Source organism: Corvus hawaiiensis, chromosome 30 (assembly GCF_020740725.1).
Source record: "Corvus hawaiiensis isolate bCorHaw1 chromosome 30, bCorHaw1.pri.cur, whole genome shotgun sequence".
NCBI lineage: Eukaryota > Metazoa > Chordata > Aves > Passeriformes > Corvidae > Corvus > Corvus hawaiiensis.
Genome location: NC_063242.1, coordinates 5,315,826 through 5,379,343, shown reverse-complemented (window position 1 = coordinate 5,379,343; position 63,518 = coordinate 5,315,826). Strand labels below are relative to the sequence as shown.

The following is a 63,518-nucleotide window of genomic DNA, read 5'->3' as shown; positions in this document are numbered from 1 at the left end:
TCTTAAATGTGTCTGAATTTGCCTATGAGCAATTGGGGATCTGCACCGGCAGCAGCTGGCGGGCTGTTACTTCCTCACTTGCACTGCTGCTGGAACAGAAATCTGCAGGCTGAAATCCATGATGCTACCGGGGCCCTCGCAAAAGGCACACAGCTGCCGTGGAGCCCTGCTGAGGGGGGTGCCCTTGCCAGATGGAAGGGGGTATTTAGCTGTGTGCAGGCAGACCTCTGGGAAGACAACAGGTAACCTGGGATCTGCCTGGGGCTCCTTGCTCTATCAAAAAGACATCTGTTTAGTCCTGAGTTTCTACAGATTTAGCCATATATGGCTGGCTGGTGGAAGGTCCTGGAGGAATATTGAAGGCTGTCAGCACGGGGCTGTGAAGACCAAGCTGTATGAGACAGCAGGCAGCAGCAGCAGCACAATCCAAGCTGGGCCCAGAAATCCACACTGCCACTTCCACCACTGGCCTTGCCAGGTCCACAGCCCTGGGGCAACCTGTGGGGCACTGCAGGAGTGCCTGTGGCTACCAAGGGCTGGTCACAATGCAAACAGCAGGTCACACGGGGCAGGCTGGGCACAGGAGAAAGAAAGAGAGGTACAGGAAGCTTCCAGAAGAGACAGAAAAGCAAAGAAGGGAAGTATCTGGTGGCAGCAGAGGAGGTTATGAGACTGTGAGCATTAGCATCAGTCACATGGAGGTAAAGAGAAGTGGCTGATGTGAGTGGGTGAAATGGATTTGCTTTGTTAGGAGAAAAGGGAAGATAGGATAGAAGGAGGAATATTTTGTCATCTGAATGGCCCAGAGTCAGTCTGACACCAAAATTTTAGCCACAGATTTTCAGGATGTTGATGAAATAGCTCTACTGCAGATGAGTTATCACTAACCCCCTGGTTGTAATGATTCATGCACTTCCTTTCAAATTCCATTTTTCCTTCTCGTGTGCTCTATAACCTATTTCCAGAAAGAGTATTGGTTACACCAGTCTTTACTAGTTAAATGTTACTTTTTCTAGCCAACTGTTTTTGTTCTGCTTTCCTTTTAACAGGAAGATGAAACAACTGAAAATTAGTCCACATTGTACCCTTTTTTCTGCACCTTTTGCAGAAACATTTAGTAGGTGTTGCCATAAGAGGCAGAATGCTGAACTCATCTGACTGCACAGGGCATTTCTGTATCTGTAATATAGTTTCCAATGCCTACAATTGGATAATACCAATGTCACCCTAATATTTTCTCTGTGTAAAGGAATCGTGCAGTAATTAAACAAACATGCATTTGGAGGTGCTTTGATACATCATAAAGCAAATGGAAAATCCTGTTTGTTATCATTCACATTCGTTTGATACTGCCTGAAGCTGGTAAAAGGATATTAATGGCTTACAGCTTGAAAATTTCATTAGCAATGGCTTTTATTTAATCATTCTCATTATTTTCAAAGGCTTGTTTGCATTCTTAATTATTAGTGTACATTCCTCCTCCAAATTCCCATCTGGTAATGTTCTTCAGTACTATTCTTTAGTGTGGAACTTCCAGCAGGTGATGTTAAAATACTAAAAAATCCCAGCTGTCTCCGTCCTCTTTGCTTTTGTGTGTCTCAGCTTACGCTGCTTTCCTATGTTTGATGAGTCATTGCATTTACTTTGCACTGATACTTTCACATTTGAGACCTGAGCGGTAATTCTGATTTCCTTTTCTGATCAGAAAAAGCTCCATTCTTTTTTCTCCTGTAGGTATCACTGGATTTTTGTCAGATCAGAGAAACCCTCTTTTCCAAGTTGTGACTTCACAGGATGTTGTGTCAATGGCATGCAGGTGTACCTGATCACTTTTGGAGGTACTTGGTGCTTGGTTAGCAGTCCAGGTCCCAAAGGGATGTTGCTTTATAATTTAGCTGAATATTATGAAGATCTAAAACATAAACGATATAAAATATAACAATCAAGTATGAGAATATAAATGAACATTTCAAATACCAGAGACTCCCAACTATACAAATATAAAATTGCTTTTACGCCTTGTCACGGCCATAGGGTAGCACTGGCTATTCCTGAGTATTGATGCATGTCCTTAGAGTAGTACAGGCCAGTATTTCAAGTTTAGCAGAGCATTTTAAGAGACTAGGAATCACAGACTGGCCCATGGTTTGATCACTCCTGCAAGCAAATAAAACAGCACCTTTTTCCTGATAGGGCTCTGATAGTACCAGCTCCAGCTCTCCACCCTGCTCCTCAGCCAACTACTGCCACTTGCAGCAGAGAGACTGGGAAGAGATTTCCTTCAAAGAGATTTCCTTCTGCACCTCCTCTAACCTCTTTCCCCTGCTCTGCTGCCTGCCTTGCTACCAGCAAAGGAAAATGTCAGGCAGCTGTGAAGATGAACATGGTCTCACGCCCTGCGGTTTCTGCTGCTGCATGGTGGTCACTTGCCCTCATGCCTCTTCTCAGTGAACCCATCAGCTGTCAGTGACACTCCCTCAACCTGTGTTTCAGCCCTGCCAGTGAAGAAGGGAAGAGGAGCAGTGCATTGGTGAAGGGATATTGCCTTTCCCCACCTGCTGCTGCTACTTGGTTAAGAAGAAAAAAACCCTATCCCTGCATTTTTTTTTTTCTTTTCTTATCATGGAGCTGAGCCTACAGAGGTGGACAAAGGATGATTAAAACCTGCTGAGCCAGCAGACTTGGCACAAAACCAAGAAGAACCTTGAAATATTGAAAGGCATTGTAAAAAACTGGTAACCTCAGATGATTTTTCGTGATGATGAGAAGATGAAAGCTGGAAACACGTAACTGAATTACTGTTTGTAGATATGCAGCACTTCTGAAGTTAAATCAAAGTATCATGTTCGCTGTAGTTAAAGTAGTTAATATTTGCCAGATTAGCTTGAGGCGTTTGATGTAATATGAAGATAACAGTGGCACAGCGTGCTTACACAGATAAAATGAGACATACTCACATCCAACCCTTTTCACAGAAACACACCATCAGCACAGTTCCTCTTCAACCTGCAAAACCTTATTTTACTAATACCTTCAACGGATTATGTTGTAACAGTGCAGGAAGTGATTCATTTTAGACATGAAAATGTAGTTATACTTCAAAGTACTTTATCACTTTTTTGTTTCAACTTTATGTACAGCAAGTGGGTAAAACTTCTAAAGCATTTAGCTGTATGAATTTGCCCCATGTACTCTACCCACCGTGGCAGGAGAACTATTTGTCAGCAGAATTTCTTCTCACAGCCTACTCTTATCAATAAGACACATGTGATTACTAAGCTAAAATGGTATGTGAAAACATATGGTGTTTTGGAGCTGCTTGGTTACTGTGGAGGATAAATAGCTCCTGACCCCAACCAGGATCTTTTCGTGAAAAAAGAGCGGGGTTCCCATGCCTTATAAAGGCATGGGCAGGCTTATTCCAGCGCTCAAGAAGGGGCGGTAGCGGGTTCGTGCTGCTGAGTTTTTTCCAGCAGCGGTCGCAGGCGAATGAAGAAGTTGAGCTGAAACTGCGAACACTTCATCCCGGCACAGCGGCAAAACTCAGTCAAGGGAGGAGGAAGCAGGTGAAATTAAAAAAAAAAAAAAAACAAAACCGAAATCCACTTGGTCATGGGAAAATCAGGTGAGCAAATGCCTTCGTGCAGTTGGCTGTGTGTTCGCACGAAGTCCGTGCCTGGTTTTGTGCTTGGAAAGCATTGCTAAAGCGTTCAGTGGCTTTCCTCGGAGAAAGCTGCTTTCATTTGTGCATGGTACAGCCTGGGAGGAGCTTTCTCTCTGACAAAGGGTTAGACTGGAAAAAAAGAAAAGAAAAGCGACCTCCCTCCTCAGCCTGCACAGTTTAGAGGTAGTTGTATTTCATATACAGTTTATATTTTGTAGCGTAAAGTACTTTTGATTTGCTGTAAAAAATTACTATGAGCCCTGTAGCTTTAAAGTTATTTCGTGTCTTGCTGTCTGATGAAATTTACCAGCCTTGCAGATAAGCAGCAGGATGCTTCGAGGGGGGTAAGCTTTATCACCCTTCCTGTCGGAAGGATTTAGGTTTAAGATTTGGTAACCATTTAACTGAGGACAGCTTTGCTCAGCTCCTAAGTCTCTCCCCAGCTGTGCAAATATTCTTCAAGACTTTTCCTGCTGCTGCTGCCTGTGCTGTTGGTTCTTTCCCCCCTGCTGCTGGCTGTCTGTGTGCCCTGCTCAGTTTGGGTTGGGAAAGACTTCTCTGAAGCTGCCAAGGAGCCAGAGACCTTAAGAAGGGAATGCTCATGCGCCGGGTATTCTCCACTTTTGTCCTGTTAAAGCCATGAGTGAAAATTTGCCCCCAGTTTCTGAAACAGCTGTGAAACTGAATGGAATTTTTTGTTCTTGTGCTTAGGGCATAGTTTCTGTGACAAATCAGAGCCTGGTGGCACGTTGTCTGTCTGTCTTGTGTGTAAACAGCACATATGGGGATGTGCTCAGCAACACCTAGTACTTGATTGACTCAAAACTATAGGCCTCTTCAGAGAAACTTAGGGAAAATCTTTGTGTGAGTAACACTTTAAAGGGCCTCAGCATGGGTGTATTGGGATTTTTTTCCTTTTTCTTTATTTTTAAAGGTCAGCTTCCTAGATGAGATCAGAGCTGTTTGCAAATGTGACTGTAAAGGGCTTACTGGTGACTGTAAAGGGCTTACTGGTATGATGCCCAGTCCAGGCAAACCACCTGCTTTTTTTTTTTTGCAAAGTCCAGCTGCCAGTGGGTGGGTTTGGCAGCTGGATTGGGATAAATAACCTCATAACAATTTAAGTAAGTGTAGTTGCTGTGAAGTATCAAGTTCAGCACTTCCCATGCTAACAGCATAAAAAGTACAAATACCAAGTAAGTGTAGTGCCTGTACATTACATTAACAAAGCACATTGGGCAAAAGCAGTAGAGATACTCTATTGTGCACCTCCCAATCCCCAAAGGAATAAAAATCTCCTTTTGTTTTAATACATGCAAATTGCTAAAACAGTCATGAGGCAAGAACCATTTTGAGTTTTTGCCCTGCACATTTATTGCTGTGCATTAGTTGATTTTTACAGACTTAGGAACAATGACAGATCAGAAACTCCCTATGCCAAGGTTTGGGTAATGTTTGCACCCCTGAGTGGTTATGCAAATAGAGCTTGAGATCTAGGTACCTGTTAAAAATGTTTTGTCACTTGTGCTGCACTTTTAAAATCAATGTTAAACTGGGTCCAGATTACTGTCTTTGAGCTGTGTGCAATATTTTTAGATGAATCATAAAACTGAGATCCTGTCCTGAAAATTGGTTTATTGACTAAATCCCATCTGCCCTTTCTAGTGCACTGAAGTCTTCAAATTCCTGTCTGAGATCATTCAGTGTGGTTTGCCTTTGAATGAGGAGAGCAGCTGTTTTACAGAGTACTGCTTCCTCTGTGTTTTGTGTGCAATACCTCGTGTTCCCTCTGTAGTACTCTTAAGGTGTGATGCAGGGAAGTTTCTCTGTACTAGGGTACATGAACATGTAACAGGTTGTGATCTGTCTGACCTCAGAACAAGCTCATTTCTCCTCTCCTCAGTCAGAAAGATTAAGGCAGAGATTACCTGAAGGTTTAATTTAAGGATGTTCTAATTCATGACAAGTGGGGACACTGTAATATGAATGAGCAGTTTCTTTAACTTTTTGTTTTTGCTAAATCTGTCTTGAGGTCTAAATATCCCCACGCAAAGAAAACCTGCTATTGAAAATCTCGGTTCTTCAATAAAAACTCTCCAACAATGTTGTATTACTAGTCGTTAGATTATATTTGAAGCAATGTTCATTCCAAGTGTCAGAGCTGGAGACTTACCACTGCTTTGCTTCGTTGAATAGAGCTGAGTGTCGAAAGCATCGGCACCTCTGACTCAGCTTTTTTCCTTGGAAGCTGCAGGCTGCTGAAACCAAATTCATACTGCAACTTCCTTGTCAGGATTAGAAAAATGCCTCCCGTGGTCGTAACTCCTGCAAATACTTAAGCCAAACACAGAGACCCCACCTGCCCTCCCCCAGGCCTTCTCTTTTCAGACTCCATTTGGATAGCGGGGGCTGCAGGCAGCCACTCTCACAGGTCCCAGAGCGCCCTAACCAAGAAGCCAGGGATAAGTATTTCTGCAGGAAAGGAGGGCTGGTGAGCTGGCAGCTCTCCGTTGCCCTGGTGCTGCGAGAGCCGTGCTGGCAGGGCTCTGACCGCGCTGCAGCTGTGCGCGGCCGGAGGCCGGGGTCCTGCGGGCAGCCCGCGCCCCACAGGGGATATCCATCCCTGCGAGCAGCTGCCGGCGATGCTCAGGAAAGCAGCTGGCTGCAAGCTCCACTCCTCCGCTTTGGAGCACGGGGATTTCTGCTGAGCAGTGGGAGTCTCTGAAAAGGCTGGGATGGTGGTAGGAAAAGGCTGCTAAAGGCCTCATTTCTTCCACTTCCCCCCGGGTTCAGCCTCGTGGGGGAAGGGAGCTCGCCCTGCGGGGGAATAGCCCTCTTTATTCTGGCAAGTGGATGCAGACGGTGTCAAAGACAAGGTCACGCTCAGTAAATACTGCTATCCTTTTACAGAGTTTGGCTTTCTTTTTATAGTTTAGTCTTATTTTTCTGCTGTTTTTTTCTCATTTTTTCTCCCTTTTACAAATGTGGGTGGGACTCCAGAGAAAGGGCAGGGAGTTACCCACTGCTCTGCATGTTGACTCAGTACAAAAAATAGAGAGGCTGAGAAAGGGTTTTGACAAAAGGAAAAGAGACAGGAACCAGACTCAATGCAGTTTTCCATGCTGGTTTTAATCTCATCTAGAAGCATGTGCTGTTTATTAACTCTTAAGATGCATCTTCAGAGTACAGTAAAAAGGATTGTTGTGTTTTCTGCAGAGCGAGCTACATCTTCAGCTGAAGTTCTGACTTGTACTTCAGCATCCCAGTAAGAGACAGCTGTGGCAGGTCATGACAAAAGTACAGGCATACTAGAGAATGCTTTCTGAGAAATTAGATACTCCTAAACTGCCAAAATGACAAAAAGTTGTGCTGCCTGGTTTTACAGGACCAGTGGGGATTGGGAAGATGGATTGTGCTGAAGTGCTAGCAACTGAGCTTTTGCATTTGATAACACTGGGACATTTGCAGAACTTGTCAACACAAGTTACTGTCTTTTTCTTTACACCAGAACTGAACTGGAGGTGTGGTGGGAAAATGACCTTTCAAAACCAAAGTTAATTCAATTCATAACCCCACACCTCCAGTTTTTGTACGCAGAAGCCACTGATTGCTGGGTTCAAGTTCAATAAGTGGAAAATAAATAAAAGTTCTTTATGATTCCAAGAATGCATCAGGCTTTGGCAAACAGTATTCTGGGCCAAATTTTTGCCTATCTGTTGAACCATCAGAGTTTTGTGGGAGAGAAAAGGAGAATGTGGCAGCCATCCCATGCAACAGTGGTGGCTCCTGTTGGCTGTTAGATTATACCCTTAGCTCCTCATGTTCAAGGCAGATAAATACCAAAACAAGTGGGAAGGGCTCAGGAAGAATAAGATAGAATGTGATGGTCTGTAGTAGCCACGACACCCACCAAGGTTTCCCATGCTATTGCTTTTACATTAGAAAAAAAAAAAGTTGGGCATGAAGAAAGCTTTTATTACTGGAAACATTCAAATCCTGCATTTTTTATCAGTACAGTTGGTAGTGTCTATCTTACCCAGGTTTGAATTTACTTCTGTTGCTGTTGTATGTGCAGGAACAAAAAGTATGAGAAAACAAATATTTTAGCTGTTTTGTTGTTTATTACTCATCCCAACAGGCCAGAAGGCTATGTCTGATCTCTCCGTAGAGGCTGTGCTGTTCTCTGGAAGATAAGTTGGGGCATATCTCTGTTCTGTTTTTATAGGCAGATGTAGGCAAGTTCTGCCCAGTCTGTGAAGGTCTGAACAGCAGCCAGAGCTGGGCTGGGTGGCCCTGCAGAGGGGGATGAGGTGAGGCTGTACAGGTGCCCAGTCTCCCTGGTGCAGAGCTGGCCCCTGTGCAAGTAGGTGTGAGGAGGTGGTAGGAGTCTGGGGTGTTGTGTAGGAAGACAATATGGGCCTGTTTAGGCCACTGCAAACATCATTTAATGTATCCCTGGAAATGTTCAAGGTCAGGTCGGATGGGGCTCTGAGCAACCCGGTATAGTTGAAGGTGTCCCTGCTCATTGCAGGAGGGTTGGACTAGATGACCTTCAAAGGTCCCTTTCAACACAAACCATTCTCTTATTCTATGATTTTATGAAATAAATATTTTTTTTTTTCCTAGATTTTGAGTTGTGAGAACTGGAGTTTAACCTGTTGAGCAGTGAGATGAGAAAGAGATGATGTAATTGATAGTAAATGTGAGTAAAGAAAGATTTCTGTATCTCCCTGCCTGACTTTGGCTACTGTATACGTGAGTTCACACACATCAGTGATCAGAAGAAATGTCCATGGCCATATTTCCATGCCTCAGGGAGGTGCATAAGTAAACATACTTCGAGCATTGCCACAGCTATCTTGGATGTCCTTGGCAGAAAAGCAAGGTGGGAGGATATTGGAGCTGATGAGATTAAAGCTGGTTCAGGTATGCCTACCCCAAGCCATGACAGAACATGAATGGTAGGGGTGTAAAATGAAGGTGCATATCCCAGGAGACATGAGATAATTCTTCTGTCTCTCTTTGGTTCTTGTTTGCAAAATTCTTCACTTTGCAAAGACATTGGTTGGCACCAGACAACTAGAAGTGCTATGTCAAATGAACTTGGCACTGGGTAAAAACAAGGTTCTGTCTATTGCTGTCCATCCCCAGAGCATAAGAACATGCAGCATCCAAAATATGAACAGGTGACCACAAAAAATTTACTTGATTTCAATTCAATTACTTGTTTTCAATTACTCAGAACAACTGATTTCTGTTGTTACTCATTAGTGAATACAATTGTGCCTTATTTTCCTCTTAAATGACTGTAATTATAAAAGCTAAGCAGATATGATGCTGGGGAGAGAAGATTGCTTGAATTACTTCTCCTGCAAAGTGTGGTTCTAACACATGCAGGTCATTTGTGGCTTTGTATTTGGAAGTGTATGTGCCCTAGGAATTCTATGGCAGTTAGATTTAAGAATAGAAGGCCTTTCTGATGGGAGAGTCTCCTTAGTCTTTTTGAAAGGGATAGCAGCATACACATTAGCTGCCTACAAAGGTTGTCTCTGTGGGGGTGGTGCATGAGTACAATATTCAGGTGTCTTTCCTGGCAGAACAGTAATAAAAGCAATACTTTTGATTGCCTTTCATGCAAAGCCAGGACTGGCTGCTCTGGAGATGATGAGCAATCAGTTCCAACCTTATGTAAGATGAACACTCTGTGGAAGTGACTGCTTGGTGTTCTGATTGTTGGTCAGTTTGGAGGAGACAGGGGCTACAAGCCAAGGACTTCTCCTCACACCCTTGCCTCCATTGAAAGTGAAAACTTGGTTCTGTCAGTTCTCGAGACCTCAAGATTGCTGATTAGTGCTGCTTGGTGTTTAAATGTGTGTATCACAGAAGGCTCTGCTGCTTCTCAGAGCCTTCTGTGCAGCCTCCAGTTTGCCAGGTGTTCCTTTTTAATCAGGGCAGTCAATTGCCTTACTGTTTATAAAAGGCCTTAAGTGAGGAAATAATCAGCACTGTCTATTATAGCAAGAATGGGATTTGCAATCACTAGTGACATGACTAATGTCATTGAAATATTATTGCATTGGCAGCTTCATATTCTCAGGCTACATGCCTCAAACTGTGTGTTGTGGAAAAGACTGTGTTACATCATGTGGCACAGGTAATGCAAGGTTATTAATTTGGCAGTTTGCCGTAGAACAAGACCAGATACTAAAATAAGTGAGGTCTTTGTCCATCAGGTCCAGTTAACTCTGACATCTCAGTGTTATCCTGAAGCTCACCTCAGTGATAAGCAGATGTGTGAGCAAAGTTCCAGCAAAACTGGATGCTGAGAATCATCACAGAAACTCCTCCCTGAAGAAGGATCTCCTGAGCTGAAGGGAAAGCTATTTTGAGCAGCAAACATAAGAACGTTCCAGGAAATTACTCTAGTTCAAACTAGTATCTAATTATAACTCCCAATTCCTTTCACTTCCATAAGCAATACTTTCTCTTCTAACTTTTTGTAAGGTTATAACATAATCCAGGTTGGAAGGGAAATAATGACCAACAGTTATGGTATCTCTCATAAATGCCTATTGTATGGGATGGAGACCTTGCCCCTTTATTGAATCCTTGATTGTGTAAAAGGAGACAAGGAAACCCCACCCAGGATACAATACTTTCTAAACATAGTATGATTTTATCTTTCCTTTCCTCCAGGATGTATACATGGTTTCATTTCTTCTGTGTATTTCCAAGCAATCAGCCAGTTTTGTTACAGAAAAGGGAAGTTTAATACTGAGGGAGACCAGCTTTTACAGCTGGAAGTGATTAATGAATTGGAGTATCAGATCCATGCTCCCAAATGACGTATTTAGGAATAGCCTTAAGGGCCAGTCTTGGAAGATGTTACAGTCCTAAATGGGGGGCAAGAATTTCTCCATGCAGTTAAATGCACGGAGAAAGAAACATGGAACATTCACTCCCTGTGTTGCTGCAGACACCAGCCAGCATGAGACCACCCTGAAGCATTTATGACTTCAAACCAAAGTGCTGAGTCAAAGTGCAGTAGAACATAAATGTCTTCTTAAAATGTCTCATATCAATTAGACCTTCATCATTTCTCCATAGAAGGAATGCTAGTCTCACAGTGTGAAAGGCTCAGCTAGGGCTGGTTTCCAGAGAGTTACATTTCAAGTGAGGAAAAAGATTAATAAGAAATATCAGTTCTCTTAGAAGAGTCTAGGTGCAGATGTGGTCTTTGGAAGCTGGGATGTCTTTTACTCAAGAATTTTGTTTGTTTCCAGTCTGTAAATATACTTTGAGAAGTTTGTCACAATACAAATATCAGTTAGCTGGGACAGTAACAAAGGACTTTTTGTTGTAATTACAGTTTACAGTTCCCCGAAGCTTCTAATAATTTTTTTCCACAAACCTGTTGGGCATACTAAAAGCTGTATTTGCTGCATTCTTATTCCCCAACCCACTTCTGCTTTCAGAGTAGAGCAATTCTGCAGAATCAAGGCAGACTGAAGCTGTTTCAGTTTTAAAGCAAAGCTTTAAACTCAGTGTTTAAACAGTTACTTGATTACCTTTTATGTGTTTTCTATCTACTTTGCATGTGTCTTCTCCATGTATTCTGGCACTTGGCTTCTGTTGTGGTTTAGCCATGGTATTCTCCAATTTCGTGTTCCCACTGAAACCACCCCAAATGACGCACTGCTCTCTGACTCCCCTCTCTCCCTCCCTGTGGGTGGCTGGAGTGGAGAATTGGAGAAACAAAAAGTAAAGATATGTTGAGATAAGAACAATTTACTGGAAACAGCGATGAGAAACAATTTACTGGAAACAGGAGGAAAACAAAGAGTAACAGCAACAATACTAATAGAAAAATGTACAAGACAGGCGAGCGATTCATATGCAAATGTTCACCACCACTTGGAGCCTACGATACCTGATGGTGCCACACTACCTTGACATGGAAGACACCCCTTTTCCCTCCTGGAAAATGATGTGAGGTGGTACAGAATAATCTCCAGGTCCTAACCATGCTTCCTCCTGGCTACTGCAAAAATTAACCTTGTCCTGGCTGAAAGGAGGACAGTTTCTTTCTGCCCGGGTTCTGGGCCCAAAAGAGTAACATGGAAGTAACGTGCAGTGTCCTGTTATTATTTGACCACACTTCTAGTGATTTATTTTTAGGGGAAGATTGAAAGGTGGGGTTATTATCTCAATTTACCTCTAACGCACACCTTGGGTAGAGAGCTTGAGGCCTCTGTCATGGTTCAAAGAGAGATTGAGACAGACATAATGGTACCCTTCTGTGTAGGATTCTGAATGAGGTTTGGTTCATAGAAACAGGGCAATTTGAGTTGGAAGGGACTGTTGAAGGTCCTCTGATACAACCTCCAGAGCAGGTGTATCTTCAACTACATCAGGTTGCTCAGAGCCCATCCAACCTGACCTTGGATATTTCCAGGGATGGGTTATTCACCACCTCTCTGGGCAGCCTGTGCCAGAGTTTCACTGCCCTCATCATAAAAAAAATTCTTCCTTACATCTAGCCTGAATTGGCTTTCTTTTATTTTAAACCTGTTACCCCTTGTCCTGTCACTACAGCCCCTAATAAATTGTCTGCCTCTGTCTTTCTTATAAGCCCCCTTTAAGCAGAGGTCACAATAAAGTCTCCCCAAAGCTTTGTCTTCTCCAGACTGAACACTCCCAACTCTCTCTTGTTGATTGCATTATATATTAATTATCTGAAGGCTAAATAGGAAAACATAGACTTTATGGAAAGTAAAACATTGCCGGTGAAGATTAATCCATGAACAACAGGGCAAAAAGCACTGAGAAGAAATGATACCTCTAGAGATTGATACAGGGCTCTTTCTTGAGTCACCGGCGTGGATAGTTAACCATAGAAAGGTATGCCTGTTTTGCTAGTCATCTGTGTGCCTGGTGTAATATTGTGTGTCCTGAGTGCTGAGGTGAAGGCTTCCCACAGCATTTCTGTTGTGTCGGGATTTGGTGCTTTGTGGAACAATTCACTGTTGCTCTGTTGCCACTTCGTCTTGTGGCTCTGCACGACCAGTGGAGTAGGTGCAGTTGACAGCTGCAAAGGTGCTGCAGGGCAGCTCGTGTTGTGGAACATGTGTTTGGGTAACTCGCCTCTCTTTTGATGTCCAAACTAAGGGAGAAGTGGCAGGAGTAGGCAGGGCTCTAAGTGATGCCATGAAGATTTTTTGCCTTTTGTTTTATACCCCTGTTATACCTTTTTTGCAACTTCTGTATCCTTAGTGCTTTTGCCTACATTCTTGGACTTGTTTGTCAAGCTGGGAGACTAAACATTTTAGAAGCTTTGTAGCTAGGGATCAGTGTGCCCCAGACCCCAAGGTCCTCTCCAGAATACATTCTGTAAACTCAGATAGAACCATCCAGGGGAAGGTTCCTTGTGGAGTGGGGCTCACTCGAGCCTCTCATTGGGGAATCTTTGATAGATATGCTAATTAGTAAAACCTCTAATGTTATACCCGATATTTTGGGGGGGCATTTTTGCAGGGTGCATTTCGATGCATATGACCTGGACATGTGCACCTAAGGATCCTTAAAATAAATACCAAGGTAAAATCCCTTTTCCCCTTCTAACCGTGTATGCCTCTTGATTTTAAGACCAGGAAAAGGCATCATAAGAAGAGGCAGTATGGATTCAGGCATGAAGAGCTCTTCACTCAAGAAAGACTGAGTAGATCAGCACTGTTTAGAGACAATAAAAGTAGAGAAATAGAACACTCTGAAAAACAAATGTGATGGGAAAAGGCAACCTAGATTCCTCTGCTTATTTTTCCCTAGTCACACAAAGTTGATCAATGAAAGTGGAAGTCCAAGAGCGTAACAGCTGTAAGGTGTGTTCTGTACCACATCATAGCCTAGAAATTAATTGTCACATGCTGCCATTATCTTAGCCAATGTTCCAGAAGAATACAAAATAGAGGTAAATAATTGATAATGAGGAGCAAGCAACTGTATCTAATACCTTTAGTTGTTTTACTTATTAAGCTGTGTAATGATTCATGACCAAACTTAACTTCCTGGCAGTAGAAAATAATTTTTTGTCTAGCAGCTTAAGCAGCTTACATGAAGGGAAAGAAGTACGTCTCCACAGCTGTTTGGGAAGCTGTTCCCATTTGGGTGGGAGCCTGAAAACTCCCATTAACTCTCACTTTTAATGTCTGGCTTCTCGGTGTATGGAACACTGGTAAAATGGAAAAACTTAACATGCCTTCTGAAACAAATCCGAAATATATCTGGCAGTTGGGCGTCCCTCTCCACACATCATCAGGCACGGGAGAAGCTGTACAGAGGGAGGTGGTTAGCACATGAGCTTGAGTCACAGGAGATAAGCATTTCTATAGCAGCCACCTTTGAGGGAAGGGGAGGATGGAGCTTCTCCAGAGACAGCGTAGCAGTGCCTGCTGTAGCTAGAAGCAGTTCAGTTTTGTCCATGACTTGTTACTCTTTGTAAGTCAGAAGGTTGGTACAGAGCTGCATTATGCAGTATTTCTGTCAGTGGATGGACTGAGCACTGACAAAATCTGTATTTCAGTTGGCTTTTTTTTTTTTTTTCAATTAGAATTTCAATTTGCTGTTGTCATTGAGAGCAAATAATTTGAATACAAACTTCCATTCTTGCAGGTCAGACTGATTATCTCCTATTCAGTGCTGAGCAGATGGGATATTAAGTCCAGGTGATAACAGCCACAAGTTTAGCATGGTCTCGAGCAAAAAACCTGTAGCCTGGAGTATGTGATACAACTTTCAAAACCGTGTTTTTCAATGTCTTTAATTTGTAGGTTGTTTTAACATTTCCTTGCTGTAAGCTTGGACCCCTGCGTCAGGGAAGGTGGTGAATTGGCTGCAGGCTTGCTTTCCTCAGTGGCTTGTGATAGATGCTGTAGAAATCAGGTACCCCTATGACACAGTAGGTCAGAGGTTTAGGACTCTGGCCTGGCAGGATCAGTGAGCTGTGAGCAATGGTAACAAGAGTGAGGGGACAAGTTCATTAGCAAAAAGGTGTTTGTGTGCTCGAATACCAGAATGAAGGTGCCTGTTTTGTTTGATGATGTGCAACTTGTGATACACAAAATTGAGGGTGAACTGAAGAGGAGGAAGATGGTGGGCAGATGTCACCTTGCTCAACAGGGCTGCTGTGTTATGCCAGCAAATTGATACCAAAAAAGAGAGCCTGAAAGCATGTTTTGGAGAATATATTAGATATATGTCCATAATGACACTGTAGTCAGGAAAGAGTCAACCCAACTTCAAACTGTGTTCAAAAGGTTTGAGGTACTGCATGAAACTGTAAGGGCTTTCTTATGTGCATTGGATACTGAGATTATTTTAGGCTGCTGTATTATCCCAGCACTGTTGAGGAAACTGGAGAGAAGTCCAAGAACACCTTAAAGCATGGGAGTGAGCTGGGTAATGACCTTAGGAAAAATTTCTGAGAGCAGCGCATGCAAACTGTCAGCTCTGTTGAGGGGAAAGTGCATCATTACAAACAGCAGAAGAGAATAATGCTAATACAGCAGAGAATGATTGATTTTAATTGTTAGGATTGAGTAGTGAGAGGAAGATGAGAAATCTAAGGTTAATAACAGGAAATACTTTCTAGTCATGAGACCTGTTTGGGTTTCTGAAGTGTCTTACAAGGAAAATTATGGTAGTCGTGCTAGTTGGGATATTCAGAAATGAAGCTGATGCATCATTAATAAATATAAAAACCTGTGTCACAGTAAAGGCAGAGTTAAATTCTTAAAGATTTCTCTTGCCCTGTTCAGATGCTTCAGGAAGATAAAGTGAAAATTGTCTTTCTGTTTTGAAGATGCTATCTATACCACTCTAACTGTCCCAATACCCCGTTTCAGGTTCCAAATTTCTCATTAAGCAGCAAATTCCACAAGGTGACCAATGGAAAGACTTTTTCCCCTCCGTGAATCTTGGGGAAAATGAACAAAGTCATAAGAGGAGGTAACATGAAATTGCTGTCAAAGTGAACTGCACTGTGACTGATTGCTTGTCCTCTGTCTTGTGGTGCTTAAAGCCTCAAGTTCACCGGAGTACAAACATGAGCTCTTTTAAAGCTTTGCAGTAATTTTGCAACTCAGATGTTTACTGAATACACTCTAGCACAGGGGAAGAAGCCATCCCCAGTAGTCATTTCTTTCCTTACTACTTGCTGTTTGTGAACATTTATTTGTCTTGAGCCAAATAAAGGTGCATCTTGAGATATCTATGAATTTGTATTATGAAATGAATAAGAAGAATGGTGCATGTTTCAAAGTACTTGCAGAGATCTAAACATTTTATTATATTAATTCTCTTTAGGTGGTGCCCTGACTAATACAGATAATTCTTGCATACAGGGACAATCATTTGCATTTTTAATGCATCTCCTTGAAGGACTTACTTGTTGCTTACACTGAGATTGGAATGGTGATGCAGTGCAGTGATAGATTAAAACGAAAGTCAGTCAAACTGACTTCTGTTTTAAACTGACAAACTGATTCACTAACCTTAAATCACCTTGCTATTGAGGAAAGCAATCACAGTTTTCTTCAGAAAGGATCACAGTTTTCTTCAACCTTTGGTGAGTCTGTAGCTTCCCGATGGGAGTGTCTGTTAGATTTTGTTTCTGGATGGAAGTCATTAGTGGTTCATTTGATCCTGCTCCCAGGTAATGTGGGTGGTACTCTTGTGTTCTTCTGTCCAGCCTGCATCAGTGTCTTTAGGCACAGGGAATGCTTTTTCTCTCTTCACTAATGTCTGTATTTGACAGACCTTTCAATTTTTTTTAATGTGATTTCAGCTTCCAAACAATTTGCTGAAGAAGTCTTGAAAGCACACAATGACTACAGGAAGAAACATGGAGTCCCTCCTTTAAAACTCTGCAAGAAGTTAAACAGAGGAGCCCAACTGTGAGTTCAGTCCTTTCTTTTCTCTAATGAGATTTGTGACACTTTCGTCTGTTAAGTTTGACTGTGTTTACTGTAAAAATATTTGCCTTTTGACATGCTGTTAACCCAATGAAGACTTACTGAGTAGAAAGTGAGGGACTCCACTCTTTTGTCCCCTCTTTCTCCATCACACAGCATTAGCTGGTCACATGGACACTTCTGTGGTCACAACAGTATAAATCTTTCTTGGAGCCTTTTTCACATGTGGGCTACATCTGTCTGCACTGGTAGGTGTCCTCTGCAGAGGGTAGTTGTCTAAAACATGCTTCACCATGAAGTGCTAAAACAGCACTTCTGTCAGATGAGGGATTGTCATCTGCAGAATAGCCAGTGCTGCTGAAATAGTGAGAAAATAACTTTTTCATGTAAGAAGTGGTGACTGGTCTAAGATCAGTGGAATCAGGAGGAAGTAATTTCAGATCAAATTATCTATCTCCTGGCCCGAAAAGCAAAAGCATTGAATGTTCTCTATTCTGTCAGGAAGGAAACATCTTGTCTCTTCTCCAGTGTTGAAGACTGCACAACTTCTTCTCAGTCTAACATACAGTGAATCTATCTTCCTGCTCTCTAACTTGAGTCTTCTTTACAGAAATTTGAGTCCAATACTGCTTGTCCTCTTTACTGTGCTTACAATGACCAGATTAACTTCCTTCCCTTTACAGCAACCTTTTTCAAAAAGTAGATTTAAAATTCTTCTCTTTTTTTTATGCTGATCCTCACAGTACAAAAGAGATAACTGAAGGAGTAAATGCTGATTAAACTCTTAAGAAGATAAATAATACTAAATGGTGGCCAGTTTGATCCCTACTCTAGTCATAAGATCTCCTCCCATTAGGCTTTCTACCATAACCATGCAGATTTCTCTGTACCAGGTGACTGGGAGACAGAGATCCTGTAGTCTTTCCAGAATGTGATTTACTGTCCCAGCATAATGGGACACAGATGTCACACAGATGTGCTGGCTCCTGACTCCTAGATCTCTCCCAGCTGTTGTGCTGTACAGCACACCATGTACATGGCACGTGGACATGACCTCTGGCAGCAAAAAAAACCTTGGTGTTGCTACTTTTTTTATTTTTCTTTTGAGACATCACTATAACTGGACACAGTATCTCTAGGAGATGGAATGCCAGTGACTCATTCACCAGCCTTTGTAATCTGCTGGGGCTTTCCTTCAGTTCTTCTAAGGGGATTTTTTGTTTCTGTTTTTCATGCTCACAGTGAGGAAGAGATTTCATTGACTTGTCAGTAGCACTTGCTGTGTCTCCAAAGTGCAACACTTGGTTTGAACAAGTTGGCTTTTATGAATAGTTTAGATTATTCTATCAAATATGCATTGCTCCACATTTATCTCTAAGTGTGCTGTTGCCCTTGCTGGGTATTTTTAGATCCTTCAGAAATTCCTCACAGACATCTCTGGACTCAGCTGACGCCCTGCTATGATGAATAACAATAGGAAACCTTTATTTGGTTATGGTCTGTAACTTAACTTGTAAGAATTAAGAGACACATGTACAGAGACTGGTAAAACTGGTTGATAGCAAGAACCAGAAATGTTCTGATCTGAATAAAAGATATGAAATTAAAGAAATCTCATATTTGTCACAACAGGTTCTGTATATTCTTAAATTCAAAGAAGAACTTCACCTTTTCTTTGGGTATATCCTACATACATACCTTTGGTATGTATTTGGTGTACCTCTGGGTACTTTTCTGTGCTTTTCTATCTGTGTTGAAAAAGGTATATTTCCTACTATTTTCAGGTCCAATTATTGTGACAGGTGAACTGACTATTGGATCCCTGCTTTAACATGAGATGAGTCAGCCTCAGCAGGTGTCTGTTTATCTCTGACTGTAATGAAGCATAGGGTGATGATCTCAGATGAAAATCTCATGCTTTCAACTTCCTGAGCTGGAGTGGATAAATCACTCTTTGTCTGAAATCCCTGGCAGCTTCATCCATCTGCAATGTGTACTTTCTCCCAGTCTTGCCTCTAACTTGGGATATGAGGATCCTGAGAAAAATTACAGGACTGTAGTGATAGCATCTAAAGATCCTCTAGTCCAGGATCTAGCAAACTGACAACACACAAGTTTTCATTATTTCTAAATTAATGGATGTAGCTAAATACTCCCTTTTTTTGTTTTGGTGGGAAGATTAGGGCAGAAGGAAATTAGAACCTAATGACTGAAGTACTAGCTTGGGTCAAAATGTTCAGCTGGACAAAATTTGTGTCTCTGGAGATGCCAGTAGCTCATGATTAGGGAAGGAGTAAGAGAACAAAACAAATGTGATCCTTCCCCCTTTATCTTCTCCTGGAAATTACAGATTTATCCTGGAAATTATGGTTTTCCTAAGAAGTAAGTTGTATCCTCATTTATTTGTTGCTCTTGTTTAATATGCCGTGAAGATTCCTCCCCACATCCATCCAGTGTGAATTTGCCTCTCTCTTTTTCAACCCAACATGTGCTTTGGTGTCCGCATTGTCCTGTGGCGCTGACTTCTGCTGCACAGTGTGGAATAAGTGCTTTGTCTCACTTGAGTTGTAAATCTACAACCTGATGACTCTCTGTGTTGTCACTGTAAGAAATAACAAATGGTCTTTCCAATTTCCCTGTCTCTGCACTGAAGCCTTTCCAGTGTTGAATAAAGAGAGTAATTGTTTTACCCATTATGTTCTTCTTAACCCTATTGTTCTAAGAAAATAAAATACATCCCACACTCACACACGTCAACTTCTATAGAAACAGTGCTGCTTATGCCTGTGTTGGTTTACACAGTTGTTGCCTCAGAGTGTCCATGTGGTCCCCTTCTCTTCCATCCTGTTGCCTGGTACACTGCTCTTTTTTTGCATTTGACTTTTTTTTTCATTTGTAAACATAGGGGGTTTATGCTTGCTTTAACTGAATCCCCACTTCTGTTTTTTTTCCAGTCTCACTGAGAACATTTAATTTACTCCTGTGAGGGACCTAGAAATGCCAGGAGGTGACACCTGTAACAATTGCTGTAGGTGCTTCCCTTTCCACCACCAGCTGTGGCTAAGGATGGCCAGCGGATTTCCAGGTGCTAGTCACAATGTGGTGGAAGGGGATCTACCCTTTGATTTCTTCTAGGCTCTTCTCAGAAGTGATACAGATGCTCATGAAAGACAGAGAAAATATATTTTCCCTTTGCCTAACTTGTAGATCTATGTAAGCTTAAAGCATCTCTGGCTTCAGGGCTTTGCAACTTGACTTAAACCCATCATCTTCCAGCACAATTCCCTGTTTGCATATCCTTCTCTTCCTCCTGTTCCTCTTCCTCTCTGCTCATTGCAACTGTGGTCCCTGACCCAATGTGTGGATTCCTTTGCTAGGTATGCAGAAGAACTGGCTACCACGAGGGTCCTCAAGCACAGCTCCGAGTCTGCTAATGGGAAATGTGGAGAAAACCTAGCATGGGCATCCTATGACCAATCAGGTGAGCTCTCTTCTCTTCTTGTCTCACGGACACCTGATAAATGCCTTTGGGCTCAGAGCATTTGGTTGCAAGAGTGCTGGAGTTTCCTCTACTTCAGAAATGTATCCACCATAGCCCAGCCCATGCTCCCTGGAGACAGGATGGTGGTTTGCAGTCACCTGTGTGTCCTGAGAGCAAGAAGCATATGTAGGTACAGAGGGAGTAGGGTTTGTGGTGGTGTGTTCTGTCCCTTTGGAGGCAGGGCTTGGCAGCTAGGCTGCTCCATATGTCCCTGCTGTGGGGCTGTCTTTAGCGTGCATCCATGGCAGGAGAGAAGGAAGCCGTCAATGCCCCGTACTTCACCTTTATCCTTAGTTTGTCCCAGCCAAGGAGAGGTCTGCCCACAGCCCAGCTGTGGTGAGGGAAGTGGAAAAATGTGTCTTGCACACTGCACAGCAGTTCCTGTTTGTGGGGGCTAAAGCGGAGGACAGGACACCAAAGTGGCAGTGGCTGATGTCCTTCCACAAGTATCTTCCACTCTGTCAGCAAAGAGGCTTTAAGCCCTTTTCTGTGCTTTCATTTCTGAAGACAAATTACTCCGTGTATTTTCTGACTGTAAATGTAACATGTAACTGGAAGCCTCTGGTTTGGGTGCCCCAGGAACTGCATTTTGGTCAGGCTGATGGCCTGTACTGAGCCCTCAGCTGGAGAGAGATTCAGCAGGCTCTTCCCTCCCGCCTCCTCCAGTGAGCAGGGCTCATGCCTCAGCCTGCTGGGACAGCAGGTGGGATGTATTAAAAGCGGCCACTTGCTTTCTTTATTCCAATCTACCCCTGGAATTTGCAGCACAGCCCCAAGGAAACAGAAGCTCATTTCTACAGGCTGGAGGCTCTATTTGAAGGACCTGCAAATTTTAGTGAGTTTTAGTCTCAGGGACGCTGTTTGATTCAAGTGCCAGCTCTAGTCCCAAGTTGGGTACATTATCATGTTGAAAAAGAAACCTATGGTGGAAAAATGCAATTTGATTTGATCATATTTGGCATTCTGTCCTTTGCAAGGGTGTGAGGAAGGGATTTGGAGCAGTATGGGAAAACACAGATGTACAGCAGAGTTTGCATAGTTGCTATGACTCACTGACTGAGCTTAGTTCTTCTTTGTGTTAATGGCCTGTGCTCTTTCCCCCGAGGTTAAAGCCACAGAATTCCCATTTAGAGAGCTGGAAACATAACACACAAATCCTTCTACATAATGTCTGCCTTTTTTCTGGATCCAGTCTGTTTTCTTCAGTGAACTGTTTCCATACATAACTTTCCAGTTTTGAGAAGTTTTGCTGGTTTTTATCCCCATGATTAAATGCCATGTTGAGAAAATTAAGCTACATCCTCTTTTGTTCTGTGAAACATTTCTATATTTCCAATGCAGCAGGATTACTCGAAGTACCAGAATGAGAAAGCTAGTTCTTCAAAGGAACTTATTTTCTCATCTAGGCTTAGTCTTCATCTCCATGGAGTTGGTTCATTCTTTCTCTTTTTCTCATATAGTTCCCTCTGGATGGTTAATTTGTACCCTGCTCAATGAGGCTGCAATTTGGATTAAGACATCCATTCAGGGGCTTAACAAAGGCAGGCAGTGTCTTCTGGTTTCTTTCCCAGATAAAGCAAGACACAATAAACCTCTAAAATACTCTGTATTCTCTCTCAAAAAGTGATGCTGTTGTTTATTTTGGCTCTTACTGAGTTCTGTAATGATGCCAGAAGATGCATTTCTTGTTTCAGAGAAGATTTAAGCTTTCAACTGTAAAGCCTTCTAATATTACTCATCTCCTGGTAAAGAATACCTTGAATTCTATTCAGGATTTCAGAGTTACATAGCCTAAAGCTGTTGCTAGAAATATGTTTATCCCTGTAATCCAAGAAATAGTTGACAGCTGTTTCCTCCCTCTAGTCCTGCAGGAACTGCTCCGTGGCAGACTTTTCTTTGTCTGTGTTCAAGTAAGTGAGCTGTCATCTGCCACTGATGCAAGAGACTGCAGCCTGCCTTGGCAGCTGTGCTGTGTCAGGCTTCTCAGGATGCCTCGTCTCACTTCTCATGTGTCGGGAGGCTGAAGGCAAGCACTGGATGTCTGAATTCTGTTTGGGATGGCCAGTGTGCCTGTGAAGAACATGCTGTGTTGCTGGTGGAAACACTGCAGCTTATGAACTCTCTAGAGAGTCTGTAAGAGAAGTCCATATCACCCACATCTGTTATGGGAGAAATCTGGGTCTCCTAAGGTTGGGGCTAGTGGGCAGAACAGCACAAGCACTGTCTGCCCAAGCCCTGGAGGGGTGTGCTCTGACTGAGGGCCTGCCTTGATGTATCTCTTGCTGTCTAAAACCAGGCTCATACAGTACTGTTAATTAAAGTCAAATAAAATAAGGACCTGCATGAGGGATGTTGAAAGTAGAGAATTACTTCCAAAAGCCATTGGTATGACTTTAGTCCAGGTAGATATTTTATTTTGGCGGCAATGTTAAATCTACCCCCTTTCCCCTCAGACTGGTGGGAGGAATGTTGTGAAAACGTAGTTTTTAAGTAGATCACCAAGGTGCTGCCCATTTGCAGAGGAATATACTCTGTGTGAGTCTATTAGAATGTTTTTAGCAACTTAGTGGGATTACTTGAAGATTTAAGCACTCTTTGTTTTGAGGAGAAACTGTAAGGCTGCGCCCAGAGAAATTAAATGTTGAGGCGAGCTGAATAGAGGAATAGGGCTGCCACAGCATTGTGTTGCCAATGGTGAGGCTGGGAATGCGTGTCCAGTCTTGCACAGGCTGGAAATGTGTTTCCAATCTTACACACATAAGCACACATATACAGTGTGGACACATGTACATGTGCAGAGCAGCACAAACAGGTGCAGTCAGCATTAAAATGAAGAGCACCAGTGGCTCTTCCTCTTTCCTTTTTCAGCTGATTCCAATGATATATGTTACTGGAGTATATAAATTAATATAGTATATAAATAGTATATATAGTAAATTAATATAGTATATAAAAATACAAACATACTTCTCAGTAAATGATTTAGAAGTAGAGATAATGTATATTTTATATTGTTAAAATATATAGAATTATATATATGTATGAAAATAATAGAATAGAAATAGAATTCCAGAGTGAATCCCAGCAGTAACTAAGCTCAGACACGCAGTCTGCCCAGTAGCTGTCCCTGGATCCCAATCTCACCAGTAGCTTGCACCTGGACATACCAGTTCCTGAGGCTGCAGTTCCACTCCAGTTGCCAGTACAGTGCATCTCACACACATGGGTCCCTGGCTGCTGACCAGAACTCACCCTGCAATGGTCATACTGTTGTGTAGCAACTCCTGCCAGAGCACTTCACCTGCTCACCACCACGTCCCCCTTGTGCTTTGCTGGTGCTCCGGTTGCTGGCACTGCAGACACAGAGGTCCCTGCAACCCTTGGTCTGGTACCAGCTGTTGGCACTCTCCTCCCCCACATCCACAGAACAGAGCTCCTCACCCAGGAGAATAACTAGAAATGACATTTAATGAGACAACTGCACAACTGATGAGGTGCAGAGCACAGCCAGGCAGGAGTGATGGCACCTGTTTACATGCCGTGGCCCCTTGATAGTAAGGGGAACATAATTTACACTGTTAGTCCTACATATGGACGGACCCCACATGGTCACACCTCTGACCCTGTGAGGAAGCTTGAGGCACAGTCAGTGTGGCCACATTGCAGGCTTGTATCTCATGTAAATGAAATCAAATTACTGTGCTGGTTCTGGTCCTAGTCTTGGGCAAAACTATAATTGGATGCTAGTTCAAGGATTGTTGCACTAAGTTTTCATGTGAGGAAGATTGTCCATCATAACTGCAACTCATTAGAGTGAGATTCAGCCTGATCTGCAATGAACATCTAGTAAGCCTAGCTGAGCAGGTCATCAGTGAACTCTCACTGGCAGAAGGGTGGAGTCAAACTGTGTTTCTATAGTGAAAGTGTTTGTTGAAACTCTGAGTATGGTTTACAGCAGTGCAAACAGGAAGGGTGTTAAAAACGCCCAGCAGAATATTTATTAATCAGTTCTGCAAGCAGAGCAATGGAAGAGAAGCTGCAGCTCTGACTGCAGGGCAGATCCACGTGCTTTTTGAGAGGAGTAAACTTTATCATTTCTGCTCTGATCAGGAATGAGGGATGTGAGCAATTTCTTTTCTGTGTTTTTTTCCTTCTGACCGAAAAGCATTTTGAACATCAACCAACTTCCCCTGTTTTGTGGGAACTTTGGGAGCAGGGGGAGCTGTTTCCCATGAAACATTGAAAAGCAATCAAAACAGACCCTAAATATGACTGCATAATTTATTCCATAATAAATTTAAATGGAAATATTGTGGTCAGTTTTCTGAACCAGTAACTCTGAGGATACAAGCTGCTGCTAAAGCAGGTAGGCTCAGTGCACTCCTGATTCTTGTGCTGTTTTCTCTCTGGAAGTCTGGGGGTCACTGGGCTCAAAACAGGGGTTTTCCTTAGTCCCCTGTGTGCCAGCTGTCACTTTCAACACTGGTTTGGCTTGTGTCCCACCAGGGCATTGTTTACTGCTCCACAAAGGGCAAAGAATTAGAAGAAAAGTATTTCAGAAGAAAGAGAGACTGTTTAATCACTAGGTACCTACCTACCTGTCTTCTTACATGGCAATAACTTCCACATTGGAGTCCCCCCTCATTTCCTGTGCCATGTGACAGATACAATCCATTCCCTTCACTTACAGGACACTGCTTTAACATGATTTCAAGATGGAGTTTGCCAAAAGTTGCCTAGTCCTTTGGTCAACTTCTCTTTTGCTGGAAAAAAGTCAGTCTTTGTTTTCCCACAGCTTATGAGGCCATGACTCTTTTAATTCAAGGATGATGACAGCAATGCCATATAAGGAAAACTTGATCCTGCATGTGAAAAATGGAGAACAGTGATCAGCTTCTAAGCTTTAACTTCCTGGCCTCAGTCTGTTGAAAGCTTTCATCCTTGAAATCTGGGAATTAATACATGATAGACTGTGCTGCCCAACTATGCTCATTGTCTTTCAGGTACAGGATTGAGGGAGTTTTACCTGATGCCATTGCTATCTCCCTTGAATTAAAAAGTAAACATTTTTTCGCATTATAGTATTCTTTAAATTAAAAGCAAATTAATTATGAAGAGATTTTGTGTTTGTCAAAGCTTCCATGTGCCCTGCAATACTGCCATTATGGAGATTTTAAGTTCTGTCACATGCAGCCTAGGCACACTTCTTAGAGCTCCAGTAAGCAGAGTGGAGGTGACTTTCTCTTCAAATACTCTTTATACTGTTTCACACCAATACATTAACAGAAGGAATAAAATGCTGGCAGCAGTGAGAATGCAGTCCTACATCTGCTAAAATCCAACTTATGTACTATAGTCACTTCAGCACTTGTACACATAAAATACATGGGCTTCATAAGGCCTGATACGTCAGCAGTCGTATTCTGTACTTCTGTTACACCCAGCTTACCACAAACACATCTAAATCCTTCATCGATATGAAAGTGAGTGGGACAGGATAATCTGATTGGTTTGTTGTGTGGTTTTTTACTATGTGCTTTTTCTTTTCCCCTTGTATTGCATAAAGGTCACTATTTGCACCTTTTTTCAGTTTTCATTTCCGCTTTAGTAAGAAATGAACAAATAAATATGTGCTACATACTTCAACCATGCTACAGGTCTACTGCATTTGTTTTTTTGGTGCAAGGAGAGCAGGAAAAGAAGAAACCAATAGTTATTCCTGAAACTTTTACTTTGGGAGACAAGAGAGGTTTTGCTACCTTTTTATGTAGAAAAAAATTATTTGACTCTACTAAGCACTCTTCCCAACAAGCAGTGTGGCATAAAAGTTCATAGTACTTTCAGTTCACAAACCTCTCTAGAGATGGCATTTCATTGAATATTTGCTTATCAATTATGGCTCTGATAACCAGCTTGCCAGGCTAACAGCATCATCCTTTTAGCCAACTTCAGTCATAATAAACTGAAGTTTAAGTTAAGTTTAAAGCAGCGAATGCAGTGTCTGACTTCTAGAAGTGTGCAAGTTTAAGACTTTTTGCTGCAAAATAGCAAAGCATGAGTCATTGCTCTTCTGCAGCCAACAGTCCACCAGGGACCTGCATTCTTCATGATGGCAGGCTTAACAGCTTTGGCAACTTGCTTTGAAATCTCCTGGCCTTGCGTCGATGATACATCCTGGAATGTGAAGCAGAAATTTCATTATCGATGTTGCTCAGGGAAAAACCTGACCCCTCTCATCCCCCTGGTGTTTGACACAAGATTTTCCTAACAACCAGTAATGGAAAACAAGTAACATTTGGCATTTTTCTGCATAGCATCTGCAGATTCTGGTCTGTGCTACATCCCTGGCTGTAGTCATAGTCCTTATACAGCTGTTGTCAGTGAAGGCCTTGGATGGGATGAAACAGTGCTAGACATGCAGACTTCCACATGGAAGCAGCTCCTAAGTATGAGTATTTGAGGTTTCTGTAGTACCCTGGATTAGAGTGCCTCAAAATGGACCTTCACAATGGCTTTAGTGGTAGGTAGAAACCATTAAAAATAAATGCACTGAGAAATCTGAAATATTGAATGCTGATGAGAACATGGGAAACTAAAAGACGTCAGAAATGTAATTTTTCTTTGGTTTAGCTGGAGCTGGAAGGTGTGGCTTTTTGCCTAGAAAACCTGGCACAGTTAGGCATTTCCAAACACATTCCAAGAGGAAGGAGCTGGTGAAAGCTGTGTGTATAAGCCTGATGACAGGAGCACTTATCCAAGATGAGGGAGATGTGTCTTCGTTATCTTCCAAGCTGAAAGTTACAGAAGATCTTGCTGGGCAGGCTGTGAGCTACACTTTTGTGTTTATGTCACAATTTTGCAGCACATTTCTTTTGTCTTTCAGGAAAAGATGTGGCTGACAGATGGTACAGTGAAATAAAAAATTACAGCTTTCAAAACCCAGGGTTTTCTTCTGGGACAGGTAAGTTCAGACTGGGAACTGTCTCTTCAAAAACACATCTTCTATTATTATGCTAAAAACTGACAACAGTGTAAAACAACCTCAGAAATGAGAAACTAAGCAAAATCTGTAGGGGTTTTTTAGTACTGCATTTTCCCTCCAACTCCAAAATTTTGAACAGGCAACTTTTTATTTAAGGCAAATTAATTTGTAAGAAATACTAAATTGGAATCATATAGAAGTCTTACTAAATTACTCTGTTGTTGTTTACGTTGAGATGTGACTTCTGCCGAATTGTATCACTCCACTCACAGAGATCACTTCAGCTAAAATTTGGAGATTGGGAACAGGTCATTGGCTGCATATTGACAAGCTAGTGCAGAATGAACTTAAGAACATTGTTCCTCAAATAATGCTCAGCAAGAGAGGTACCTGACCTTGTTTCAGATTAAGAAAATCATGCTTTTCTCCCTGATTTGGGGATTTGTCTATGCACAGAGGGAACAACTGATGGAGCAGCACAATGCAGGGGTGGCTATTAAACTAGGCAGAAGAAGCCACAAAAACAGTGGTTTTTTTTAACAGTGGCACATGCAAACACATGGGGGAGTATGAAATGGTTAAAGCAAATGAATAATAGTCACTCTCAGAACTGCTGTTCTCACTGCAGGGAGTAAAAGCTGTGATGTCTTTGTCAAATTTTACGTCAGATACTTATCAAACTACTTCTTTCATGACTCTCCTGCTACGTATTCTTATTTGGATATAGGACATGGAAATGGGAATAGTAGTATGAAAACAGATCAGATTATGGTTTTTCAAGCAAAATGCTGGACATAGGGTTCTTTTTCATGTCCTTAGTTTGTTCTCATGTTAGACAAAGAAGCAGCTTCCTATTGTTCTTTCTTTCCCCAGCACCTCACGTGTTAAAGGGAATGTTACAGATTTAGTATCTGAAGTGCTTTTGTATGTTTCTCTCTCTTTCTTTAGGTCACTTCACAGCCATGGTTTGGAAGAACACAAAAAAGATGGGAGTTGGAAAAGCATCTGCTAGTGATGGCTCAACGTTTGTGGTGGCTAGATATGATCCAGCGGGAAATGTAGTAAACCCAGGCTATTATGAAGAAAATGTTCTTCCTCCAAGAAAATAACTTTTTTTTTTCTTAAGGTAGTCTTAATGCTTAATGACAAATGAACCTGGATTTGGACCTAACAGTGTTTGAAACGAAGCACGATTCAATGAAATTTCCTGTTTGATACTGCTGTTCACTTCTCATTGTGGAGGAAGCAATTACATCTTGCTGAAGTCAATCTGCACATTAGGCCCCTGTTGCTTCTGAGGGGTCCTCAGTTTATTTGAGGATGAACTATATGCAGCATTTCTGAAGGGTAAAATGGGTAAGATTTATTTTAATCGTTTGCATGAGCTCTGTGTCAGCATGTGAGTAAGCACATGTTGAACGTCTTTTTTTTTTTTTAAAGCACAAAACTTTATAGCTTTCTGTAAACTGAAGATACCAGCTTGTAATTATATTATGTACTCCCAGTTGTCCAGTACTTTTTAATAACTGTACCTTTGTTGCTCTGTCGCTACCTCCTGCTGTTGTGGGACCTCCTCGCTGCAAATGGAACATATGCAAAACTTCCTGTATGAAAGGTACATGTGTAAAATGTAGTGGCATTCAGACCTGTGTGTTTTTATTAAGAGGATCTCACAGAACACTAAAAGGCTGCTGGCAAAACTGTGTCCATCAAGCAAGCCATAACTAATGCATGATCTGAAAAAAACACCTAAAATTGTTTAAATCCTATTTTAGGTGCTAATATATAAAATATGTTTGAGATGAATGTATTTCAAGTTCAAAGTGCATCCTACAGTTTACAGTATGTACCTTGTATTATAATCAAATTATTTACTTCTGTTACAGAAAAATAAGATTCTACTTTTTGATATTTATGCACAAAAATGTTTCTTCGGTGGTGCACTTTGGATTTTATTTCTCAGTAACTTATTTTTTTTTCTAAGGAATACCTTTTAAAGGTGGTGTGCTATACAGACAGTAACATTCCCAAATCATCTCGTCTCCTTTAATAATGTAACGGTAGGGATATTCACATTGTCATAATTAAGAGATGTTTGCTCTTTATTCATATTATTCAATAATAGTAATATTTCACATGCTGGATTGATGTCTTGAAAACAATGAAGATTTAAATTCCTTAAGAACAAGCCAAGAAAAATTTTGAGGGCACTCTTTTCTCTGAAACGTGGATTGGGCCATTTTGTACAGGTTCATATACTGTGCTTCAATTTGGGGTTTTGTTTTCTTTGTAAACGTGTCTTTTGACTTTTGCTGAGATTCTGTATGCCATAATTTGGTTTATGAACAGTGCCATTACAGAAAAACTTCTTTTTGTTTACACAATTGTAATAAACTGCACTCTTATGGCTTGATTATATGTCACTGTGATGCTGTTTGTTACAATTTTTTGCTGTAACCAAGAATTTGACACGTACCATGAACAACTGAAAAATAAATATTTTTGAATATGAACTCAAGCCTTTGCTGTTACCTGATTCTTTGTTGAATAATCCTCAAATTTTATTTCCAGGACATTAACATATGACATTATTACTTTTGTAACTCAGGGGGAAATAAAAGCAGCAAGTATTCTAGTCCAGAAAAGAAAGAAGAGACCTTCCAAGAGAGGCTAAATCATACAGCAGATCATAAATCCTCAGTGATTTATTTATTTATTTAAAGGCTGAGCTAAGAGTTGAAGCTGAAGAGGCATACCTCTTTCTCTCTCGAGCTCCTGCTTTGTATCTCATTTCATTCTGCTGCTCCCTCTCTTGGCTGACGTGTTGTCAGTAGAGGAAACCCACTCGACTCCCACTCAGGTGTGTGTGTTTCAGGAACTGCAGCCTCAGGGCCTTCCTCCCCTCAATCCTCAGCTGACAAGTGAGATGGGAATGAAAGCAGGACTTTCTAAAAAAAATATAACAGGCTTGCTGCAACTGAGAAAAAGTTAAAAGCTGATGTTAAATAAACTGGCAGTATTAAAGTACTCTGTTTTTTTCCTAATGACTTTCATGTTATTGGCCCTATAATTCCTTGAATGGTTGATGCAAAACTGTACATATTTTAGTTGAGTGAGTCAAGTCAGAATCTTTCTCTGCTGCCACCTAGGATTTATATTTTAAGTTCAGAGAGAACTGGGAAGGTAGGTAAGGAGAGGACAAAACAAAACAAAGCTTGCAGTTATCTTTATTTAAAATGATAATGGCAAGTGAACTCCTGGAGGTTTTTAGACAGACCATTTTCAGGGGGCATCAGAGGTAGCTGGACATGAAAGAAGCACAGAGCCATTCAATTGGCCTCAATGCTTGCTTCATGCACTCCACAAAGACAATTAACAATTAAAAAATGCCAAACTGTTAATTTAATTCTTCATGACCCAAGATTATGCTGCTGATACCTTCTGCAAATGAACTCTGGCTGTGCAGCAAACCATGGTGTATGTAGGAGTCCAAATGCAGAGGAAAGGGTAACATTGCTGATGTGACTCACTCAAAAGCCACATGATTTTGGGGAATTGTACACTGAAACTTGACTTACCAACCATCAGTATTAAAAGGCTCTGTGTTGGTGTATTGCCCCACTCTCTACCACATCTTGGAGAGTTGTGGAGATTGGGAGGTGGCAAAGAAAGGTTATCTCCTGTCTTGTTAGAACAAAACAAGATGTTTAAGAGCTTCCTCAGACAGAGTTTTAGAGGTAGAAGTAACATTTGCCCTGGGAACAAAGAACAGACTAAACTGAGAAACATACTGTTTTTTAGAGGCCTGCTGATAATTTTTAAGGTCTTTTTGCAGGAGAAGGAGGAGAAAGAGGAGGAGGAAGAGGAGGAATTCTTGCTAGTCTGAGGCTTCATTTCTAGTCTTCTGGGTTCAATAATAACAGAACATTTGGGGAAGAACTGGGATTGTTCTTAACAAGGTGCTGAAAAAGGAAGTCTGCATAAAGCATTGCCAACTGCCAGTTTCCCTCCTTTGTCTTCCCAAAAGGACAAAACCTCTTCCCAAGGAGACTTCAGGGTTTTGTTTGACTAGAGGTTCAGCATGACCTGATAATGTGCACTTGCAATCCAGAAAGCCAGCGGTGTCCTGGGCTGCATCAAAACCAGCGTAGGCAGCAGGGCAAGGGAGGGGATTCGGCTCTCTACTCTGCTCTGGTGAGACCCTCTCCCTGCTCCAGACTACTGCATCCCTGGAGCATCTGGGGGCCCTGGTGCAAAAAGGATGTGGACCTGTTGGAGTAAGTTCAGAGGAGGCCATGAGGATGATCAGGGGGTTGGAGTACCTCTCCTATGAAGACAGGCTGGGAGGGATGGGGCTGATCAGCCTGGAGAAGAGAAGATTCCTGAAGGGAGACTTTGCAGCATTCTTCCAGTGTGTAAAAGGGATCTGCATGAGAGCTGCACAGGGACTTTCTACAACGGCACGTAGTGGTAGGGGAACGCCTTAAAACTGACAGAGAGTAGGTTTAGATTAGATAGTAGGAAGAGATTCTTCACTGTGGGGATGCTGAGGCACTGGAACAGGCTGTCCAGAGAAACTGTGGACCCCATCCCTGGAAGTTGTTCAAAGCCAGGCTGGATGGGGGTGGCAAGGAGGATTGTAGCTAGGTGATCTTTAAGGTCCCTCCCAGCCCAAACGGTCCCGTGATTCTGTGATCAAACATCCCCTTAGTCTAGTACGTAGTTTGCCTTTTTTGACCGCTGACCTTTCCCACCGCCCCGGTCCCGCGGAACACCAGCCCCGCCCCGCCCGCTCCCGGCGGTGTCCCGGCGGTGTCCCGGCGGTGTCCCGGCGGTGTCCGGCGGTGTCCTGCGGTGTCCCGGCGGTGTCCCGGCGGTGTCCCGGCGGTGTCCGGCGGTGTCCTGCGGTGTCCCGGCGGTGTCCCGGCGGTGTCCCGGCGGTGTCCTGCGGTGTCCCGGCGGTGTCCCGGCGGTGTCCCGGCAGGCTCCCGGCGGTGTCCGGCGGTGTCCCGGCGGTGTCCTGCGGTGTCCCGGCGGTGTCCCGGCGGGGTCCCGGCGGTGTCCCGGCAGGCTCCCGGCGGTGTCCGGCGGTGTCCCGGCGGTGTCCCGGCGGTGTCCTGCGGTGTCCCGGCGGTGTCCCGGCGGTGTCCCGGCGGTGTCCCGGCGGGGTCCCGGCGGTGTCCGGCGGTGTCCCGGCGGTGTCCGGCGGTGTCCCAGCGGTGTCCCGGCGGTGTCCCGGCGGTGTCCCGGCGGTGTCCGGCGGTGTCCCAGCGGGGTCCCGGCGGTGTCCCGGCGGTGTCCCGGCAGGCTCCCGGCGGTGTCCCGGCGGTGTCCCGGCGGTGTCCCGGCGGTGTCCCGGCGGTGTCCCGGCGGTGTCCTGCGGTGTCCCGGCGGTGCCCCGGCGGTGTCCCGGCGGTGTCCCGGCGGTGTCCCGGCGGTGTCCCGGCAGGGTCCCGGCGGTGTCCCGGCGGTGTCCCGGCGGTGTCCCGGCGGTGTCCTGCGGTGTCCCGGCAGGGTCCCGGCGGTGTCCCGGCGGTGTCCCGGCGGTGTCCCGGCGGTGTCCCGGCGGTGTCCTGCGGTGTCCCGGCAGGGTCCCGGCGGTGTCCCGGCAGGGTCCCGGCGGTGTCCCGGCGGTGTCCCGGCGGTGTCCCGGCAGGCTCCCGGCGCGGCCCGCAGGGGGCAGCCGAGCCCCGCGGATCCCGCCCGGCCCCGCCCGGCCCGGCGCTCCCGCGGCCCCTCCGGGAAGCTCCAGCCCTCGTCCCAGCGTTCCTAATCCCGCGGCACCCCGTGGAATAACGCAGGCTGGGGGTTGGGGCTCTGCTGCACGGATTTGACTGAAAATGCAATTTGGAAAGGGTTTAGCTGAGCCCGCCCAAATATACAGTGAGATAAAGTGATGGGAACAGGGAGTGGATTTATATTCTGTCCTTTTTTGGTGAGCCCAGTGTCTGCACCTGTGGCTGTGGCTCAGGGGCTGCAGCTCCACCCACATCTGCGTCCAAAATTCACATTAAACTGGCAGAAAACAAAGCAATAATATAGAAACTCGCAAAAACCTTGGGTTTATTAAAGTGTCCTGGCTGACACAGTTCTCAGTGTTGTTTTGTAGTCCTGACTCAATAGCTAAACGTCCTCTATGGCCTTGGGCACAGGGAGAAGAAGGTGCTGGATACCTGTACGTGTAATGATGGGTGTCTGTCAATGTGTTGGGAGTGGCAGAACACCGAGGAGGGAATCAGTGCCAGGAACACTGCTTCAGAGCAGCTTGGCTGGACCTGTAGTGCTTCCAGGCTGCAATAGAAGGATGTAGATGGCTTCCCCACTCCTCCTGCCGCCACTTTTCTTCATTACCTCCCATTTAGTTAGGCCTTCTGCAAAGCAGAGAAGAAACCCCTTGCAACAGAGAGTTGACTGTTTTTAGGGTATTGCCAAGAAGGCTTAATTTGCCTTATGACCGTGGCAAACTCCTGCCTATCCCATAGGTTTCTTACCCAAAGCAAATAGCTTAGAGTGCCTGGCATGCTTTGTGTCCATGCTGTGCACAGGCCAAGCCCTCTCTTAGAAGCCTCAATACAAAAGCTAGGCCAGTGTGAGGAGCATGAAGGGATTTCCCCCTGTCCTTCCATCACAGATACCTTACGAAATTACTTGCTCCAGACATTGTGTTGAAAATGTGTTGAGTCACCATCTCTGGAGATATTTTAGAGATTTGGTGCTTAGGGACATAGTTTAGTGCTGGAATTGGCAGTGCTGGATTCATGGCTGGATTTGATAAAGGTTTTTCCCATTGTAAAAGGTACTATGTTTCTCTGTTTCTGTGAATTGTTTCTCCAATAAGCCGGCTATTTCTCTCCTATATTTGATAATTAGTGACATATTGTGTCCCTTTTGGCTGCTTGCCCACTTCCCCTGACAAGTGCAGAGCTTGCATGCAAAGCTCAAAGAGTCTCATGCAATTATTTTGGTTTGTGTTGTCTCTCTTTTCCTTGGTTGGGAATTGCTAGTGAACACAATGCCTTCAGGCTGTAATTTCCTGTTGCATATTTTCTGAAACCATGTGAGGGATTGCTCTTGATGAGCTTTCCAGGAGCCTGCTACAATTGAACTTGCCTAATTATCAGCCAGTTATAGCCTTCAGCTTCTTGCCACCCTTTTTCTCTTGTCGTTCAGGATTGTTTTATTTTCCCCTCCTGGGATTTGAATGCTAGTATGGATCATGGAGTCTCTGACAGTAGGTGTCACAAGTTTGTCTGGGTTAGCACACAAAAATGTCAGGAAGAGAGGGCTCTGAGCAGTAGGGATGCTTCATAAAGGGCTTATATGGTGCCCGTATCCTGGACCAGGGCTTACCAAAGCATGTCCCCTGGACGGCAATGACTGTTCATGGGAGTGTATCATCCTTGTGCTACTCTTCAGTAAAGACATGACCTGCTGGGCAGAGGTCATTGTGACATTCCTAGGGCTGAAAGTGGCAGGTGGCTCAGAGAATGTGGGTGGATTGAGAGCAATGTCAGCAGGACTTCAAAGGATCGTTCTGTGCACGTCTGGTTCATGGAGCAGAGCAGACTGAGGGGATGCCCCAGCTGTGCCTGAACTGAGTAGAGGACTCTCACAGCTAGAAAGATCAGCAACACAGAGCTGATTTTGACCTGTGTAGCAATACACCCTACCTGCCACACAGTCAGCTACAGGTACATCGTTTCAAGGAACATGATCATGATTTCTGGAGGCTGCTTTATCCCTGAACAAAGCAGCGTTCACTGCCATGGACGCAGATGTGTTTCTATGAGCTTTATCCTTAGCTCAGCTGCCTGTTCTGCCACTCCCCTGGCTGCAGTGCTTCTGGTCTTTGTGGGGCCATGCTCTAGCCTGCAGAAACCTCACTAGGAAGAGTCAGATTGAAGGTCATGTTTCCTTCGTTTCTGAGGACTTAGGGAGAAAAAGGCAATTTGTGACTGTGTTTGTGGAGCTGGGAGTCTATCCAAAGGAGGATGTCAGGATTCTTGCCCTGGTTTTTATGTGGTGTAAATGGCCAGGAGTGGTCTGTAAGAGCTTTCAATTCCCCTCTTCTGACTGCTGAGAGATTTTCTCCCCAAAATTTCGATTGGTCCTGTGGCACATTCAGGGTCTGCAGCCGATCTGGGTAAAGAGAGGTATTGTCCTGAATTCCCACAAGTGCCACGGTCTCCTGGATGCTCTGAGGGAGGCAGTAATATTCACACCTTTCAAAGATCAGAGGCATCATGGAAGATCATGGCTCTTTTCCTCAGCCCCTGCACTGCTAGCTTTGTGCTGTCACAGGGCTCTGCTTAATATTGCTGTGCCTTTATAAGCTAAAACAGGGTCTGCTCGCTGGCACACTACCTTTCACACAGCATCTCTGTCCCTCTCCTCCTTTAAATAATAGGATTTAATGAGCAGAACTGAGTATTTGTGTTTACATACAAAACCTTCCATGTATTTATCAAGGATGTGTCCAAAAGCTTTAGAAGGAGAAGAAAAAAATTTCTTTCTCTGTCTTGTAAGCTTCTATAAAATTGAATGCAAGAAAAACTCAGTGATTGTTTCTCCCTCACTGTAACTGGTTTCAGTGTGCCACTGTACTCAGCAAAATGTATTATATATGTTAGCAATTGTTTCTCTATGCCCATCACAATAGCCAAGGAGTTAAAATTGCTAATGATCTTTCCAGCAGCCGAGCTATTTTTCATCTGCTCACTGAGGCCATTAATCAACAAACAACATTTGCTAGCAATTAACCTATGGGTATGGGATTTTTCTTTTTTCTGCTATTACATTTCTATTCTAGTCTGCACATCAAATAGAAGATGTACCCTAACACCACTTTTGCTAATTGAAGAATCTAGAAAACAAAAGTTCTCAGGCCTACATGGACCAGCTTGATAGGAGAAAAGAGGGCATCCAGTATGCTGGGAAAACATCACATTCAATACTTCCTCAGATTGCTGAACATTAACTGCCCTCTTGCTCTCCACTTGTTCTTCCTAATGTTCTATAGACGATAGAACGGACATCCGAGATGTGTTGCTCTAGTTACTATGTATTTTAAAATACTTACTGAAATACTCCCTTGGGAAGAAAAGGAGCTGTGCGTGTGTTCCCCTGACCTTTACACTGCCTTTACACTCAGTGCTGCCACTGAGTAGTGGTATCACCTCATTTTTCACTAGCAAGATTCAGGACGAAAATATTTCTAGTATTACTTCAGTGATGTCGGCAAAGTTACACCTGGGGAAATCCCCACCTCTAATATATTCTACTCTCTGCAAAATTTATTTGACTGGAAAGTGTTACTGCGTGACTTAATAGAGTTTCTTTATGTCACAGAAGAAAGGAAACAGGAAAGTTAGTGAGAAATTGAAGAAACAGTTTGCCTCCAAAATTGTTGCAGGGGACTTTTCTGGTTCGCAGAACTTTGTGAGATGGCAAATTAAAGATGTCCAAAAGAACAAACACACACCATGAGCAGAGCTGGTGCAGTATCCTGCCTGCATTGGTATGACTGCAGAGAACCAGTATCTCCCATCCTATCATCCACTGGCAGTTCTATATGGAGATGGTCTAGAAGCCTTAAGTTGCCTAAAGCTGGAGTAATGTCAAGTCGTGTAACTGTGATCAGAAGCAGCTTAGATAAGGTAGCACATGCATGGATGGCTGGGTTGCACCAGCACAGCCACTTCTGTTAGCCTTGGTGAGCAGTGGAGGGAGGCTTTTCTACCTGGAAAGGAGTATTTTTCCTGTGCATATCCTTCTGCTGGTGGCATTTCAGAAGTGCAGGAGGAAATAGCCCAGTCCTCTAGCACAGCCAGTAGTAGCTTTGGATCCTGGCAGCAGAGGAAGGGCTAGTGAAAGCATTAAATTACCTGCCATGCTTCAGAGCCTGTTTGCATCACTACTTTTTGGTTAATAATAAAGACAGGGGGGTAGTAATAAACTTATTACTAAAGTATCCACATCAGAATTACTTAATTTTCTTGTCAACCCAAAGTTCCATGTTTATTGTTCATTTTCCTTCACCCCAGACACTGCAGGCAATACGTTCATGCTTCGTCTCAAGTTAGACTGAAATCCAGCATCACCAATTTTGGCAGCATTTGTCATCCAGCCATGCAATTCTAATATGCAGGACTGTAAGAGAAGCCTAAATATAGTGATTCTCTTGGCCCTTGTTTATGTCAGAGACAATGCCAGTTTCTAGCCCACATCATTATGGGGGAAGGAGGCCTCAACATGTGACACAAAAGCAAACAAAAAAATGTCTCCCAACACATTTAACATCACTCTCTTGCTTTCTTTTGGAGTATGACTCATGAGTTTTAAATGATTAGAAGAGCCTCAACTTCAATTCTCACTCAAAATAGCCCTGTTACCTCTGATAAGAGAGGAGGATGTCACTTTACTGAGTGTGGCGGCCCTTCTTATCTGCACTGGAATGAAAAAGCAGGCAAAAAGTGGGCAGGCCACATGCCTGAAAAAGAGACACTTTAGTTCCCCTGAGCTCATTTAATATCTTCAACTCTGGCGAGTGTGAGATTTTGGGCTGAGGGACAGACCTTTCCGAGAGAGCAGTACAAGCTGAGTTAAAGAAACAGGAGCTGACATCAGGCCTGAGTGTAATGCAACCTAATTAAAATTAAGAGTGGTTGGAAATGTGTTTGGTTATGTTCTGCAGGCAATGAAAGGCCATTTTCCTAAAAATGCTGTCTTAATGATTTGCCCAATTTATATTCTTGTCTTTTCATTTATTAGTTACCTAAACCTTATAAAGCAGAGCTTTCCCCATCCTCATGAGGCAGGTATGTATACAGATGGCAGGTACTGATGAAATGTTTACTGAAAAGATTAGCTTGTCAATGAGGCAAAGGATGGATATTGATCCCCCTTCTATGTTTGTCAACCTGTAACCTGTTTAAGAAATGGCCTACAGCAATGAAATCCAATCAAGCACTCTCTGCAGCTCCAGTTTTCTTGTAATATAGGGAGGGGATTCAATCACAATAAAGGAAATGAACCACTTATCATATAAATGAGGGTAAGGCAATTAACAGGTTACAGGTTCCAAGTAAAGAGGGTTCCTCCTGCAATACAGGATTAAACAATGGCTGTTCTGTACACCGGAGCTTTCATGTGGTCTTTCTACAAGGAAGGGTTGTTATGTGGCAAAATATGTTGCAGTGTTAACAGGTTTAACAGAGCAGAGCCCGCTGTGTGCCTCCCCTCCCTAAACCCCTGCTTGATAACTTCGTAATGGAAATGTTTTCAGAGGTGGTCAAAGCAGTCTTCTAAGTAATTAATACCACCATAGGGCCACCTGGAAACCAATTTTTTAGCTTTATGAGAGACATGAGAGATAGCAGAGAGATTTATTTTATTCAACATCAGAAGAAAATTTTCTAATATGATCCTCCCACCCTCACCTCCCCCCAGTAAAATGTGTCCGGTCCAAGTAGACGAGCGTTGGAACCACCAGGCTGCAGATACAGCCTTCAATAGCTTGTCTTTATTTGTTTGCATGAATAAAAGGGCAGCATGATCTACAGATAGGCTGATGTGGACCCTCTCTTCCGTCCAGCAGAGTGGATACCCTCATACAACACCTAATTTGCAGGTTCAGATCCCTGCCCTGAAGTAGAGAACAGCAGCTGATACTGAAGCACTTGCCATTTGAGACAAACCATCAAACCTGTTTGCATTCCGAGAGTTTCCTTCTCCAGAAATACAATCCCAGACCTTGTTGGGAAAAGAAGAGATCAAGTAATTTTTCCATTAAAGATTTAGGTCTTGGTACTTGCAGTGGGTTGAATTTGGCTGGATATCAGGTGCCCACCAAGCTGCTCTCTCACTCCCCCTCCTCAGCAAGACAAGAGGGGAAAATAGGACAGAAAGCTCATGGGTCAAGACAAGGACAGGAAGAGATTATGCTATCCAGAACCTTGACATGTAAATCAAATACAGTACTCCAGCCTTTTCCAGCTAAAATAGTATGTCACTGCAAGCATCTGATCAGTGCTCAACCTAGAGAAAGTTTTCTTTCTAATCTTCTATATCCGGTGCATTTTTTTTTTCTTTTCTAAATAATAGTCTTCCTAATGGATACATTTATTGCTTCAAATGTGCACTGAAATAGACTTCATTAGATAAGATCTCCTCTTCAGAGAGGAGATCAGTGGAAGGTTATGCATGGCAGTCAGCAAAATGTGAGAATTTGGTGAACTCATGGACTAGGGGAAGGTGAGGAGATACACAGTCCTCAATCCTCGCTCCCAGTGTCAGGAGACCATGGCAGCCTCTCCAGTCTGACCCAAGAGTCTCTAAGTTCAACCAAGTCTGCTGAAGGTGCAGAGAAGCCACAGTTGATCTAAAAGCCTTTCTGAAAAAGTAGCTTGCATTGACCTGCTTGTGCGACCCCTGGCCAGGAAGAAGAACAAGCTCGCAGGGCAGTCTGCCAGCGGTGGAGGGTTAGCTTAAATTTTCCAGCAATTCAGCTTGCTGAAGTAAATTGTGCTTTAAGTATTAGGAGTTGTTGTAGGTGAACAGTTACTGTGTTCCTTAAACACATCAACCCTTCCAGTGATGAATACTGCCATGTTTACCCCCTTCCAATTCCATCCTCAAAGATGTCTTGCCAGTGGTGTAGAGAGTTCTTGAACATTGTCTCTTCTTTCATAAAATCAGAGAATAGAATCATAGAATGGTTAGGGTTGGAAGGGACCTTAGAGATCATCTAGTTCCAACCTCCCTGCCGTGGGCAGGGACATGTTCAACTAGACCAGGTTGCTTAAAGCCCCATCCAGCCTGGACCTGAACACTTCCAGGGATCGGGAATCCACAACTTCTCTGGGCAACCTGTTCCAATGTTTCACCACCCTGAAAGCACAGAATTTCTTCCTAATATCTAATCTAAACCCACGCTCCTTCAATTTAAAGCCATTCCCCCATGTCCTATCTCTACATGCCCTTTTAAAAACTCACTATTAAAAGCAAAATAATAAGTTAATTATTAGAATTAATAAAATCAATGACTGGAGCTATTTCTTGTGAGCTTGAAACCTTAGTTTTGTGACTTGGACTAACTCAGACAGCAGGAATAGCATCTCAAATTAAATTTTAAAAGTTTGAAATAAAGGGCTAAATCTTTCATATGCACTGATGCTAAATTTTTCATATGTAAGAAATCTCATGTGAAATAAAATGCTGAAATAAAGCTGTGACATGGTGGTTCATCTTCCTAAGTACAATAACTATGCCCAGAAATTAGTGTAGATATTGGAATACTCAGGATAGAGTCAAACCCTTTAAGGTTCTTATGGCATTATCTTGCTATGCAGACACCTTGCTGTTACCAGAACCATCTGGTCCAGCGTTCCCAGGTGGAGGTGTCTGCCACTCATTTGCAGGAGAGAGGAGAATCCTACATCTGGTTCCTTCTCTTCTCCCGATACCATGTCCCCCAGAGATTTGCTGTCTGCTTTGTTAATGATTAAGAGCTAACTACAGAAGGGCACGTATCAAGTATGGACATATTATATTGTGTCAGAATTGAGGAGGAAGCCTCAGGCTTGTGTCCCATGTGCCTGTTCCCAGTATTAATCTTCTCAGTACATGAAATATTTTTCACCAATACATAACCTCACTTATTACTTCCTGCCATTAAGTGCAGCAAATACTCAGACACTCTTCTGGAACATCTCCAAATGAAATCTCAGAGTCATTACATTAACCTTTTCCATTATAGAGCAGAAGGAAATTAGCTATTCGCACACACAGAAATACTTAGAAAGTGGCACGATATTTCGCATAATTATATTTTTATACTTTCCAACAATGCAAAGAGTTAAACAAAAGCGGTAAAAATCCTGCATGCTTCATTAAAAACTCTCAATTTCTCTATTTTCAGCAAAATAAGCCATCAGTGTTAGATTCTATAATTGACACCATTGCTTAGGGAACAAACCTATGAATCTTATTAGAGACAAATTCATTACTTTAAGTCCACCCTTAGGATGCAGAGCTCATAAAAGAAACCTCTGGAGGGTTCAGCTTAGGAGATGAGATTATTTCAGGCTGCAAATCTACAGATTTGCTGTAATTAACCTGAACTAATTATTGTCAGGCGATGGGTCAGACATCCTGGATAAAAGCCTGTGACTGGTTTTGTGGTCTACTGGGTTTTCAGCAAGTGAGCTGCTTGTTAAACAAAGAAAAAGTACTGAAAGCACAGCCCTATATATTCTTAAAGTAAAATAAATCTTTCCACTTGGAGAGAATACCAGAGCCTATTTAAAATGCGCAGTCAATTGGCACACTGAAATGTATCAATGTTTAATACTTTTGTTAGCTATCTCACTGCAGGCAGCCATCACTAGCAGTGGTCACAAACAGCTCCTGGGTGGGCTATGCTGCTCTCCCTCCACATGAAGAGAATGCCTGCCTGCCTCCTTTTGCAAATATCACGAGAAGGGACCCATTAAACAATTCTTCGTACACTGCAGGTACATGTTACAGTCCTGTAATGGATGCTGCCCTGTCCTTATTCTGCTGCTGCTTTCAAGGGGCAAGACAGATGCACAGGTGCACCTACAGAGGCTTCTGTGTCTGGCAGAGGGCAGAAGGAGCTGGCTGGGCTCTACAAGATATGCTGATAACCCTGTAATACAGATGACCCAGATTTACTTATCACAGCTTCAAAAAGCAGTGACTATTTTTACCAACAGTGGAAAACCTGTTTAGTCTTATTGTTTCAAACACAGGTTTTTGTGTGTATTTAAGTTTCTAAATTCTGTTGAAATCAGTGGCCATGATGTGAAAATATTTTGAGGTCTCTCTGTCCTTTGAAGTTTTCAAGACTTGGCTGGGCAAAGCTGACATGATCAAGTTCCACCTTAAGTGGGACATGACCTTCAGAAGTCCCTTCTGGCCAGTGTTTCTATGACCCAGTGTGGTTAAGACATGGCTACAAGGAGAACCCTGTGCTCAGGTGCTGTACTTTCTCAGAAGGAGATGCTTATTGGCTGCCCCTTGCTGAGGAGTTCTTTTCCCTTCAGTCCAAAGGTCCAGTACCATTGCTTTTTCTCTCATAAATATGTATCCTACCTTCACTCTCACTGATGATGTTTCTTGGCAGATGGTCACATATTTTTACTGTATGTTTCACTGATACTGGGAAATTTGTTTTCCATTTCCTCTGTGTGTCTCTGATGCTGTGAGACTGTGTTTCTAAGAAAGGACTCCCAACAAGGGAAGCCTGTGTATGAGTGCAGCACAGCTAGGGCTGATCTTTGCAGTGATCACCTACAGACCCTGGGATACACTGGTGAGAGAACATAGGGTCGAGCTGTGGGGATAGTCAGTGGCTCTTGTCATGTGAGTGACTTAAAATATCTTCAGTGACATTTTAACTCACTTGAATGTGATTTAAATGACTTTAAATTTTGAGCCTCTGTGACTCTCTAGGGAAAAAAATTTCTGTGTCAGTGCCACCTGATAAATCCTAGGTCCCTCCTCTGCTGCACGGCTGTGGAGTTTCTTCCAGTTCCTCATGCACTCAGGTGTTCCCAAATAAAACTTTCTGCCTCACAGGAGTTTTGTCAGTGTAAGGTAGGCTCACATCTCCTAACCTAATGGAATTCATCGAGCTTCAGCTGTTTTGAAACTGAAAGAAATTATGACTAGAGCCTTTTTTTAATCTTCTGTGTATTACATTGATGGGTTTGTTATTGGTTTTCACTATTTATATTTCATTATATTTTTCCCATCATTAACAGTTTTCCTACTGGTATAAAGACATTCCCTACCAAGCAGAGGATTGAAAATTACTGGTAAAAATAGCTGGAAATCTGAACAGTTGAACTGAATCAAAGTATGGAAGAGATGCTGAGCATAACACTACTTTTAAGTGGAGGCAGCACACAAGCTCCTGTGTGGATCTGAATGGTCTAGGTGAATGGATCCTTGTAATCAAAGTCAGAAGTTATTCATTACCTGAAACAGATTTTAAAATGTACAAGTAACAGCATTCAAATCCTACTAACACTCTGCAAGAGGCAGTTCTTGAAGTACATCAAATTCTCACATTTTGTGTTTTGTGAGGACATCCTGCAAACTAGGATCATTAAAATATCCTCCTTCAAATGATTATGAGTTTGGGGGTTTTTTTGCTAGCCTACTTTTTTAGCTAAACTGTTTTCATTTTGCTACCAAATATACAAATCCCTCCTAGATTTTACTCACTCAGGCCTGCACAAAAGCAGTGAGATGCACATGTCCTCAAAATGTGGGCAGAGGTCCCTCTGTGTGACCTGGAGGATGAGGGGCTCTGGCTGCAGAGTCCTCACTGCATTTCTGGGGCTGGCAGGGCCTGGTTGTCATGAAAGGCTTTCTTGAATGGGTCTGTCTGAGCTCCTAAGGATCAGTACTTAGTGTAAGATAAACTTTTGCTTCTGACCATTTCTTGTTTAACCCTCTGACCCTGCAAATATTCATCATTAGTTTACTATGCATTGTTTCTGTTTCCTGGTTTGGGCATCCCTGTAATAACGATGCACCTTCCTGTTGGGAGAGCAGGAAGAGCAATGCCAGGTAAAAAGTGCCTTTTTGCCATCCTTCCATCCAGGTGGTAGCTGACCCAGCTGTACTTCAGCTTTACTGAAGCACAGGCCTTTTAATCTTGATGTAAACAACACTTTCTTCAATGTTAGCAAGATTGCCCGCTGTTGACTGCCCCTGTTTACAGATAAAACCTGATCCTCTAGCAACAGGAGGAAAGCCTCCCAAACCCTCCCTTCACTGCCCTGGTCAGCTGTGACTGGGGCACACACAGCTTCAGGTATGACTTTTTGAGAACTGGTCTCTCCCTAATCAGCATCAACTTAGGGCAAAAAGAATTACAAGACTTCTCCGTGAGTGTTTATGATGATACTGCAAAGAAAAACTATTTGCTAGTGAATGGAAAATCCTATCTGTGGCAGGAAAAGCTGCAGTTATCATGTATCACCACTGTATGCCACTACAGACTAATTACTGTAGTGGATCCCAGAGATGAGGCACTGCTACAGCAAACCCTCAAGAAACACTTAGTTAATATTAAATTGTAATCCTATTACCTTTAGATGTTCCCAGTGCTATTAATCTCACAGTTTCCAAGTCAGTAGTTTAAAAACAGATTATCTGAAAATCACAGTGCCATTAACCTCTTTGTGTGTATACCTTTTTTAAGCACAGGAGCCAAGAGGAGTAAAACTAATAATAAATTTATATTTTCAGTATCTTTCTGCTTAAGAATATTCCACATATTATTTAAAATTCATCAAAAAAGCATCAACTGTGGAAAAGATTATTTTCATAATCTGTTTATGCTAAAGATAAAATGAACATGAATAATCAGAAATGAATTATCTCTCTTTCCTAAGTCCTCTCTTGGACTGGTACAAAATTACCCTCATATTTATATCCTTGCACTAAAAAGCGTAAATAAAATGCACTACAGAAGGATTATTGGTTTGATATCTTGCAATATCAGGTTTCTAGAGTTAATTTACACCCTAATAAAATTTTTGTTGAAAATTCACTAATGGCTTTGCAAAAAAGTCTTTGAAACACAAACTACTGTGCCAAAGTAAAAATTAACTTCTATAAATGCTTAAGGAAGATTATAAGTGCATAAATTAGCACTTACACGCTTTTTGAACCGTATCCTAAGTTTGGTCTCTGTTTCTATTGTTTTCTTCTACAGCGTTGAAATCTTAAAAAGTATTTTCCTTTTTGGTCTCTTCTGTTTTCTGATCATTATCATTCATTGTTTCCGTATCTGGTTATTAACAGTTTCAAGCAACTGCTAGTTTCTGTCTCTTTAAACTTCTGTTCTGCTTTCCTCAGTTTTTATTCTTCTGTGGTTTAAACTATTCTTTGGTCTATAAAAATCCCTGTAAGATGGGTAGAAGGGGAGGGGGAGAAGGTCCACGGCAAGGAAATTAGTAATTATAGAAATTGTCAGTTTGACAAAATAAACTATTCCTAGAAATTTTAGTATCTCTTACAGAAATTGTAGGGAATGTCTCCTTCATCTTTAGCACAAAAGCCAAATAATGTGGAATTGTAGTCTCACTGAGAGCTGGGATGTTTAAATTCAAAACTTCACAACAAATTACTCTTGTACAGGCTGCTACATCACTTATCCCAGGGAAATTAGAGACCCCCTTGGACTGCATCCTTTCCATTCCCTGGTCAGTGAGGAAGAGGGGTGGTGCAACCCTTGGAAGGTGTTTCCTTTTATGGCTGGGATATTTGCTCACCTTTGAGACATCTTTCTTTTGCCTGTGCAAAGGAGCTGTGTGACATTAAGTTACCTACTTACAAAACGGATTAATATAAAAGGCTGTGTTAAAGAGATCAAATGGCTGGAAAAAAATAAAACAAGGAAATGAAATCTTCTCTCTTGAAAGTGTACTCTTAGAGGGCTGAGAGCTGCACTTTGTCACTAAAGTAACATCCGTGAATTGTTTCGGTGATCTTTTCAGTTGATTTTACAAGAGCTACTGCTAGAGCTTGATGATGCTACTTCTGCTGCAATGCCGCAGCAGTTTCATGGAGATGGTACAAATTGATGTATTATTTCTAAGAACTCTTCCTTGTCCTCTGGGATTTCTCTGGGCATTGTGACCCATGATTGCTACCAGGAAACTGGATCCAACCCAAATATTTAAATCTAGATGTGACTTCAATCATCTACTGAGTTTTGTCTGTCCAGTAATTAGTAACTACTTGTATTTTGACATTATAGTTTACAGTTCTGTAATCACTCCCTTTTCTGGTTGCAGTATGATATTTGAGCTCTGAAAGGGATTATTCCAATCCCAGAAGTGAATTAATCCCTTCCACATGAGTTCGCCTCTTAAAATAATTACTGGGAAAAATGAAAGTGTAATCATTAGTCCAATAATGGCTCTAATGGAAGGAAACCTAAATTAAGTCATATTGGATCTCTGAAACATTAAATTAGGCAAATTAGGGATCTCAGTTTTCTTTAAAAAACCTACATCTATAGTAGTACTAAAGGAGGGCAGGACTGGATGGGAGAGGAAAATAACTACCAGTTGTGAAATATCTTTGGACTGTTTAGCAACATTACCATTCACAGCCACGGAATACATTACATTTTATTGTAAACTTTGTTCCTTAGAGAAGTATAAATCTTGAAAGTGTGTCAATACTTGGCAAAGTAAGCAGTCTCTGGAGGCAAAAAATGTTTAAGACCATCTATCAAGTATAAGAAGTTGATAGCAATTAAAATCAGAGCTGTTTATGTATAAACATAAATTGCAGAGGTAGCTTAAAACTGGGCAGTAAAAATCTTGGCTGGGTGGAAATTCCAATAGCAAAAGACTGCAAAAAGCAACATCTGAATTTTAAGAACTGTTTTTGTAGCATATACTTTTTCTTTAGCAACAATATTGTCTAAGAAATTTTATTACATTGAGGAAAATTTATCTATTTATTTATTTTCACATCCGGGTATTCTTTAAAAAACCACCACAAACAACAAAACCCAACCACTGAACAGTGGGTAAAAAGAAGATAGCTTAGATAAAATATTACTTATATTAGATAAGCACTAAACCAGGTTATATTTCAATGCTCACTTTTACCCCAAAGAGATACAGAGAAGAATGGAGATTGATTTAATGTTAATTACTATAGTAATAAGGATGATTTTTAAAATTATTGTGTATTTAAAAGGGATTATTAATTGTGTCCTTTAATGTGTGAGGTTCTCAGGAAATAGATCATTGTGGGCAGCCTGCACAATTTTATTGGTTTTCTCAACAGTTGCAACACTAAAAACTTGAGTGGAATGAGAGCCCACAGAAATAGTACTGGGGGATGTCTTCCTCTCCTGAAGAGGAAAGAGACTACCCTGTTAACCCAGACACTGGGTACCCAGTTGCTGGTTTGAAAGGAGTGTGTTCCAGGTTTCTGGTCCAGTGGTGAGTCTTAGATCACTGTGTTTGGGTAAATCCTCACGGAGATGCAAGGAGCACAGCCAGAGCACCGATTAATGCCGTGCTGGAGAGGATATGTTGGGCTGTAAGTGGACCCTGCCTCTTCTACCAAGGCTTCTATGACTTTAGGGATGGTAAATAAAGTCAGAGAGGCTGTTTCCTTCTTTAAAACAGGGGAAGGTGTGAAGTAGACACCAATTTCAAATGTGACAGTCCTGAGGAAGCTTGAAGAGGTGCTGTGCCCACAGTGAGTTTTGTTGCAGCAGGAAATGAGGAATGTGCCCATGCCATGGACACAGGGAAATTTGCTGGCAGCAGGAACATTGCCAGGCTGCTGGGTGGGAGAGACCAGCTACAAAAAGTGGGATAGAATGCTGTTAAACAGAGCATAATGTACAATGTTTATTTGAAATTAATGAGGCTTGCATGTCTTCAAAATGCATTTTAATATTTAAATTGCTGCAAAAGTAAATTATTAAAATAAAGTGTCCATGAATTATCACCCCTGATCTCCCAAGCTGCAGTGCTAGAAAATGAGAGACAAAGAGTGCCCAGGTCAGTGAGGTAAAGGAAAGGCTGTCCCCTTCTCATGTTGAACATCTTCCACTGTAAGAGTACATCTTTTCACTTCTGTTCAGCTGTGGGAAAGATGTCTCAGGAAGGAAGTCTTAACATGGGACCCAAATAAGGAATTTAATTGAGAGACTTTGGTGTTCCAGACACCAATGTCCACCACTGAGGGAACAGAACATATCCACCCACGTAAGTGGATTAATTCTGGCATTAGACAGAGAAGAAACAGTTATGTCAGGACCTTCCTCTCATCTTCCTTACTTCCAGAGGAAGATCAGTCCAGCACCTATTTCTACATCTCCTCCAGAACAGTGCAAGAGAAGAGAGTTTTGTTAAGTGCTCCCAGATTTCTAGAGGAAAAGATTCTGAGCTTCCTCCCAGATTTGCAGGGCTCCTGCTGTATGCACACACTGTGAAGAAACCACAACACAAGTGAGATGGTGAGACAGCATTTCATTGCAGATAGCTGCTAGACCTTGGATCTCTCCCCTCCTTTGATGGAAGAGCCCTTGGACAAGGGAGTAGTCTTCTTTCTTTTGCTTGCAAGAGCAGGGCTACTGATGGGTCTCTTATTGACACAAGGAGTAAAGGGAAGCCCTAGCAAATAACAAAAGTATTCTGGTATTTTTAAACTTAGGCTTTGTCTTACACCCTGTCCACCAAGAATTTGTGAGAATTTCATAGAACAAGATGTGAACAAATCAATAGAGGAAACAGCATCTGAACCACAATGCAGGCATTTAATGTCTCCTTGTGCATTAAATTACCCAATTAATGTTTCCTGTTGCCTTAGCCTGTTCTAATAAGGCTTGACTGTCGCTTATCAGCCCCTAATCTTCTAAATGATGAACAAGAACTGCAGCTGGATTTACAAGAGCCTTTGGGGCACAATACCAAACTCCCAGAGTGCCAAAGATCCATCCTTGGAATTATGCTTATTAAGGTTTCTCATTCATTATAATTTACTTCACACAGATATCTACTAATAAGATCAGATTAACTTTATTATTTATTATTTATTAAGTACTATTAAAATAGATACACTGGACAACCAATTTCTCTGTATAAATAATTTCTCAAAAAATAAGCATTTTTGTTGCATAAAAATGTCATTTCAGATACCAATACTCCTTTGAGTTAACTGAGTTTGCCTGCTGTGTGGGCTTATTTTTCCTGAAAGGCTGATCTGTAATTTAGAATGTTTTGGGTGTAAGAAAAATTTTTCCAGTGTAACTGAAAGTAATCTTTATGGGGTGTGTCCACAAGTTAGCTAATTAGAATAGAGATGTTGGGAAAGAGTTGTAAGTAATGAGTAACTAATAGGGATAAATGATTTTTAATAGACAATGGCCGTGTCTCCAGAATGATAAATACTTTCCTGTTGTATTATAAAAAATAAATAAATCTGTTTTACAAAGAGAGACTTCTTATGAACTGTGAGGCCAGTTGGGGGGAGGAATAGATTCATTTAGATAAAATGCTATTAAATTGCCTGCATAGTGTCCTGTCAGACAACTATTGATCCCATCCCATGGGAGAAATTGATTTCTGTGCAGAGAGCTATGTGCTCTCTGCAGTGTCTTGCTCCAGTGCTATTGCGCTGGTAATCACACGCTGCTGCCTCTTTTCCTTTCTCTCCCTTTCCATCTATGTGTTGTGCAAAGATTGATTGAGAGATGTGAAGGATTCAAATTGCCATATTTGTTGTTATTTGACCTTTCCAGTTATATTCTGTTAAATATGTAAATAGTTCATTTGTAGTTCTGTGCATATGAGTTTGCTGAAGCAGTGTGTGAGGAGGGTTCCAGGGGGATGCTTGTACCATGGTTCTCCTGTAGATCTGTTAGAGCTGACTCAGTGAAGGGATTTCAAATGCAGTTGAGAATTCCCCCTGCTTTGGCAAAAATATCTAAGCTAGTTCTCAACACAACATCTAAAGATGGGAAAATAATTCAAACTTTCAACACCAGAATTACATAAAAGCTGAAAAGAGAAACGATAAGGGATTAAGGATCCTTGCTTTGGTTTCCTTCTTTTAGGCCTAAGTACCTTTTGTCAGCTCCCATTAATGTGAGTCATTTTTTAATAAGACAAATATACCTGAGGTGAAGTAATGACAACATTGAAGTTGCAACCCACTTCTGAATCTCCCCCCTTGGAATAAGAATAAGAAACAAGGTCTTTAATTGCCATGAAATGGTCACACAGTGTTTCTCAGATAATACAGCTTCAGTTTACAAAACTGTTTGTCTGATGAGTTATGTATGTACTTGACTTTTTCTACTATTTCTTGTCATTCTTGCATTGGTCTCATTCTTATGACTCATCTATAATCATCAGTGCTGAGCAGGTGTTTGAATGTCAGCTTGTGGGGATCAAGGCCCTTGCTGTTCTCTGGGACCATAACTTGGCATTTGCACATGGGGAATACCTTCTGAATGGGAAAAAGCCAGGGCAGACCTTCTGGCTTCAACTCATGCCAGTGCTAAGAGCATAGAGGGGAGTAAAGATCTGTTGGTATCACAGCCATATTTTAGTAGTCCCAGGCTTCTGCATTAGGCCTAGGAAGGAAAGTGTAAGATGGTTCCTTCTGGAAGATTTCCAAAATCTGACTGGACAAAGTCCTAAGCAAACAAGTACAACATTAAGGCTAACCCTTCTTTAGCAGAAGTTTAGATTAGAGAACTTCCCTCATTCTCCTCACACCAAGGTCTCTTTGAAATTAAAGCTTTCTATGATATTATGAATTCAAGTCCTGGTTACCTTTAAGCATTTGCCCAAGATAGCTCCTTGCTAGGACATCAGCTCTAGCCTATGAAATGAAGCCCTTGTTTTTCAATTGCCTTTTAATGCTTTGGATAGCACAGCAAGTGAAGATACATTTCTTCTCTTCGTTAGTCTCTCCTCCATTTCGCCACTCATCATATAATTCAATTTAACTTTGCTGCAACTGGAGGCAAACACTGACTTCTCATGTGCATTCTGGAAGGTGCCTAGGCAGCAGGGAGAAGACCATATCTGACAGCATAAGGTGCATGGGGGCAAACACATTTCCCAGCTGTGGAGAAATGCAGCTGAGATGGGAATGCTCAACCAGGGTGACAGGAGTCATTGGAGAAAATCGCTGACTGCAGCTCCTCAAATCCAGCACCTCTTAACTTCTGGCCTGAAAGTGTGAGATTTTCTCCCTCCATCTTGGAGCGGGGAAAGGGAAGATGAAGCTGTGCTGTGTGGTTTTGTTAGAAATACAGAAGGAGGGAGGTGATAGGGTAGGGAGAATGAGGAGCCAGAAAGACAGAAGGGAGATGAAAGTGTGCAGTAGTATGTATGTGGGAATTTGCATAGGGAATGCACAATGTTATGTGTATTTGGGGAAACATCATTGTATGAGCACACATGAAGGAAAGGAGTCAGGTGTGGGGAACAGCAAAAAGTACCAACAATGAGACCAGTATCAGAGAAAATGGGCTCTCTTCCTTATCTATTCTCACGTATCATAAATTTACAGGGGTAGTTTCACTCTGATTGGGACAAAGCTGACAGCTCCCTGCAAGCAAACAGGGACTAGAAATTATAGTGAAAGGCACCTTAGAAACTCTAGAGGCATACAAAAATCAGTCCTGGGACCTGTTTTCACTTGCTTATGTGTCTCCTTTATTAAGTAGAATTTAATTTGATAGCCTATTAGAAGTACATCTAGAAGGAACTGCTGGACGCCCCTTGCTGAGTGTTTCTATGATTCTCTCTCACAGCAGGGTGACTTTTGCACTGTACTTACTTTTTGTAAAATAAACAAAGCAAGCTAATTGCAATTGAAGAGCACAGTGTTGCTAAACCCAGGGTTTTCCTAAGAGAGCCTTGAAGCCTTAGCTTCAATTGGCTTGTGTTTGTATGTGCTTCAGAGAAAATTTAATCAAGAAAAGAATTGCCCCTCATCTCTGTCCCCATTAATTTAATGTGAGAATCCATCATTTTAACAGAAACTTTATTTGTGCATGGGGATTGCCTTTCATAACAGGGAGATCAGTGAAGGGGAGAAGTTGTCAAAGCCGATGGTGAAGGCTGAACTGCTTGCAGAGCTTACTTCTGGGCTGATGTTTTTCTTCTGTTCAGCGTCTTCCTCCCTTTCCACCCATGGCTAAGGACAAATACAGAGACACAATTGTGAGGACAATATAAAGCAAAGTTGCTGCGCAGGAAAACACGTAGACTGTACAAGCATTGGCTACAAACGTTCTCAGGTCAGAAATCAAAGGTCTGTGTCATTATTTGAAGGACACTTTTTGCAATAAAGGACTTCAATCCTGTCTCCAATTCTCTTCCTAACCCCACAGGATCCTACTAACACAATTAGCATCCTTACTGATGCATTCAGGTATAGACTAGGCTCTCTCATAATTTGGTTTGTTTTATCTAGGTGTGGGTTGCATTAACCTGGCAGAGTGATGGGGAAGATTTCTGTTCTCTGCTTTGAGCTGGTAAGTGCAGGCAGATTCCTCTGGTTTTGACAAAATGAATTCCTTTAAAGGAAAGAAAGCTAAGCTGTTCTAAAAGGCCACAAGTAGATTAATGATTCCTGTCTGTCAGTCTGATAACTCCATTCTCACGCTTCACTGTTTTTTCCTACTACACCTGCTTTATATGTTCAAGTGTGGAGCTCTTGGTTTGATCCTGAATTTGTGACTGAAAAAGAATTATTGAACTTCTGCTGTGGTGCTGATGAAAGCATAACCTAAAAGTCCATTGGGCTTTTTTATTCTGTCACAGTGCTTCAGATTTCCGTCTCTGCTGTCCACTCATACCTTTGCAATTCTGTGGCATAGTTATCTCCAATAATTCCCCAGTTTCCTCTTCCCACCAAGTTTAAAGAAACAAACAGTAGAAATATTGCTTCAAGTACAAAGCAGCCACTTCTGTAACTTGCATCCTTTCATCTGGTAAATGTACAGTAAATGAGCTGAAATATTGTTGACTGTTCAGAAATCATTTGTTAATTCATCTTATCAAGGGAACTCTCACTTACAGATGGACTGGACAGTGGAAGTTGTGCCACCTCTGGGAACTCCACCTCCGTAAGATGTGGCCTCCTTGGACATCATGCTGGAGGCCTTGGATCCACCAGAGATCCCACTGCTGGTAAAACCTGATGAATGGGTCGTGCCCTTGGCACCTAGAACAGTTATAAAGGAGACGTTACTGACAAAAAAAGGAAGGAACTTTCCAGGTCAATTGCGAACTACTTAAAACTACTAATTTAAAACTGTGTTTTAAAAAAATTCAAGGCTAGCAAATGTATCAAAAGACAAGGTGACTGCTGATTACTTGACTTGTTCTGTCAGTATGCTGCTTTTTAGCTGCCACCTTGGGGAAAGGATATTATCAGTGCTGCTGTGGATGCTCCCAGAACACAAAGAACATCTATGGCTCTTGCACAGACTGTTTTTGATAAGCAAAATTGGATCTCCAAAATGGTTTCAGCACTATTTGCCTCTGCTGAAACTGCACTTTTCTGTGGAACTGCCTGAAGACTGTGGAACAAACTTCTGTAGAAACTAGAAACTGTTGCACTTTCTGTTGCAGGTGAGGAACATGTTCCATTCACTTCACTTTCCCTTACACAAGCCTGTAATAGATACCTGTAAAATTCAAGTACCACAAGTTGTGGTAGCCAGTGGCCAGTTTATATGTATATCTTCAACTCAGTCTAAATAAGCCCTGAGCAAAACACTCCATTGCAAACTCTTCTTCTCCTGGGAGAGGAGTAAAGCATTAGTAACGACAAATGTTACTGATAATGCTTAAAGCATTCCTGGAGGATGCTCAAATATTTTGGTGATGAGCTTGTTATAACATCTTCTGTAAAGTGATACTGAACAATACTCATGTCCCACTGCAGAATCAGCCGCTCCTTCGAGCGTGTTTGTTCTGGGGGGAGGAAGGGTTACAGTCTGAATGAAAAGGTTAAGAAGATGTGTTTGGAGAGATTTCAGTGAGCACCTGCGGAAATGAAATCAGGCCCTTTTAGCTCTCAATCAGGCAAAGAATGTGTGGCAAGCTCTCTTGCTGCAGGGAGCCAAAGCTCACACCTGTCTTGGCAATGTTACAGAGCTAGCATTTTCCACATGGATAAAAGCTCTTTTGGAGTATCTCCTGTCGGCATGGCTAAGGTTTCCTTGAGTCATGCAGACTTCTCTTCACCAAAATGGTGGTTTTCATAAAAGTCCATTGTTAACACAGAGGTTGCAAGATTTTGCTTCTGTTTCTTATAAAAATTCTCAGCACACAGACAGATAGAAGTCTTAGAACTGACAGCTTCATGCTCTCTGTAGGGCATCTCCACTGAAGAGTTTGCCACTGGTTATGAGTGTACTGAGGTCGGCTGTACCACTGTGATCTGTAACAGAAGGCAGCCGTCTAACATATGACTAGAGTTAGCCACTGGCATCTCCTGCATACCAGGATTTCTGCTGCTAAGGCAGCATGGTGCCTGAGAGCAACTCTCCTCTTTTCACTCTCTCTGTCCCCCTCCTCTCCCGACTTTCTCTCATATTCTGTCCCTCGGCTGCTACTATCCCTTAAGCTCTTTCCTGCTGAATATTCAATAAACACTGTATTTAGCAACCTAAACTCACTGATCGAATCATACAAAGTAAAAATTAAAAAATGCCTCACAGGAGTCACATGCAGTATGTCTCTGAATGACCCTTCTGTCACTTATTCCCTCACTGTCTAGAGAGTCTCACTCTATGAATAATATTGGCAGCAATGTAAATCACATCTTAAAAAAAAATCCAACTTATTTCCTCTCAGTCAAGCTTAACACATTTTTTGCTATTAAGAGATGCCCTGAATCTGAACCCTGGCCAACTCACCTGGTCAACCACCCATTTTATGGCTGGAGAAGTCATGTTCAGCTCCATCCTTCAGATTTCTACCTGCTGATTATGGAAGTAGTAGACCAGTGGTAGGCCAATATGTCAGAGATGCCTGCCTATAATCAGCCTGCTGGTTGGCATACCCTTGAAACATGGGACATGCGGGTCCGAGACCCTGAAGCCAGAAAGGGTTTCGGAGCCTCTATCCAAGGTCAGAGAGCTAATTACTGTGCTGCTGGGTAAAGTGTGATTGCATGGGGCACTCTGTTCTGTGCAGTCATGCCTGCTCAGAGGATGCCTGCTGAATCAGGTCACACAGGCAGGTCTGGCAGGGAGAATACCTTGTGCACAGATCCCATGGGATCTGGGGTTAAACAAGTGCCACGCTGCTGGGATTCATCCGGTCAGGGACTGCTCCATGCAAGCAGCAAAACAGCAAACATCTGCAGGGTTAGCTCATGTGAAAGGCAGCTCTGCCTCATTTTAGTACTTAGATAGGGGCTGTCAAGGATGTGTATACATTCCCTTCATGAATTCGCCTCTTGGACTGCAACTAATTTCTGTCCTCTACAGAGTTTGCATAAGGTTTTAGTTCTCCCTGTATGGATGAATGTGAGTAAAGAGCAAAGGAAATCTGGTAATTTATATTAAATGTAGGTACACAGATCACGTCCTTGTATAAGTGCATCATTGCTTGTTGCTACCATGACTCTTCATATTATTGATGATTCCTGGCAGAATGGAGAGATAGCACAAACTTCAAATAAACACTGTCCAAAATCTCATGAATACCATGTATGTATGTGTTCATTCATGCATAGTCTGTACATACACAGAAAACACCCTCAATAATATCCCATTCACAGCACACAGTTAAACAGAGGAATCTTTTTTCTTAAGTGAAATACAGGTATGTAGGAGAGAAGAGATTATTTGGCAAGCTTTATTTTCAAGGAGAATAAGTTGTCTGATCCTATGCACTATCCACAAAACCACACACACACACACACACAGAATTGCTCATACCCATTCCCTGGAGAGTAGAAGTGGAGCCTCCAGAAGGCACACCTCCCCCAGAGGATCTCGCTTCGTGGGACATCATTGATGAAGCAAGGGATCCTGCTGCGATCCCAGAAGGAGTGAATCCAGCGTTGCGGACGTTCTGGTCAGACATGGTGCTGTCTGCTGGTGAGAATTCCAGTGGAGCACTCAGGGGATGCTCAATCCATCCTTTTATACACTTTCCAGCTGACAGTGAAGAAATGAAACTGCTGCCAAGATAAGGAAGAATAGAAACTGAAACTTATCCTCAGCCAGGAAACAAAACTGAACTTTGTCAATAGGCTTTTTTATTGCTGTTGTCATGTTGGAATTTAGGCAAACCAAGTAATTTCCCCTTATGATACTAAAATCATGAGAGCATGTGTGGCACCTGATGTGGCTGAAAGCTTTGCTTCTTCACTCTTTTCCATTGCACCCTATTGAATTGCACCTGTAGAAGATACTGCCTTGTTTTAAGAATTCATACAACTCTGAGTAAAGACAAGAGCCAAAAATGCAGTAAAGTGGTGGCATGCAGAGACTTCAGATGGGCTGGTTATCGTACCCAGAATTCAGCTGTGATACAACTACCCCTGAAAACACAGAGCTGGAAATCAGAACCCAACAAACAATGGATGGTTGGAATTAATTTCTATATGGAAGGAACTGTGAGAGGACCTTGTGTAGTATGAGCAGATTGACACAGATGTTTTGTTCTTCCTCACACAAGTCCCACTAAAGCAGAACCTCTGTCTTTAATGAACAGGCCTTTGCAAATGGCACACATGCCTTTATCACAGCTTTTCTTAGCCAGGAGTTTAAATAAGGCTCATTAAAAATCCATGGACCTGCCTAAGGTAAAGAAAAATATTTGATTAGGTCACACTACCACAGGAATGGCTCTCAAAGAGGAAATATACAGAATAAAACTATAGCATTTTCACAATAGTGTAATATCTATGTCTTGTACAGGGTGGGTTATAGAACAAAGGATATGAAATCTGTTCCTCTCTTCTTATATGTGCTATTTATCTGAGCAGTGGAATATCTGGCCTATGTACCCCTAAGCAGCACTGATCTTTTAACTCTTTTCTTTCATTCAACTTTTCTTTAGTTCATATATGCTAGTTTTCTTTAATCCTAATGTCAGTTATTATGTATCTTTAACTCCATAATTTCTCAGGTTCCTCATTTATCATTTTGAATTACTTAATGTTATAAAATATCTAAAGTTGAGGCTTAAATGCAGATAAATTCTATGTAAGAATAGGACAATGAATGCTAGAGGTCTTCTTCAAAGTCACAAAAAACCCAGAAATTTCACTTTCTTTGTACATACTGCTACAGATTCTTCCTTCAAAAATGGTAAAATGTTTCAGTTCTTTGTTAATACAATTTATTTAATATTCCATACAGCCCATTAGGAAATAATGGTAAAGTCTGACAAAGCCATGGAAAATCAAGGCTTTACAAGCTGCAGAAACTCTAGAAGAGGTGACATTTTACTCAGTCCTAAAACTCAAAACATAATGGATACACACAAAAAATAACTAAAAAATTTAACTAAAAATAATTAAAACTAGATATAATAAAAGTTTTACTGCAAGAAAAGTGCCTCGAGGCAATTCAGATCGGCAGAGACACCAGAAAACAAGCAGGAAAAGAAGAAATTACTAGAAGTCTCATAAAAATAGGATGAAGAAACTCAGTGTAATAAGGAAAGGGAAGCCACTGGAAGGATTCAAGGGAAGCCTTGGACTTGCCTCTACCAACTTGCCCAATGATTTGGACTGTTGGTTCAATCTTTCTATCATCTCTGGATCTGCTGTGCTCAGCTCCCTCGGTGGGACAGCGCCTTGCTGTGCCCTGGTAACGTGTGACATTGACATCACGGTCTCCAATTTAGAAAGACTCAGTGTCACTGCTGAAGTGGGATTGGGAACAAGGACACAGTCCTTGAGCCTGCAGCTTCCAGGGGTCCTCCCTCTCCGCTAATTCTTCCAGAAAGAGGTGCTTCTCCTTTCACTCCACAGCTTTGTGTGAGACATTTCCTAAATGGTTCTCTACTTTTACATATATATTTTTTAATATATATATATTTGTGTGTGTGTGTGTGTGTGTGCTTTGTTTTACTGGCATTTGTAGTTAGAAAGGATAACTTCCAAGATGTTAGGCAAGTGTAGTTAAAGTTCAGCTGTGTTTTCAAGGAGACTGCACAGTAGCAGTCAGGTAGTTTTTCTGGATTGTTTGCCAAAATCCAAGCAGTGATAATTTAAGAGCTAAATGGATGCAACTTTTAGTTAAAGTATGGAAAGAAAAAAAAACGAACTAATTTTTATTGTACCTGTGAGAATATCTGGGTAAGTTAGTTTCCCTGTACCAGAAACTAAAAATCTTAGAGGAGGTGGGTGGTGTGAGCTGATCTGAAAACATCCCGTGGCACTCCTAAGCCTGAGAGAACAGAGAGTCAAAGCTATGAATACCAAGAGTATGACTGCCCTTGTTTTCAGTGTCACTACAATTTCAGTAGCCTTAGGTGCTGAAGCACTTAAACACAGAACTGACAGTTTAACTCTCTGAGTTTCAACTTCAAATGAAACCCTTCGGTGTCAAAAATCCTCTTTGAAAGGAATTGGAAAGCCAGAGGCTTGGTTGGAAGTAGTTTGAAAATTTGAGTGGTGGGCATTCTTCTCTTCTTAAATTAAAAAGGAAAAAAAAAAAAAGAAAAGAAGGAAAATTAGGCTAAGCTGAAAACATCAAACAAACCAATGCGATCAGATGTGCAGGCAACTCTTCTATATTTTGCTTGGAAGGACCTTAATCACTTGTGTCTGTGCATATAAACTGCTGTGTCTCTTTGGTATGTTTTCCTTGCAGTCCCCACTAGCGTGCCACTTAGAAATATTTACCTCATAGTGAAGCTGGGCAGCTGATCAGAGACATTAATCTCTGCTTTTGGTAGTCACCTTTTTTATTTCAATAACATGTTCATTGAAGTCACTTTTTCATAAACATTTTCCCATAAACCTCTGTTTCAAAAGAGATTATTCAAACAGCTTTTAAACAATTAATCTTTTGAAGGGTCTAATTGAAGGATATAAACCTGTAGAGAATCTGACTGAACCAAAGATCTTCAGCATCCAAGATTATCTATCTGTCACCCTCTGACCTATTTCCTTTACACTACTTTTTAATTTTTGTAGCAATTATAGTGTATATGGATAATACCTATTAGCATATTTATGGTCATTGCTTCATATTTATTGTCTGCACAACTCATTAATCTTCATCCAGTGTGTGAGGCTGACAGCTCAATCTATTTTGCAATCTCTGGGCAGCAGCCATATCCAAAAAGCTTTTGTTTCCCTGTAAATAAACTGTGTTCAGGACCAGAGGACAATGGTACATCATGCAGTGATTGACACAAGCCATGGCTGCTAATCAAAAGTAGATTTTATTACCAGCTGAGTCAAGTGCATTATGGGGCCATTGTTCTAGTGCTGTCAGGGCAAGAGCATACGTAGTCCGTCACCTTCTCAAGATGGGTTGATTGTTCTCCAAGATTAGACAGAGTTGCCTTATTATCCGTCCCAGACAACAAGGCATCTCACCCAAACAGACGCCTTTACAGAAACTGCCTGTACATTGAATTGATTTGAATTGCTAATGCATAATCTGTCCAGCACAGATGTGCAATGAATATTTGGATGTTGTTTTGCATGTCAGTTGAGAAGACTGAATGATGAGGTGATGATCGTTCAGTGATGGGTACTGGACATTTGCCAACAATTGAGTTTGAGCACTTTCCCTGACAGTAATCAGATCAGCTTCCAAAACGTCTTTTCTTCAATTCACTGACAATTTATGTTAGAAGATAATGCAACTCTCTCACAGTTAACACAGTTGGCAGCAATTTGCATTTTTTTCGTATAATTAAATTTTTCATTTCACCCAAGAAGAAATGCATAGAAGCCGCCTATAACTGATACAGATATTCCAAGATGCTTCCAAAGTAACTCCACTAGAATAAGGGGCCATCTAGATAGGTCAAAAATGGCAAAACTCTTCACAATACAGGTAGCACTAGTTTTATTAGTTATAAAGCCACATTTGCTGTGAAAAAATAGGGATCTTGCTATCAAGCCATATTAGGTAAAGTCTCCCAAAAAACCAGTCAATGAAATTGCATTTAACATATGACCATCGTCATGCTTAGGGTAGGTCAGCAAACACAATTATCTGATTTAAAAATTTCCAGTGTCTGTGAGGATTGATACAGTGTAAAATAAGAACAGAAAAGAACCCCAAAAGACTGATATTATGATATCAAGGGACTGATACGAGCTCACACAGTGACATCACATGATTCATGTGAATGAAAGACATCTGTATGTAGTCATAATCACAGAATCACACAGAAATTTAGGTTGGAAGGAAGCTCTGGAGATCATCCAGTTCAGCCAGGGAATTATCCTGTTACTTGCTCAGAGACACACTTGGTTGAGTTCTAAGTATCTCCACAAATGGTGATTACACATCTTCTCTGTGGAACTTGGTCCATTATTTGACTATCACTAAAGTGATTTTTTATTCCTGTATATCTAGTCAGAATTCTGCAAGTTATGTCATTGTTGTTGTCCTTTATCTGTGCACCTCCAAGGAGATGCTCCATCTTCTTCATATTCCTCCTTATTAAAACCCTACCTTTAGGATATAAGTAGCTAAAAAGCTATTGTTAGCTTACAAAATCAGAGGATTGTAGGGCCACTTCTCTGATACCTAAGAAATTTATCTTCTAACTTAATTTAGGTATGTGTCTAGTGAATCTCTAATCATATAATGAATCAATTTTCCTCAGAAATAAATAATAATGTTTCTCAAGAACTTCTGGATCTCTTTTTAGAATATATTAATTATTGCATGGTCTTTATCTGTCTTTCAAAGGTAGAGATGAGTACTCATGAGTGTGTAACAGAGTAAAGAATCACATCCTTTAACTTGCCAGTCTTTCTACTAGCCAAATTTACTATAGCTAGGGAAAGACTGGGAAGTGATTGACCCAGAAGTTTTATAGCCAAGGTCAAAAAGATGTTTACAGGTAAGTCATACAATATTTTCATATGTCATCCTTTTTCAGGATTAGGTTATGTGTGTGTCATTTGGATTTTTATTATCATTTTCATCTGCTGAAAGCAAGACACCATCATCTCTGCATTACAGATGAAACAAATCACAAAGTTGCACTGGTGGCTTTTTGGGAGAAGAAAATTCCGGCTTTGGAAGTTTTAATTTTGTGTGCTATTAGAAGGAGAACTACAGACGTGTAACATCTATATGCACTGCACACTTATATCAGCTGAAATTCCACAGAATTTCCAGCTAGAAATCCAGAAAAAAGCCTTTGAATAAGTATCCTGAGAAGATTAAGTTTAGACCTTAAATGGAGTTAGGTGGCAAAAATCTTATTAATGTCCACTTTGCGCATCCAAATTCCAGCCTGTTCTCCTCAAAGCTCCCTCTGACAGGATCGTACCTCACAGTGGCACCTCTGCTTTTGACCTTAATATTATGTTGGAGAGCATAGTCACTCTTGATGTTGTAGTTTATGCCAGGACTTTACTCCATAGTCCAAGCATATGAAATGAGACCCTGCTCAAAACAGACTCTGCAAAAGAGGGAGTAGCTCTGCCTTGCATGCTCAAGCTCAGAGGATTCACCCAGATCAGGACTCGGCCCTTCAAGAGCAGCACCATAGGAACCAGGAGCAGAAGCACCACTCAGACACGGAGTCACGTCCCATTTGTTCTCTGCCTTCAAGGAAGTCTTCATTAGTACATTGGGCTTCCTGCTGACTCTTTAATTTCCTATCCTGACCTGCCACATGCCTTTGACAGACTGAAATGGACATCTAGGCATCATTCTCAAGGCTCTAAGGATAGCGGTACTTGAAAGATGTCATGGAATAGCCAGTGCCAGTGTTCTGAGGGAAGCAATATTTTTATTCCAAAGACATTTAACACAAGCCATTATTCCTGCACTGCAGATCCTTTCCTTAAGCTTACAAGGCTTGTTTTACAAAATAAGGAAAGTTACTTCAGTTAACAAATAAATGTCAACAGCAGGGTCTTTGATTTTTTAAGCCTGAAAACAGAGGTAAAGATGAATTGTTCCCTTATATATTATTCTGTAAAACAAAATGCATACATAAATGACGAAACTGTGTTATCTGCCAAGTCAGAATTCTGTTTGACCTTGAGGCTGCAGTCTTTCCATGCCCAGTTACACAAAAAAAACCTCAGAGTACAGGAATACAGGTTATTCTAGCCTCTGGGAAGGAGAAGAGTCTCAATCAGTTCATACAGTCTTCAAGATGTCTAGACTTGAGGGAAAGCTCTAAGTCTTTCTGAAATCTAGGAAGCAGGTTCATGAAGATAATAGATCAAGTACACAAGCAACTAATAAGCTATACCCCTATCTTAAAGAAATGTAAGATGATATGTTTTTCTGGAAGAAGTATGTTGAAAACAAAAATAAAATGTGAAGCAATAGAATTCATGGTCGAAGTACTATTATTAACAACACTGAGTTCTCACTGCTATTCAAATGTAATGACAATTGGTGCCTTAATAAAGCCATTTCAAAACACAATCTGCAAACACTGAGTAAGTGTATGGAAGTATGGGCACCTTTTCTAGTTCACGGATCCCACATGGATAAGCAGAGTTTGTGCTCCAGGGAAAGTGCTGAGCAGTTCAGAATGGCTCAGGTCCCTCAGGGCAGCTGCTTCCTCAGCCAGGGAACCTGATCCAGCAGATCCTAGGGCAGGCCTGGTGGGCTCAGTCCACACAGAAGCTGCTGCCAGAGGAAGGAGGAGGAAAAGGAGTCTGTGGTGCCTAGCATCTATAGTCCAAGCCAGAGGACATGAGTTCATGATGGTATCAGCTATGTGACTTGTCAGATCGCTTCCTGATCTCCCAGACTGCAGCTTCTGCATCCAAGGAGTGCGCTCCAACTATGTGTGTCTGTGGTCAGCATTGTAGGGTCCAAGGGACCAAAACAAAGTCCTGTTTTCAGAAATGAAAGGGCAAGACTTGTCAGAAGACAGAAGCTGAGCACAGAGAGCTTAAAATATATGGACTTCTCCTTGCCTGTAAGTTGAAGGGACTACTACTTTCCTGTTTTCAGGACATTTCTGAGGCCATATGTAGTATGCTACTCAGGCATTATATTAATAAGCATAGTATAAGCATTTAATATAGATAAAGAGGTTTCAGACACTAATACAAGTAAGTACCTATGCAAGCATAAGTACTGGAAATGCTTTTATGGGTGCTTTGAAAAGCAATTATTGACAAAATCTCTTACATGGGCAAAGGGCCTGATTTACTTCTCAGTTCCAGCTGCAAGATACATGGATAGGTTTCAGACCATGCTTGAAAGGACTGAGAGGCTTTCTTGGAGGAGCAATGAGTGGCTGCTTCTTTTAGATTCTTCTAGGCCTTAACAGCCTGTTTCAATTAGGAGAAATCTCTTATTTTATGTTTATTGGAATTTTTTTGCATCTGAAGGATGTTTGGATTTGGCATTAATCTTCTGGTTTGAGAATGGAGGCTACAAATAAATGCAATACAGCATCTGAGGTATTGTAAAGGGTAAAGCAGCATGAATAAGGATGAAGGACAGTAAGAAAACCACACAGTAAAAGCCCTCTCTGGAAAAACCATGGAGCACATCCTCTCGGCAGCCATACCTAAGCACGTGAAGTATAAGAAAGCAATCAGCACTACTCAACATGGATTTGCCAAGGGCATGTTGTCTGTGGCCTACCTGACTGCTCCCTGTGTAAAAAATGCCTG

The 63,518-nt window shown here is 42.0% G+C and overlaps 2 protein-coding genes and 1 long non-coding RNA gene across 3 annotated transcripts; 1 reads left to right on the top strand and 2 right to left on the bottom strand.

Moving 5' to 3' along the window:
- The first annotated feature begins 2,882 nt into the window (after window positions 1-2,882).
- GLIPR2 (GLI pathogenesis related 2) lies at window positions 2,883-29,673 on the top strand. Its single transcript, XM_048289362.1, has 5 exons — window positions 2,883-3,625; window positions 16,506-16,614; window positions 20,010-20,113; window positions 27,057-27,134; window positions 28,104-29,673. Exons 1-5 carry the CDS (start codon window positions 3,613-3,615, stop codon window positions 28,262-28,264), a joined length of 465 nt encoding a protein of 154 aa, XP_048145319.1. The 5' UTR covers window positions 2,883-3,612; the 3' UTR covers window positions 28,265-29,673.
- LOC125318522 lies at window positions 23,702-31,993 on the bottom strand. Its single transcript, XR_007200406.1, has 3 exons — window positions 30,734-31,993; window positions 29,912-30,103; window positions 23,702-26,347 (listed from the first exon to the last, which is right to left on the bottom strand). It is a non-coding gene; the product is annotated as an uncharacterized LOC125318522 (long non-coding RNA).
- Window positions 31,994-51,714: 19,721 nt separating this feature from the next.
- LOC125318654 (interferon alpha-inducible protein 6-like) lies at window positions 51,715-55,876 on the bottom strand. Its single transcript, XM_048289608.1, has 3 exons — window positions 55,648-55,876; window positions 52,770-52,916; window positions 51,715-51,884 (listed from the first exon to the last, which is right to left on the bottom strand). Exons 1-3 carry the CDS (start codon window positions 55,793-55,795, stop codon window positions 51,856-51,858), a joined length of 324 nt encoding a protein of 107 aa, XP_048145565.1. The 5' UTR covers window positions 55,796-55,876; the 3' UTR covers window positions 51,715-51,855.
- Window positions 55,877-63,518: the final 7,642 nt, after the last annotated feature.

Excerpts from the sequence above, each read along its gene's own strand:
- GLIPR2 (XM_048289362.1), top strand. Across the intron at positions 16,615-20,009 it reads TTAAACAGAGGAGCCCAACT|GTATGCAGAAGAACTGGCTA; the intron begins GTGAGTTCAGTC and ends TTCCTTTGCTAG. Across the intron at positions 20,114-27,056 it reads GGCATCCTATGACCAATCAG|GAAAAGATGTGGCTGACAGA; the intron begins GTGAGCTCTCTT and ends TTTGTCTTTCAG.
- LOC125318654 (XM_048289608.1), bottom strand. The coding sequence starts at position 55,795 with ATGTCTGACCAGAACGTCCGCAACGCTGGATTCACTCCTTCTGGGATC. Across the intron at positions 52,917-55,647 it reads TTCTACTCTCCAGGGAATGG|GTGCCAAGGGCACGACCCAT; the intron begins GTATGAGCAATT and ends TAACTGTTCTAG. Across the intron at positions 51,885-52,769 it reads TTCCACTGTCCAGTCCATCT|CCATGGGTGGAAAGGGAGGA; the intron begins GTAAGTGAGAGT and ends ATTTGTCCTTAG.